This window comes from Citrus clementina, unplaced genomic scaffold, assembly GCF_000493195.1.
Source record: "Citrus clementina cultivar Clemenules unplaced genomic scaffold, Citrus_clementina_v1.0 scaffold_3, whole genome shotgun sequence".
Classification (NCBI taxonomy): Eukaryota; Viridiplantae; Streptophyta; class Magnoliopsida; order Sapindales; family Rutaceae; genus Citrus; species Citrus x clementina.
Window position 1 is genome coordinate 26,357,275 of NW_006262339.1, and position 72,089 is coordinate 26,429,363.

At 34.0% G+C, this 72,089-nt stretch overlaps 4 non-coding genes and 1 pseudogene across 4 annotated transcripts; 4 read left to right on the top strand and 1 right to left on the bottom strand.

Moving 5' to 3' along the window:
- Nucleotides 1–11,453: 11,453 nt before the first annotated feature.
- LOC112100628 lies at nt 11,454–11,560 on the top strand. Its single transcript, XR_002906995.1, has one exon. It is a non-coding gene; the product is annotated as a small nucleolar RNA R71 (small nucleolar RNA).
- Nucleotides 11,561–21,987: 10,427 nt separating this feature from the next.
- Nucleotides 21,988–22,090, top strand: LOC112100573. Its single transcript, XR_002906941.1, has one exon. It is a non-coding gene; the product is annotated as a small nucleolar RNA R71 (small nucleolar RNA).
- A 2,187-nt stretch (nt 22,091–24,277) lies between these two features.
- On the bottom strand, nt 24,278–41,120 carry LOC112099789 (annotated as a pseudogene).
- LOC112100446 lies at nt 40,560–40,668 on the top strand. The gene has a single exon (XR_002906818.1). It is a non-coding gene; the product is annotated as a small nucleolar RNA R71 (small nucleolar RNA).
- A 17,417-nt stretch (nt 41,121–58,537) lies between the features above and the next one.
- LOC112100418 lies at nt 58,538–58,644 on the top strand. The gene has a single exon (XR_002906790.1). It is a non-coding gene; the product is annotated as a small nucleolar RNA R71 (small nucleolar RNA).
- Nucleotides 58,645–72,089: the final 13,445 nt, after the last annotated feature.

The window sequence follows — 72,089 nt, forward strand, 5'->3', positions numbered from 1 at the left end:
ATATTTATAAGGGAGAAAATCGTCATTTTACATTTCACGTCTTACTAACAACCCTTACTTTTATATATTTAAGCTTCTTGTAATTTAATTATGTGTGTTTTATGTAATTAAGTATTTTATGTATTTTAGGGGCATCATGGTCATTTCACAATAAACGAGAGATCCAACGGCAAAACGGACATCACTTTTGAACTCAGGACGGTCGAAAATCTTAGGAGGAGCATAAAAGGAAAAATGCCACTGTTCACATGTATGGTACTATTCACGTGTACGGTACTGTCTACGTTACTGTTCACGACAATGTTCACATAGACGGATCGATGACGTGGCATGGACCAATGATGTGGCATTGACTGATGAGGTGTCACGATTCTGTTGGACTAAAATTCTTATGTACTGTAGATGGTGACGTGGCAGCATATCAGTGGACCAAAAATCTCGCGTACGGTACATGCATCACACAGGATTATTTTCAACCAAACCGTGTCATTGTTCAACCCGGGTCAAACTGTGTTACTGTTCATCCACGTGGTCAAACCGCGTACTGTTGACTGATGACGTGGCGCAATCCTGAGCGTCCAAACTGTTTTTAATCTGATGGCCACGATTTAATCAATGTATCTATAAAAATAGGGCCTTCCTCCCCTAATTTGATATCTTTGAATCCATTTTTGGACTCCATTTTCTGTAAATCCCTCTCCATCTTGTATTTTCTACATACTTTAATAAATTTCCATTTTGCCCTTAGTTCAATTATGAGTAGCTAATTTTCTTTCAAGCTTGGGTTGAAGGTGAAGTCTCAACATGTGTCATGGGCTTTATTTGGTAAATTTATTTTCTCTTCCCCTCTAATTTTTGTGGATGTTTTGACTTCTCATCGACAAATAATAATAAGCTTGTCTAGATACCGCCCTGGTTACACCGGCTCCCTAGTACAAGGTTATTATTATTTGGCACGATAAGCCCTTAGCACCATATTGATTAGAGTGTGGTTCATGAGGTGTGGATTCCCCCCTCATGATTTAATTGGCATTAATAAGAAATATTTAGCCCATGATGCATGTTGATATGGATCCAGATACTCAAGTACGTCATTTCAATAGAATTCTCTTCAATTTATTCTCGCCATTTCAATTCCAATTTTAGAATAATCCAAATCATTTTCACCACAAATCCAACCACCCATTTACAAAATTAATTCTACACAATTAAAATCTACCTCCTCGCAGGATCGACACTCGTTACCATTGATCTACACTACAATAGATTCGTGCACTTGCGAGTTCAATAAAATTTGCACAACAGTGTTCATATATCTATATAAAAGTAAAAAAATTATTAACTATTAAAAGAGTGAATTTAAGAAGAAAAAAGATAAGAAAAAAGATAATTATTACCTCTTAAATGGGAACATCCAACGATAGTGAACTGGCCCACTTAATCGAGCCTCTCGCCCTAAATGAATTGTCAAGTGAATCATAATGTCGAAAAATACTGGAAGGTAGTTGTTGGTGATTTTTACTCAATTGCTATTGATGCCAATGTGTAAGTGTACACAACAAGTAATAAAGTGATGAATATTCAAGATCGTCTCCACAGGGATTGATGTTACTAGAAATGCTATAGCAATCACGATAATGCAAACTTCCTTTGTTAAAAAAGATTCCAATTAAAAGTGAATTACTACCGATATAAACATTAAAAAAAAATAAAACAAATCAATGCAGTAATAAAATAAATTAAATGAATTAAGTAAAAAGATTTCAATGGGAATGAGATAGCTAAGTGATCAAACCCTCATCATGGACTAACTGTTTTGTTTAAATTAACACCAGTTGCTACAATAATTCCTACAACACTGGGCAGAATTATTTTGCATCCTCAGCAGTCGCTTATCAGATTTCTCATACCCTTAAGCACCTTAACAATGACCAGTTGCTAACCCACCCACGGTATGGCATTATGAGCATACACTCTCTCTACCCTACAAGGTGAATTCTTATGCCTAGTTCTTCACAAATCTTAACTCAAATATAGCCCTTTTGGGACTCAAGTAATCTCAGTCCAGGAAAGTTAAATTAAGATCAAATATTACTCTAATAATTTCCACTAAGACAGGCCTTTTTTCGGCTTTATCTTAACTTGAACCATTAAATGGATGGTCAACCGAAATAATGATTATAATAATAGCTATTAGAGTAAAATGCTATAGCAATCTTGCAGCAACTCATAAGAACAGTAAAAAATCCATTTAGATTGTTTGTCATTTAACTACAATCAAGTTTATTTTATACTTTGAAAAAGAAAAACAAACAAGAAAATATTGATCATGAAATACATCAGTTCAATTCAAGAGTAAGGAAGGGAACAAGTAAAGAACGATGACAAATTGAATCCAAGTAGTTCTACTGAATTCTTCACTGGTGCAGACTTGTTTCCTTTGAATTCTGATTCTCCCCTTATTTTCCTCTCGATTTCTTTGATGTTAATTCACCGCCACCTTTTCATGTAATGCGTGCCTTTTTTATAATTGAAAACTAGGGTAAAACAGAAGCTAGGGCGCTCATGCGTTAGATTAAGAAACTGTAGATCGCGATTCTACAGATATCCCGCGCTAAGTTTTCTCTATAGTTGTTCTAGGATTGCTATAGCAATGGTTGCTCCAGCAACGACTATAGTACTGTACTGCTCCAGATTTTGTTTCAATTCTTTTGTGGTCATATTCTTCCTCCTTTTTGTCAGCCTATTGCATCAACATTCCTTCTATAAATTATAAGCTTCTAGAAACCTATAATTATGCACACAATTTGAGCACGAATTACTTTAAATCAAGCAAAACTTATTAAGACTAAACTAAAATGAATATTTATGCAAAATGTAAAAAAAATGCAATAAAAACACATCATTTACTTTCTAAGTGATATTGATTTAAGTCTAGAATTGTCATAATAACTCTCATTTCATAGAGTTATCAACACCCCCAAACTTAAACCATTACTTGTCCTCAAGTAATGATAACAACACTCACTCTTCAATCACGCAATCATGCAACAAATAAATAGCTCTATCATCAAATTTGCAAGGATTCTTCCACCTTTAGGTCACACTCTTAATCATACAAAATTACCATAGCAGTTCAAGTTTTAGACTTAGGCCTTATTCGGTCCAGAGTGTGTGTGCGTCACTTTGATAAAGTTTCAGAGGTGCTACAACATGACAAAGATATTGCATATAATTCAGAGGCAGAATACAAATATATTCACATATAGGGGAGCAGAAATCACACTTACTCAAACTGTGCTATAACAAAAACAAAAGAATGTTTTTTTTAACTCATAAGAACACTTAACCCTCTTCACTGTAACATTTATTTTTCATGTGAATGTCGATCACTTGTAATGATGACACCCAATTACCCAATCAATGCACAGATTAGAGTTGCTGTAGCAACATTCCTAGCATAGTCTTATCTAAAGATGTCTTTTAACTCAAGGCTGAACATGGGGCTCATGAACATACCTGGCTAATCAATATCCTAGACAAAAGACCTTTCTTTTCTCATGTTTTTATAGATGCTACAGCAATGCTCGTAACTCTTGTTGCCTTTGGACTCAAGTCTGTATATGGGGTACATACTCAGCCTTGGTTACTCAACAACTTGAGCCATTGGAGCCAAATTTATTTCATAATGAGCACAGTTTAACCAAAATTTTCCCCCAACTCGAGATATTCTACTCCTTTTTGTTTTCTTGGCTTTTCTACAGCAACCTCATAAAACTCAATCAAAGTCTAAGTGTCAGGACAAAATTTTAACCTCCATCTATAACTATCTCTACTTGGCATTCTCATAAATACTGAATAACACTCAATTTATCTTCATTAGGTTTTCAAATTCATACATAAATATTAGATAACAGACCTTCACACAACACAAGCATAAACACACGCACTTAGAAACACAACCCTCTCAAACTTGAGTGGTGTTATGTCCTCACAAGCACACAAAACAAAACTACATAACCAGACATACATATACTAAATAAAATGACATGTAGAATAAATCAGAAATATAAAACTTAATGAAAGAAAAGTTTTTCAGAAAGAAATAAAATAACTAGTAGGAAGGGGGTACTCCCCTATTGCTTGGACACTGTTGCAACGTGGTGTATTGATTTCAGTGCTTTTTTGATGCACTTCGCAGCCTATCTTTAGGGGATTCTTGTGGTGAGGCGCTGGCAACGTCTTTTTCTTTTTCTGCAATAGGGTGATGGAAGGGGTGGCAGTTGGCACATCATGCTTAGATGAAACAAATCTAGTCCTTTTTTGTTCTGGTGTATCTGCTGCAGCAACGCCTCCAGAATTGCCCCCTTTTCTTTTGCTAGGTCCTTTAGGACTAGCGAGAGTAGATTTGCTGGGGGTTTGCTGTGAAGGGACCAGAGTTGGGGCTTCGGCTGCCTGTCCCTCAGCCGTGATTATGGCAATGATATCAAGCAGCTGGTTTGTCTCTATAGGTGTACGAGTAACTCTGACTGCTGCAGCTTCCAGCTCAACATCAATTTGCTCGGCTTCATCATCAGAGGTAGGAGGGGTGATTACTTTCTCTTTGACCTTTCTAAAAAGGACTGGAATATGAGGCTCCTCTGCTGGTTCATCATCCTCTTCTTGTATGATGTGCTTTTTTCTGGATTTGGAAGAGGTCTTGGCTGGGGGCTCCTCGAGTTCTCTCTCAAGCTCTTCCTCTTCCTCTGTCGGGGAACTGTCAGTTGCAGACTTGACACCCTCTTCTTCAGGTTGGTTAGATTGGTCATCAATATCTGTTTTGGCCTCTACTTGCGGTTCTACTGCAGCTTCTTCCTCTGGTTCATATATGTCAGTAGCTTCTTCATTGACTTATGCTGGAGCTTCTATAGTGTTGGTATCAAAATTGTATTGCTAGAGTAATGAATCAGGGAAATTTCGGTGGGTACTTTTCATATATACAACAAATTGGTGTATGTGGCTTTCCAAGTACTGCAAATAGCTCTAAAACCAATTGTTTTCCCTTTGCTGAGCTTCAGCACATTGAGTGATACTGGTGCTCAGTGCTTGGATTCTCTGTTCTATTCCAATAACTTTTCTTGCCCCTATTACAGTAGCTGGTTCAGATGGGGCTCCAGCAACTTCACCAGCAATTCTTTCGATAGTGCGTGCAGTGAGGGCACCATCATTCTTGAGATGCTCATCTTTTGCATCAAGGTGAACTCCCGGTACTACACAGGCGCTGGCGATGAGTGAAGGAAATAGCAAGGCAGCTGTTTTTTGGTTTTTCATGGCACAGTCCCAAATTTTTATTTTTCGATAATGCTTCCCACATCTATGGGTAACCCTCTAACAATAACATAAAACAGTACTAACCTTTCTTGTGAAACAATAGTGGTGTGGGTGGTTGGCATAAGTCTGGATTTTAGAAATTTCACCCACACCTTAGCAATGGGTTTCAAATCTATCATATTAATCACACACCTTTCTTTATTAGCCCAAGATGCACCATTTACGGTAAGTGTTTTGAAAATTTTGTTCCATCTTTGTGGGGTTAATTTGTCAAGCAACTTGGCATAGTCGCAATTAATTTTAGCAGGTAAATTATAGAAAGCATTTATAACTCGAGAATCTAATGGAACAAGCCAGTTTCTTACCCAAATATTGTACTGACCAGGGCTTACCAAATTAGCGTAAAATTCTTTCACTAGCGGCAACACAGGGTCTTGAGGGTGGTTACAAAACTCCAGCCATCCTCGCTTTGCTGCAGCATTATATAATGATTGCACAATTCCTAAAGAAACCCTTTTTCTTCCAAAATCTTTCCCGGTTCAATGAATTCTTTATATTTTTCTTCCACATGGTAACTTTGGAATCGTGAGGGATCTTTTAGTCGGCTGGCTGTCCTTTTGTACCTTGGCATTGCTATAGCAGTAAGAATTCGATGGTCATATGCCCAAGAGTAAAATGAGAAGAAAAGGTTATAGAGTCCTAAAGTCATAACTGCGAAGGGGAAATAAAAGTATTAGAGGTCAATATGCACAAAGATGCCCTGTATATAGGTGGGATTAAATGAGAAAAAATCTGATAAAAGAGATAAATTAGGGAAGAATTTGTTTTTAAATTTATTAAGCATATCCCATAAAAATAGGCAAGAGAAAGTAATGCATTAATTTAAGAGATATTCTTCCTCAATTTCTATCCAAATCCACCCAAGCATCTGTCATATGTTATCTCCAACGGTAAAGTGGGAGAGGCTCTTTGATGAAGTTACTGTAACGATAGTATCGGTTGCTGCAGCACCCAATTGTGTGCTCTAGCAACGGTTACACACTCTCCTCAAATAGCTGTTGACACGTAGCTTGCCTCTGCAATATGTTAACATTACAACTCCAATTATTAGTATTGGATCCATCTGTCACACATTTTTTTTAAGAATAAAATAAAATAAAAAGTGTTTAACAAAACCAAGGAGAATCCATCTCATTTAAAATGACTGACTCCGCAATGGGTTGCCTCCCATTGAGCGCTTGATTTAAGGTCATTCAGTCTGACCTTAATTGAGTGCTCATAAAGCTGGTTCTCTAAGGAGTAAGACCTTATTTGAACAATCTGTAGCTGAATGCATGTAATGTTTAACTCAGTGCCCATTGACTTTGAATTCCTGGCCTGTCTTTTCATCTAAGAGATCAACAGCCCCATGAGGGTAAATTCAGAGTAGTTTGAAAAGTCCAGACCATCGAGATTTCAGTTTTCCTGAAAATAGTCTTAACCTTGTATTATGGAGCAGCACTAGTTGACCAGGGATTAATTTCCTGTGATGGATATGTTTGTCATGCCAGTGTTTTGTCCTCTGTTTATAGATTCTTGCATTTTCATATGAGAATAGCCGTAATTCATCTAGCTCATATAGTTGAAGTTTCCTTTGCTTTGCTGCAGCATGTATATCCCAATTTAATTGCTTTAGTGCCCAGTATGCTTTGTGTTCTAGCTCAAGTGGCAAGTGGCAAGCGGCAAGCTTTCCCATACACAATTCAGTAAGGAGACATGTCAAGTGGTGTCTGGTATGCTGTTCTGTAAGCCCATAGGGAGTCATGTAAGCGTAAGGACCAATCATTTCTTGATGGGTTCACCATTTTTTCTAAGATCTTCTTAATCTCCCTATTAGACACTTTTGCCTGGCCATTGGATTGTGGGTGATATGTTGTTACTATTTTATGCTTGACTTCATATTTTACCATAGCTGCAATAAATACTTTATTGTAGAAATGAGTACCCTCATCGCTAATAATTGCTCGTGGAGTGCCAAACCTAGAAAAGATTTTCTGAAGGAAGTTCACTACTACTTTAGCATCATTGATAGGTAATGCTGCAGCTTCTGCCCATTTAAAGACATAATTCACAGAAACCAAGATATATAAGTTCCCAAAGGATGGTGGAAAAGGACCCATGAAGTCTATTCTCCATACATAAAAAATCTCCACTTCTAGAATGTTCGTCAATGGCATTTCATGTCTTTGAGTTATTTTTCCTGTCCTTTGACACCTGTCACAATATTTAGCAAACTTATAAGCATCTTTAAAAATAGAAGGCCAGTAATAACCTAATTGTAGAACCTTAGCAGTTGTTCTGTGACCACCAAAATGTCTTCCACATGCTGCATCATAGCAAGATTCCAGTATATGAGTAATTTCTTCCTCTGAAGTACATCTTCGTATTACTTGATCTGAGCATAACTTATACAAATATGAGTCATCCCATTGGTAACTTCTAACATCATGAAAAAATTTCTTTTTTTGCTGAAACTTCAACTCAGGTGGTAGCAATCACTTACTAAGTAGTTAGCAAATCTGTATACCATGGAGATCCTGATTGCTGCAGCATCTGTGTCTGCTGTATTACTAACAATTGTTCATCAGGAAATGTTTTAGTGATGTCTGTTTTTGTCAATGTGCTTGCGTCTGCTTCTAGCCTAGACAGATGGTCTGCTACTTGATTTTCAGTCCATTTTCTATCTTTAATTTCCAAATCAAACTCCTTAAACAGTAAGATCCATCTTATTAATCTCGGTTTAGCATTCTTCTTTGAGATTAGGTACTTGATGGATGCATGATTTGTGTACACTGTCACTTTAGTACCCACCAAGTAAGCTCTAAACTTATCTAAAGCAAATACTACTGCTATCAACTCTTTCTCTGTAGTGGTGTAATTAATCTGAGCTTGAGTAAGAGTTTTGCTGGCATAATATATAGAGTGGAAAATTTTATCCTTCATCTACCCCAACACTGCCCCCATAGAATGGTCATTGGCGTCATACATCAGTTCAAATGGTAGAGTCCAATCTGATGCTATAACCACTAGTGCAGTGATCAAAGCTTTCTTTAATTCTCTAAAGGCTTAAAGACAATCTTTATTAAAATGAAAATGCTTGTCATGTTCTAGCAATGAGCATAGTAGTTTTAACTACTTTGGAAAAGTCATTTATAAATTTTCTGTAAAATCCAGCATGACCCAAAAAACTTCTAATCCCCTTGATTGAAGTGGGGTGGCAGTTTACCTATCAATTATATCTTTACTTTAATCTACCTTTATGTCATTCTTGGACACCTTATGACCCAACACTATGCCTTCTTGCACTATGAAGTGGCATTTTTCCCAATTGAGTACTAAGTTAGTCATCTCACATATTTTAAGAACTTTTTCTAAGTTGTGTAAACAATCAGTATATGTCTCCCCAAAGACTGAGAAATCATTCATGAGGACTTCCAATGTTTGCTCTACTATATCCGAAAAAATAGACATCATATATCTCTGGAAAGTTGCTAGAGCATTGCACAAACCAAAAGGCATCCTTCTGAAGGCAAAAGTTCCATAAGGACAGGTAAATGTAGTTTTTTCCTGATCCTCTGGGCTATAGCAATTTGGTGGTAACCAGAATACCCATATAAGAAACAATAATATTATTTTCCAGCAAGTTTGTCCAACATTTGATCTATAAATGGAAGTGGGAAGTGATCATTCAGTGTGGCTTTGTTGAGCTTCCTATAATCCATACATACCCTCCATCCAGTCATTGTTCTTGTAAGAATAAGTTCATTCTTTTTATTTGTTATCACTGTTTTTCCTCTCTTCTTTAGAACACATTGAACTGGGCTCACCCATGAACTGTCTAATATCGAGTATATAATCCTAGCATCCAACCATTGAATGATTTCTTTCTTCACAACTTCCTTCATAATGGGGTTTAACCTTCTCTGTTGCTTTACTGAATTGTTGTAACAGTCTTCTAACATAATTTTATGCATGCATATGGATGGGCTGATCCTTTTAATGTCTGCCATGGTCCATCCAATTGCTTTTCTGTATTTCCCAAGCACATCTACCAAGCTCCGTTCTTGACCTGCATCCAAAGTAGATGAAATGATTACATAGAGTGTATTGTTCTGACCAAGATAAGCTTATTTTAAAAGTGAGGGTAACAATTTTAATTTAAGAGTATGAGGTGATTCAATAGATGGTAAAGCTGTCTTTACTTCCCTGTCTGAAAGATTTAGAGGTTCAACAAATCTACTATGTCTGTTAGAGTGTATTTCTTCCATCCAATCTATCTAGTTTGTTGCAGCATCTTCTTCTTCAAAGCCCTCAAAGGTGGCAACTTTGACGACTTCATTACTGCAACATTTATTTACTCTGTCTGCTACAACAAAATCCATAACACTCAGGAAATTGCAATCTTCTGCCTCATCAGGATTCTTCATAGTCTCTAATACATTGAATGTGACTTATTGGTCATTCACCTTCATTGTTAGCTCTTCTTTTTGCACATCTATCAGAGTCTTCCCGATTGCTAGGAAAGGTCTTCCAAGTATAATGGGTATCGCTTTATCAGCCTCAAAGTCTAGTACAATGAAGTTCACTGGAAAGATGAATTTATTAATCTTCACCAGTACATCATTAATCTTTCCTTCAGGCTATCTATGAGATATGTCAGCTAATTGCAGAGTGACTATTGTTGGCCTGCATTCTCCTACTCCTAACTGCTTAAATTCAGATAATGGTATCAGATTAATGCTGGCTCCCAAATCACAGAGTGCTATACCATTGTACCTAGTTCCATTGGAATATAGTATTGTGAAGCTTCCTGAATTCTTTCAATTTTTGAGGGATTTTACTTTGGAGCATGTGACCGCTTTCATGTGTTAAAGCAACAGTTTCAAATTCTTCCAACCTTTTTTTTTCTTGCCAAGATGTCTTTTAGAAATTTCACATAATTAGGCATTTGCTCCAATGCTTCCACAAAAGGTATGTTGATGTGTAATTGCTTCAGCACTTCCAGGAATTTACTAAACTGCTTGTCTTGTTTTTGTTTCTGGAATTTCTGTGGGAAAGGAGGTGGATGCCTAAATTGCTGGGCAATTTCAGGAGATGCCAATCTCTGCTCATTTGATTTATTGTAAGTTGTTACCACTGGTGATGCAATTTTTTCTTCAGCATTTATTGGTTGATCCCCTTCCATAGTTGCTGTAGCTTGACCACTAACACCAGTATCTTGATGGCTGGGTTACTGTAACATGCTCTCATCTTGATGTGGTTCTTGTGAGGAGTTAAGTTCCAACCTTTTTTTAGTCACATCAACAAAGATATCAACATTCTTTCTAGATCTTAAGTTGATTACTTTACAGTGTTCCTTTCCCTCTCTTCTTGGATCTTCTATGTTGCTGGGTAAGCTTCCCTGAGATCTGCTACTCATTGCTGTGGCAAGCTGTCTAATTTGGTTTTCTAGGTTTCTTAGAGATACAACTTGACTTTGCACAATTGCTTCATTCTTCGCAATGTATTCTTTAATAAGTGTTTTCAATGAAGTAAGTGGATCATGACTAGTATGTTTTTACCCTTGATTTTGCTGATGAAAACCATGTGGTTGAGTATTTCTGTTTTGTCCACTCAGTGCTAGAGTATTTTGATTCTGATTGCTCTATGAAAAATTTGGGTGTTGCTTCCATCTAGGGTTGTAAGTATTTGAGTACGGGTTATTTTGAGGCTGTCGGTTGAAATTACCCACATAGTTTACTGATGCTGGATTTCCAGGACAGTTGTCAAATACATGTTCCTCACCACAATACACGCAAGACAGTTCAACAACTTGCTTTACTGCTGCTGGAGCAGAAGTCATGGCTTTCACCATGTTAGTCAATGAAGTTACTTGTGTTGATAATGCTGTAATTGCATCTATATTATGTACTCCTGCTGCTCCTCTCACTGTCGTCTGTCTAGTTGATGGCCACTGATAATTATTGTTGGCAATTCTCTTCAAAATTTCATAAGTCTCAGTGTAAGATTTAGATAATAAAGCTCCATTTGCTGAAACATCAACCATCAATCTCGTACTTGGATTCAACCCATTGTAGAAGGTTTTCAACTGTATGCAAAAAGGAATGCCATGATGAGGACACCTTCTGAGTAGTTCTTTAAATCTCTCCCAACCCTCATACAAACTTTCATCTTCTAGTTGATGAAAAGAAGTGATCTCATTCTGCAATTTTGCATTCTTGGTTGGTGGAAAATACTTCATTAAAAATTTGTCAGCCAATTCATTTCATGTAGTGATGGAATCAGATGGTAATGAGTTCGACCATGCTCTTACTCGATCTCTTAAGGAGTAAGAAAAACCCTTAGTCTTAAAGCATCTTGTGTTGCTCCAGCAATTTTAAAAGCATCACTCACTTCCAAAAACAACTTAAGATGGAAGTGATGATCTTCACTTGGCAGTCCATTGAATTGACCCATTGTTTGCAACATTTGAAACATCACTAGTTTAAGTCAAAGTTTGCAACTTCCACTTCAGGTTTGACTATTCCAGGATGTACAACTTGAGGAGTTAACACAGCATAATCTCTGATAGCTGTTGTGCAAATTTTAATGTACTCGTAAGCGCACGAATCTATTATAGTATAGACTAATGGTGATGAGTGTCGATCCCACGAGGAGGTGGATTTTAATTGTGTGTAGAATTAATTTTGTAAATGGGTGATTGGATTTGTGGTGGAAATGATTTGGAATATGCTAAAACTTAAATTAAAATGGCGAGAATAAATTCTAAAGTTGGAATTGAAATGGCGAGAATAAATTGAAGAGAATTCTATTAAAATGACGTACTTGGGTATCTGGATCCGTATCAACATGCATCATTGGCTAAATAATCCTTATTAATGCCAATTAAATCATGAGGGGGGAATCCACACCTCATGAACCACGCTCTAATCAATATGGTGCTAAGGGCTTATCGTGCCAAATAATAATAACCTTGTACTAGAGGGCCGGTGAAACCAAGGCGATACTAGACAAGATTAGTATTATTTGTCGACAAGAAGTCAAAACATCCACAAAAATTAGAGGGGAAGAGAAAATAAATTTACCAAATAAAGCCCATGACACATGTTGAGACTTCACCTTCAACCCAAGCTTGAAAGAAAATTAGCCACTCATAATTGAACTAGGGGCAAAATGGGAATTTATTAAAATACGAAGAAAATACAAGATGGAGAGGGAATTACAGAAAACAGAGTCCAAAAATGGATTCAGAGATATCAAATTAGGGGGGGAAGACCCCCTTTTTATAGATACATGGAGTAAATCATGGCCATCGGATTAAAAACAGTTTGGACGCTCAGGATTGCGCCACGTCATCAGTCAACAGTCCGCGGTTTGACCATGCGGATGAACAGTAACACGGTTTGACTCGGATGAACAGTAACGCGGTTTGGTTGAAAATAATCCTGTGTGATGCATGTACCGTACGCGAGATTTTTCATCCACTGATATGCTGCCACGTCACCATCAACAGTACATAAGAATTTTAGCCCAACAGGATCCTGACACCTCATCAGTCAATGCCACATCATCGGTCAATGCCACGTCATCGATCCGTCTATGTGAACAGTGTTGTGAACAGTAACGTAGTTAGTACCGTACACGTAAATAGTACCGTACATATGAATAATGCCATTTTTCCTTTTATGCTCCTCCTAAGGTTTTCAACCGTCCTGAGTTCAAAAGTGATGTCTGTTTTGCCGTCTAGTCTCTCCTTTATTGTGAAATGACTATAATGCCCCTAAAATACATAAAATACTTAATTAAAATAAAACACATGTAATTAAATCACAAGAAGGTTAAATACATAAAAGTAAGGGTTGTTAGTAAGACTTGAAATATAAAATGACGGTTTTCTCCTTTATAAATATGCATTTTCTAACACTCAACACACCCCCCAACCAGCTTATTGCTAGTCCCTAGTAAATAAAGCGAAAACAAAATTCAAATTGAAAATATTTTTTTTAATAGAAACACTCGTATTTATTCCGTCAGATTAATGATAGCAATCAAATAAAAGTATAAGCATTATCTCCAGTCTAAAGCAACATCACACCCACATCAACCATCCACATGAATCAACCCAATAGATTTTGTCATAGCTACTTTCAAGAATGACATGTCAAACCCCAAAATCTCACTGGAAGTAGTGACACTCTCACAAAGAAATTAAAACCAATAAAAATAGTCACTCCAATGAATGGTAATTGAGAGAGAAAATAATAAAGAAGTGATATCACATGCTCTCACCAAAATGAAATAAATATGCCCTCAGCTTATAAATAATACGAACTCAAGTCAAACAAAAATGCTAGTCAACCCACTTTATTTATCTTTTTTTTTTATTATGCATCACTACATCTTTTTAGCCCATATAACTAGCTTCTACTTCAAACTATAGTTCCCTAAAATCAAGAAGGACTTTTATTAGGACGTAATGTAGGCTAGGGACATGGCTAACAAAGAAGGAAAATAAGGAAAACAAAGTGTATGTTTGAGAAAAATACAGAGAATTTTTTTTTTTGGAAGTTGCAAGGTGGATTTCACCTATTATTTTTATTTTTTTTCTTTTGAAACAACAACTTTTGTTTTTTTTTTTGGCATAACTTTACTGAACAACATAATTATTTACATTTTCTCAAACATAAATAGGTGATGGAACTTATAAGACATTGGGTAATACTCCAAATCGGAGTGGGTCAAGATGATAAGTTGACAAAGAAAAAGTTTTTTTTTTTTTAAAGGCTCTAAAGGGTTAACTATGAATATTTGATAAAAGGGATGGCTAGAAATGCTCAAACGGATCAAAGATGGCATTTCCATCGTCTTTTAGGGCTCTAAATAATCTTCCATATCTACTAGTTAGATGGGCCTCCAAATGTAGCAACACACTCTTTTTTCTTTTTTTATTTTACAATTTTTTTTAAGGGTTAACTCAAAAGCAATTTAGAGATCGTGTGTAAAATAATAAACTGCTAAGCTGTATAAAGAGTGGGCAAAAATGTTATTCTCCAAGAAAAATAATAGGCTCAAAAACTCACTTGGTACTTATTATGACGTGTTCATTCCTTCAAGCAACTCACATTTGTCTCCGACATCAACATGTAAAGTAGCAAACATAGTGTAACATCACTTAAGACCAAAGATAATACAAATACTAAAATTTGAAATTAATCATGTCATCCAATGTTAAAACAAATCACAAAAATTTTTTTTTTTAAACAACATTCTACCCCCTAACCTATTCTAAACATGAAAGGAAAATATGCATGCAGAAATGTGAAAATGATGCATAAAAACTAATTAGAAAAGTTACACGTAAAATGATAGAAAACGAAAATGATTTTTTTTTTAAGAAGATGCGTTTCTAGAGGAACTACACTCCATATTCAGCCATCTTCAACTCAAAAGTTGGAAAATGTATATTTATAGAGGAGAAATTAAAAAGAAGAAAAATAAACATAAACACATAATAAAGAAAAAGAAAATGTCTGAATTTTTTTAAGTTTTTTTTTAAATTTTTTCTTAAACGATGAAGATGCGTTTCTAGAGTCACTACACTCCATATTCAGCCATCTTCAACACAAAAAGTTAACAACAGTTAGTTTCTACAACAAAAAATTAGTAAAAACTTAACCAAAATTCCACAATTGTCGATTATTCCCTCCCCCCAACTAGAACGAAACATTGTCCTCAATGTTTGAAATGAAAGAAGTAGAGTTTAGAAGACATCACCCGGGTGGTGCAACACAGAAAATAATATTTACAAGCGGAGAGTTAAATCTAATTTGTACTTCTTACGGCGGCTACTGTTACCATCATTATGTGGATGCTCCAACACAAATGTCCAGGGGTCTGGCTCCGGTTTATAAGCTTGTAACAGATCAAGTAGCTCATTAGCAGTGTGAGCACAAATAAAAAGTTTTTTCACATTAGAAGGAATGAAATAGTTTTTTATTGCATGGTTAAGAAATGCGATAAAGCCATCATAAAAGTTATTGACATTTAACAAACCGATGGGTTTCTGGTGGATGTGCAGATGGGCCCAAGATGCTAGTGTGATAAGTGCTTCTAGTGTTGCAAGATCTCCTGGAAGGAAAATAAAAGCATCAGCATGATTAAGCATTTCAGTTATTCTTTCTTGCATACCTGAGACGACTAACTCTTCTCCAGTTGATGAGTCAGACGAACTGCCCAATGGTTTTAGGACTCTTGGGATGATGCCTAACACTTGACTTTCTCTGATAAAAGCTGCTTCTGAGACCATTTTTGATAACCCTCGGTTACCTCCTCCATACACCAAGTGTAATTTTCTCGCTGCTATGCTTCGACCAAGATCTATAGCTGCCTCAACGAACTCTTTATGTTTGCCATAGGTAAATCCAGAAAGCACACAAATGTTCTTGAATTGTCTATTGGGAGTAGCTGCCATTGTGATACTTCTCGAAAACAATTTGTGAGTGCTTGACAAAAAGGAAATCACATTTAAGAATCTCGGTGATAGTGGGTCATGGTTGTGTATGAGGTAATATGTCAGTGTCAAATAACGCGTAAAGCACGTGGCTCGCAAGTCAAAAAGAAAACAGTAAAAAGGAAAAAGCAAACAGTAATAAAATTATTAAAGATAATAAGGCAAACAATAAGACAATAGTGAAATAATAAAGTAAAAGGATATTTACAGGTAGTTGCGACTGTGGCTCACATCTTCCTCTGGTTTTACGTCTAGAAACGGCTTGAACGCCCTCTATGGGTCGAGGATAGGCTTCCTATCTAGTTTTCTTATAAACTGGCAAACAAGGTCGTTTATAGTCAGATTCCCGAGACTATATCATACATGCTCTTTCTGGAATAATGGCCATAACTGGAGAATCGCTCCTTGCACATATCCACTGGGATGCGTTTCAAGAGACAAAAGGATATCATCCAATGACTTCTTATTCAAGCCATCCCTAATTAATTGAATCTTATCTTCCCTATTATCAGACATCATTCCCAAAGAACATGGGTTTTTATTGCAACTCATTCTGGCACACTTATGACAAGCAATAGAAATTCTTCGAGCTCGTCGTTTTCTTGCATAATGTCCTTTACCACAACCAGGCATGTATGCAATAAATTTTGGAGGTAACTCACCTGCCGATCGTACTTTAGCCTCGATTAACTAACGGATGTCAGCAGGTATGTTATTCCTCATGAGTAATCGCATGCGTTCGGACCGAGCTTTATAGATCGTAAGGAGGGCATTCTGAGGAAGTGAAGGGAATCGCTTGTGAAGCTTCGCTAGAATCTCATTTCTGTCCATACCTTCGCTTCAGAATATCAGTTATTATGGGAAACTGAAGTAACCGACTTGATTGTCACGGAGTACCGTTATCCGCCACTTCACCGGGGTAACAAACTAAAGCACACAAACAGAAAAACAAATTAAAACACACAAAGAAAATTAAAATCGTCCTCTTATTGAATTTACCTCAAGCTCCAACTGGATGTCGTAAACACTTCTCTAAATGTCTCTAAGTTGGCGTTCTAAACCCTCAACATAGGCTACTAACTCTGGTGGTTGTAGAGCCCAAATGCGTTGTGTTTTACAAAATTGAATCTGCCTTTTGAGATGAGTTTTGACACGTTGAAGTGGTTTAAGAATGTTCAGGAAGAACGGTCTAAGTATGAGACTCATGATTAAAAATGATAAGAGAAAACTTAATGGTAAAATAAACACACTTATGCAAAAACAATTTCAATTAGCAAAAGAATAATAATAAAAAGAAAGAAAGAAAAATCAAATCAACGAAAAGAAAAAAAAATCAATTCAAATTTGGTGGGTCACTCAAATTTATTTCGGTGTCTTCGTCATGTGGTTGGTACTCTAGATATGGCTTTAATCTTTGACCATTAACTTTAAACGTGACACCATTCTTTGGGTCCTTAATTTCAATTGCCCCATGTGGAAAAACAGTATGAAAAATAAAGGGACCAGACCAACAAGAGCGTAACTTACCTGGGAATAGGTGCAAGCAAGAATTGAATAAAAGCACTTTCTGACCTAGAGTGAACAATTTTCTCATAATTTGCTTATCATGGAAGACTTTCATTCGTTGCTTGTAAATCTTAGCATTTTCGTATGCATCATTGCAAATTTCTTTAAGTTCTGCCAGCTGTAATCTTTTTTCTGAGCTGGCTTGCTGCATGTCAAAATTGAATTTCTTGATGGCTCAATATGCACGATGCTCGAGTTCCACAGGTAGGTGACAAGCTTTTCCATACACTAGCCTGTAGGGTGACATCCCAATCGGGGTCTTGAAAGCCGTTCTATATGCCCATAAGGCATCATCAAGTCTTAATGACCAATCTTTTCTATCCGGCCTCACCGTCTTTTCTAATATGTGCTTTATTTCTCGATTGGAGATCTCAACTTGGCCACTGGTTTGCGGATGATACGGGGTCGCCACTTTGTGTGTGATTGAATACTTTGTCAAAAGAGCTTTGAATGCTTTGTTACAAAAGTGGGCACCACCATCACTGATTATTGCTCGAGGGAATCCAAAGCGTGAAACTATGTTGCTTTTCAAAAATGCTATCACCACCTTGTGATCATTGGTTCTGCATGGAATTGCTTCTACCCATTTTGATACGTAGTCAACAGCAACCAATATGTATTGGTGGCCAAAGGAAGAGGGAAATGGTCCCATAAAGTCGATACCCCATAAGTCAAAAATCTCAACCACTAAAATTGGATTTAGTGGCATCATATTCCTTCTTGTAATACTCCCCAGACGTTGACATCTATCACATGAAGAACAGAAAGTATAAGCGTCTCGAAATATAGTTGGCCAATAAAAACCACATTGTGAAACTTTAGTCGCTGTTTTCTTAGCACTGAAATGGCCTCCACAAGCTTGTGCATGACAGAATAAAAGGATATTCTGAATTTCACTTTCTGGGACACATCGTTTAACAATTTGGTCTGCACAATACTTGAACAAATATGGGTCATCCCAAAAGAAATTCTTTATTTCTGCAAAGAATTTAGCCTTGTCTTGCTTGGTCCAATGCTCTGGAAGTTTACCTGTAACAAGATAATTAACTATATCAACATACCAAGGTAATACTTCCACATTCATTAATTGTTCATCTGGAAATGACTCATTCAATGGTAATGATTCTGTAATTGTGTCAAAATGGAGACGAGAGAGATGGTCCGCCACAACATTCTCTGTGCCTTTCTTATCTTTGAATTCCAAGTCAAACTCCTGCAAAAGTAACACCCAACGAATTAGTCTGGCTTTGCATCTTTCTTTGTGAGAAGATATTTAAGAGCAGCATGATCCGTGAATATAATTATTTTACAACCAATGAGATATGATCGAAATTTTTCCAAAGCAAACACTACTGCTAGCATTTCTTTTTCAGTAGTTGAATAGTTCAACTGTGCATCATTTAATGTCATACTAGCATAGTAAATAACGTGGGGAATTCGATCAACTCTTTGTCCTAATACTGCTCCTACTGCATAATCAGATGCATCACACATTAGCTCAAATGGTAAGCTCCAGTTTGGGGCCTGAATGATGGGTGATGATGTCAACAACTGTTTTAATTTTTCAAACGCCACAAGACATGAATCATTAAAGATAAAAGGTACATCCTTAGCAAGTAAATTGCATAAGGGTTTAGAAACTTTGCTAAAATCTTTAATGAAACGTCTATAGAAACCAGCATGCCCAAGGAAAGATCTTACTTCTCTGACTGTTTTGGGTGGAGGAAGATTAGAAATGAGATCCACCTTGGCTTTGTCAACCTCAATACCTTTGCTCGAAATGATGTGACCGAGAACAATACCTTGTTTTACCATAAAATGACATTTCTCCCAATTTAAGACCAAGTTCTTCTCGATACATCTCTGCAGAACTAGTGTTAGATGATGTAAACATTGATCAAACGAGTCACCAAAGATAGAAAAATCATCCATAAAGACTTCAAGGAATCGTTCAACCATATCAGAAAAAATGCTCAACATGCATCGTTGAAATGTGGCAGGTGCATTGCATAATCCAAATGGCATTCTCCTATATGCAAATGTGCCAAAAGGGCAAGTGAAAGTAGTTTTCTCCTGATCTTTTGGTGCTATGGGAATCTGATTATATCCTGAGTAGCCATCTAGAAAGCAATAAAATTCATGGCCTGCTAATCTATCAAGCATTTGATCGATAAATGGTAAAGGAAAATGGTCTTTACGTGTGACAGAATTCAACTTTCTATAATCAATGCAAACACGCCATCCTGTAGTTACTCTAGTGGGTATCAATTCATTATCAGCATTGGTAACTACTGTGACTCCTGACTTTTTGGGGACAACTTGTACAGGACTGACCCATGAACTATCAGAAATTGGGTAAATGATACCTGCATCTAATAGCTTAAGGACTTCTGTTCTAACAACTTCTTTCATATTAGGATTTAACCGACATTGCATTTCCCTAGTAGATTTAGACTTTTCATCAAGGTGAATGTAATGCATGCAATCTACTGGATTTATACCTTTTATGTCTGCTATGGTCCATCCTAATGCTCCATTGTGCTCTTTTAAAACATCCAACAACTTACTTTTTTGTTCGTCATTTAGGGATGATGAGATGATTATCGGTAGAGTACTTTCTTCTCCCAAAAATACATATTCCAGAGTGTTGGGTAATGGTTTGAGCTCGAGTTTCGGTGGTGATTCTGATGATGGGATGAGTTTCTTCTCTGATGGTGCTAGTTGCTCAACTCTTGACTTCCATTTATTAGTGTCCATAAATGGTACTGAGTCAAGCAGGGCGTTGACCTCATCGACCGATCTGTCAATATCAAAATCTAAACCAAAGTGAGTTAAACATGTTTGTAAAGGATCATCACTAAGGTTTGAAACAAAAGTATCATCAACTAATGCTTCAATTAAATCCACATCAACAATTCCATCATCTGTGAGGTTGTTTGGCAATGTTGAAGATGTTCAGCTCCATAGTTATTTTGCCAAAGAATAACTGTATATTTCCAGTCCTGCATTGAATGTGAGCATCCGCAGTTGCCAAGAAAGGTCGGCTTAAAATAATGGGGATGTGCTTCCTTGAATCCTGTATTGGTTGAGTGTCAATTACAATGAAATCAACAGGAAAATAAAACTTGTCTACCTGGATAAGCACGTCCTCCACAATACCACGAGGTATTTTCGTGGACCGATCTGCAAGCTGTAACACCACTGAGGTTGGGTGTAATTCTCCAAGTCCAAGTTTCACAAATACTGAATAAGGCAATAAATTTACACTAGCTCCTAAATCCAAGAAAGCATTCTCAATTGTGTGGTTCCCTATGCTACATGAAATAGTGAGGGAGCCTGAGTCTTTGCATTTTAAAGGAATTTTGTGTTGGAGTATAGAACTAATGTTTTCTGTTAAAAATGCCTTCTTTTGAACATGCATATTTCTCTTTTTAGTACAAAGGTCTTTAAGAAACTTGCATAAGATGGAACTTGCTTAATAGCATCAAGCAAAGGGATATTAATACTTACCTGTTTGAAGATTTCAAGAATCTCACCTGTGGATTTTTCCTTTTTGCCTTTAGCTAACCTCTGAGGAAATGGAGCTTTCGGAATGTATTCTCGTGGGTTGGTTTCTTCTTTCTCCTCCGGTGATGATTCCTCAACATTCACAGGTACAATTTGATTTTCTTTTGTCACCGGCATCTCCACTTTGTTGTCGACTTCTTTTCCTTTTCGCAGGGTCATGACTGCTTTGACCTCTCCATGCTGTTGTGGTGAACTAGTACTTGCTTCATGCACTCCTTTAGGATTAGGCACTGGTTGACTTGGAAACTTGCCTTTTTCAACAGTCATTGCCAAGGTCTGAACTGAAGAAGCAAGTTGTCCCACCATTTTCTCGAGGCTTGAAACTGATTGGGCTTGTGAATTGAAGCCCGCTCTCAACTCATTTCGTAGTCCATCAATGGTGCGGTTCTGTTGCTCAATCGTGGAGTGAGTAACATTCTTGAAATTCTGGAATGCATCCTCCCATGGTCTGGGTTGAGAGTAGTTCTGGTTTTGATTGTATGGTCTAAATGGGGGCTGAGAGGCTTGAGGATTTTGAGGAATTGGTGGAGCTGGAGCTGCTGGTCCATTCTGTTGGAATCCTTGAGACCATGAAAAATTGGGGTGGTCTCTCCATCCAGGGTTATATGTGTTGGAGTATGGGTTGTAATTTGATGGCTTCCTCATTACACCTATAGCATTGGCTTGATCAGAGTATGAGTCAGGGTCATGTGGTTCTGTTGATTTAGCAGTCGATAACGATGCTATTTGTCGAGCAAGACCTTCAACCATCTCCTTGACTTCTTTGATTCCCGAAGTTGACTCGCCAATGTGAACCTCATTTACTCCCTTAATTCTTCTAGTATTCCTGAATGATCGACTCCGTTGTTGGGAATTATCCGCTTGTCGCTGGAAGAATTCCCAAATCTCTGATGCACTTTTTGACATTAACTCTCCTCCACTTGTTGTCGTTAGCCATTCTTGCACATTTGGTAGTAATCCCTCCAAAAAGTATTGGTATTGGTGCCATTTCTCGTACCCATGATGTGGACACTTCAAGAGTAGCCCATTGAATCGCTCCCAAGTTTCAAAAAATTGCTCGTCTTCTCTCTGAGTAAACTCTGAGATTTCCCTACGAATAGCATTGGTTTTATGCACTGGGAAATATTTATTCAAAAATTTCGTTACCATTTGTTCCCATGATGTGATGCTATTAGCAGGCAAAGTATTTAACCATGAACGAGCTCTATCCTTTAAAGAAAATGGGAATAATCTGAGTTTAACATCATCGTCTGAAAAATTTTCATATTTAAAAGTTTGACAAATGACATGAAAATCATTCAGATGATTATATGGATCCTCATTTTCTAGGCCATAAAATGTGGGGAGACAATTTAGCACACTAGGTTTTAGTTCAAAGCTCCTAGCAGCTACATTAGGGTATCTTATGCATGATGTGCTCAAATTAGCTAAAGGACTGAAGTAGTCCTTAAATGGCCTCTCCTGTGGTTGCAAATCCATTTTATTTTTAATTTGTTTGTGTGTGCGAAGTGTTTTCTCAAGTTCAAGGTCTATAGGTTCAAGATTGGGTAATAATGACCTTCGACCATGCATGCAAAACAAATAAAAAAAAAATAAAGATGGGAACAAAATAAATAAAAATAAAGAAGAGGGAGAAATTCCGATACTAACCTTATTGCGCTATTAAAACCTTTCTATAAAATACACAAAAACAAATACGTGAAATAAATTAATAAGATAAACAAAAAAATTACAAAGAAAAATAAATTGAAAATTAAATTACAGAATTTTAAAGAAGGGAAAAAGAAAAAAAATACTAACCTTTAAATGTAGATTCACTTTTTTTTCTTTTTTCTTTTTTTAAGAAAAAAATACAAGAAAACAATTTAAATGGAATTATTCACAAAAATTAATTCTATGAATTAAAATTACTTACCTCCCCGGCAACGGCGCCAAAAACTTGTTGTGCAAATTTTAATGTATTCACAAGCACACGAATCTATTGTAGTATAGACTAATGGTGACGAGTGTCGATCCCACGAGGAGGTGGATTTTAATTGTGTGTAGAATTAATTTTGTAAATGGGTGATTGGATTTGTGGTGGAAATGATTTGGAATATGCTAAAACTTAAATTAAAATGGCGAGAATAAATTCTAAAGTTGGAATTGAAATGGCGAGAATAAATTGAAGATAATTCTATTAAAATGACGTACTTGGGTATCTGGATCCGTATCAACATGCATCATGGGCTAAATAATTCTAATTAATGCCAATTAAATCATGAGGGGGGAATCCACACCTCATGAACCACGCTCTAATCAATATGGTGCTAAGGGCTTATCGTGCCAAATAATAATAACCTTGTACTAGAGGGCCGGTGAAACCAAGGCGGTACTAGACAAGATTAGTATTATTTGTCGACGAGAAGTCAAAACATCCACAAAAACTAGAGGGGAAGAGAAAATAAATTTATCAAATAAAGCCCATGACACATGTTGAGACTTCACCTTCAACCCAAGCTTGAAAGAAAATTAGCCACTCATAATTGAACTAAGGGCAAAATGGGAATTTATTAAAATACGAAGAAAATACAAGATGGAGAGGGAATTACAGAAAACAAAGTCCAAAAATGGATTCAGAGATATCAAATTAAGGGGGGAAGGCCCCCTTTTTATAGATACATGGAGTAAATCATGGCCATCGGATTAAAAACAGTTTGGACGCTCAGGATTGCGCCACGTCATCAGTCAACAGTCCACGGTTTGACCATGCGGATGAACAGTAACACGGTTTGACTCGGATAAACAGTAACACGGTTTGGTTGAAAATAATCCTGTGTGATGCATGTACCGTACGCGAGATTTTTCATCCACTGATATGCTGCCACGTCACCATCAACAGTACATAAGAATTTTAGCCCAACAGGATCGTGACACCTCATCAGTCAATGCCACATCATCGGTCAATGCCACGTCATCGATCCGTCTATGTGAACAGTGTTGTGAACAGTAACGTAGTTAGTACCGTACACGTGAATAGTACCGTACATATGAATAGTGCCATTTTTCCTTTTATGCTCCTCCTAAGGTTTTCGACCGTCCTGAGTTCAAAAGTGATGACCGTTTTGCCGTCTGATCTTTCCTTTATTGTGAAATGACTATAATGCCCCTAAAATACATAAAATACTTAATTAAAATAAAACACATGTAATTAAATCACAAGAAGGTTAAATACATAAAAGTAAGGGTTGTTAGTAAGACTTGAAATGTAAAATGACGGTTTTCTCCTTTATAAATATGCATTTTCTAACACTCAACAATAGCCCTGTCTCTGTCATCAACCATGTAAATGATATTGTTATTGTCTGGCTGTCTCTGATTAACATGCTCATTTTGCCCTTCTTGAATGTTGACAGGTTGTAGTGGCCCGCGAGGATCCAAGTTTCCCACATTCTGTAAATTATCCATTTCTGAAACAGTTTTTGAATTTCTTTGTTCTCTTCGCAGTCTCCTTACGGTCCTTTTAATCTCAGGATCAAATTGAAATACAACAGATATGTCTTTACGCATGCAAGTGTTGATCTATCAATAAATAGAACAAATTAGATCAAATTGGCACTGTCAAGATTGACTTCACACTTCAAAAATAAAAAATCAATCCCTGGCAACGGCGCCAAAAACTTGTTGGTGATTTTTACTCAATTGCTATTGATGGCAATGTGCAAGTGTACACAATAAGTAATAAAATGATGAATATTCGAGATCGTCTTCATATGGATTGATGTTACTAGAAAGGCTATAGCAATCACGATAATGCAAACTTCCTTTGTTAAAAAAGATTCCAATTAAAAGTGAATTACTACCAATATAAACATTAAAAGAAAAATAAATTAAATTAAATGAATTGCGTAAAAAGATTTCAATGGGAATGAGGTAGCTAAGTAATCAATCTCACTTCATGCACTGACTGTTTTGTCTAAATTAACACCAGTTGCTACAGCAATTCCTATAACACTAGGCAAATTATTTTGCATCCTCAGCTATCGCTTATCAGATTTCTCATACCCTTAAGCACCCTAACAATGACCAGTTGCTAACCCACCTACGGTATGACATTATGAGCATACACTCTCTCTACCCTACAAGGTGAATTTTATGTCTAATTCTTCATAAATCTTAACTCAAATATAGCCCTTTTGGGACTCAAGTAATCTCAGTCTAGAAAACTTAAATTAAGATCAAGTATTACTCTAATAATTTCCACTAAGACAGGCCCTTTAATGCCTTTATCTTAACTTGAACCATTAAATGGGTGGCCAACCGAAATAATGATTATAATAATAGGTATTAGAGTAAAATGCTATGGCAATCTTGCAACAACTCATAAGAGCAGTCAAACACCCATTTAGATTTTTTGTCACTTAACTACAATCAAGTTTAGTTCATACTTTGGAAAAGAAAAACAAATAGGAAAATATTGATCATGAAATACATCGGTTCAATCCAAGAGTAAGGAAGGGAACAAGGAAAGAATGATGACAAATTGAATCCAAGTAGTTCTGCTGAATTCTTCACTGGTGCAGACTTGTTTCCCTTGAATTCTGATTTTCCCCTTCTTTTCCTCTTGATTTCTTTGATGTTAATTCACTACCACCTTTTCATGTGATGCGCGCCCTTTTTATAACTGAAAACTAGGGTAAAACAAAAGCCTATGGCGGTCATACGTCAGATTAGGAAACTGCAGATTGTGATTCTACAGATATCCCGCGCTAAGTTTTCTCTATAGTTGTTCCAGGATTGCTACAACAATGGTTGCTCTAGCAATGGCTATAGCACAACACTGTACAGCTCCAGATTTTGTTTCAATTCTTTTGTGGCCATATTCTTCCTCCTTTTCGTCAGCCTATTGCATCAGCATTCCTTCTATGAATTATAAGCTTCTGGAAACCTACAATTATGCACACAATTTGAGAACGAATTACTTTAAATCAAGCAAAACTTATTAAGACTAAACTAAAATGAATGTTTACATAAAATGTAACAAAAATGCAATAAAAACACATCATTTACTCTCTAAGTGATCTTGATTTAAGTCTAGAATTTTCATAATAACTCTCATTTCATAGAGTTATCAGTAATACATCTCCAACATGCACACAGTCTCATACATATCTGACTCTAATTTTTCCAATGCATTTCTATCTATTACTCTTTGCCATAATTGATTAAAAATGCCCATATTCGAAATATTGTTGTCCTAGGTCCACTAGGTAAAAGATTTCTCAATGCTACTGGTAGTAATTGCTGCATTAACACATGACAATCATGTGACTTTAGACCTGTTATCTTACACTCTTCTACTGAAACACAATTAGCAATATTAGAGCTATAACCGTCACGTACCTTTAGCTCAGAAAGACGCTTACAAAATATTATTTTCTCCTCCTTTGATAATGTGAATGATGCTGCTGGCAATGTAAGTTTATTTTCTTTTAAATTAGGCGGCAAGTCTTGTTTAATGCCCATTGTCACTAAATCTCTACAAGATTCAATTCCATATTTTGTTTTTCCCTTTTATGTTCAATAATGTTCCAATGATACTATCACAAACATTATTCTCAATATGCATCACATCCAATTTGCGACACAAGTCTAACTCCTGCACATAATAAAGTTTTTTAATTCATAATTTAGCTCAAGAAAAAATTAAAAGAAACTAAAATACTGTTATTATCCATTTTTCAAGTATCTTTAAAAATTTCCATCATTAGAAAATTGCTTCAAATACTTATAAACAAAAAACTAATTTAAAAATTACTAAAAACAACTCTTAGACAAATAAAAGAAATGAAGTATTAAACAATGATAATAGATTACCTTCCAATAAGGTAAGTTGAAAAAAATTGACTTCTTCTTCCACATACTTTTTGGTTCATTTTGCCTTATGCTTCTCTTTTTCTTATATTTACCCCAATTGTTTTGAATATTATTTAAGGCAAGTACAATGTCTTCACCCGTCAAAGGTTTAGGAGGCCGTCTTGTTTCTTCCTTTCTATCAAACCAATCTTTTTTCTCAATACGCCATTCATGTCTCGAATGTAAAAATCGTCTATGACCTCTATATACCATCCTTTTAATATTTGCTAACCATTCAGAACATATGTTCGGACCACATATAGGACATGCTAACTCTCCTTTTGTAGTACATCCAGCTAAATTACCATAAGCCGAAAAGTCATTAATTGTCCACATCAAAATAGCTTTTAGTTTAAAAGTAGACTTATTCAAAGAATCATAAACTGGAACACCATTGTTCCACAATTCAATCAAATAATCTATTAATGGCTCCAAGAATACATCGATGTCATTCCCTGGTTGTTTTGGCCCTGGTATTAACAATGTCAACATTATGTTCTCTTCAGACATACATACCCATGGAGGGAGGTTATATGTTACTAGGAAAATAGGCCAACAACTGTATACAAACCTAAGATTACTAAAAGGGTAAAACCCATTAGCAGCAAACCCAAACCTAATATTTCTTGGATCAGATGCAAAATTAGGTCATTTCTTATTGATGTTATCCCATGCCACTGAATCAACAGGGTGTCTCATTTTTCCATCTGAACTTTTGTTAATTGATTGTCATTTTAATTGTTCTACTTTTTCACATAACATAAACATCCTTCTAAGTCTAAGTATTATAGGGAAATAACGCAGCACTTTTGCTGGTACTCCTGTCATAATTTTCTTAGTTCGAGAATTTACTTGCCATGTAGAGGTGTTACACTTAGGACATGTATCTAAATTTTCTTTCTCCTTGGTGAAGAGACAACAATCATTAACACAAGCATGGATTTTTTTATAGCAACTGTCAAAATCCTTAAGTAGTTTCTTCACTAAGTGTAGAGAACCAGGTAAAACATTATCTTCAGGTAACATATCACAAATAATCTGAAGTTCATTAAAACCATTATCAGATAATCCATGTGCAATCTTGTGTTTATATAAAGCAACAATTGCTGACATTTTTGTGTATTTTGAACATCCTAGGTATAAAGAAGTCTCAGCAGCTTTCACCTTTTCAGTAAACTCATTTTCTTTTAACCTAGGTGTGACATCATCAATGTAGTCATTTGGGTTATCCATGACACCATAGTTTTGAAGATAAGCATCATTATACATTTCGTAAGTGTCTGTCATCTTCACATCTTTATCTTGCCTAGAAGTATTTGGAGCTTCTCTATGAAAAACCCAATTATCATAAGTGGGATCCATCCCACTTATCATTAAATGTTCATACACCGTGTCTACATGTTGATGACAATAACATGCACATTTTATACATGGACATATAATCCTATCATAATTTCCAACATTTTTTCTAGCCAAGTTGACAAATTTTTGGGCTCCATCTTGAAATTCTTTAGTATATCTACATATAGAAAAGGTTAAAAAAAATAAAACTTTAAATTTAATAGCATAAATTATTTAAATACTGCAATTATGAAATATTGTATTCAAATACAAACCTATTAAGCTTCACCCATTTTTTATCCATCAACGTGCCATCAAGTGCTTGCTTGTAACCTGTTTGATCTGTTGTTTAAATATAAAACACATTTTTTAATTATTTGTCTAGCAAAGAATTAGATTGCTCAATCTAACCAATTCTTTTTCTTACTCTTTTTTTTTTACAAACAGTTACGAATAAAAATAATCAAAATTCTTTTTCAACCCAAACTTGCAAATAAGACATCACGACTATATGACATTATTTAGCAAAAGTACTAGCTCATAAACAAGCATATATACGTATATGATACAACTAAGGTTTTTAAAAGATAAAGATAATCAAACAAGTTATTTGCATGCTACAAAATAAATCATTCAGTATTAAGCATAAAAGAACAAATGATTTCCTATGTGACATGTAACAAAGAATAATAATAATATAAAATTTTGAAAAGTTTGTTTACCATATAAATAGAATCCCAACCAGCAAAAGGAAAATCTTGGCAACTTGGGTAGTCCTACAAGAAGAAAATAAAATATTTATTTTAATTTCACAATTAATAAAAGGAAAAAAATTGGAAGACATCAAATAGCCATTAATAATTACAACGGAAAAAACTAGAAAATAAAAAAACCAAAATTTTAATGCAAAAGTTACACTTTCTTTCCAACTTTTTCCTAAATTTATAAATCAAATTCAATTTCCTTGATCAATGGTACCAAATAGTGATAGATGCAGTCACAGTAGACTCCACTTTGAGTTTTTCACAGCAAGTTAATTTTATTGAAAGACTGATTGTCAAATGTTTGATCACTATCAAACATGCCACACATGGTGGGCCACCCTTAAAGTTGATTCAGCATATTATCAAAGCAAGTAAATAAAACACATTGAATTTTCTTTGACAAAAAATCATGAAATTCATGACCCCTTCATTCATATAACTACTAAATACCAATAAAATGACAGTGATAAGTCGGGTTAATTATCATGAATTTAGTTATGAGGGTGAGAGCCAATTGCTTCATTTTCCCCTTACAAAAAATCAAGATGCAATTTAAGATTAGTTTTACATACAAATTCAAAGGAAACCTCTAGTAATATAGTCTCAAAACACAACAAAATAATAATATGCACATATACAAAAATTTTGAAACAAAAATTATGCTTTTTTTAATATATTTTAATAAAATTATAATTTAATTAATTGAAAGATAAATTAGATTAACTAGATAACACAATAAGAGTAACGCAACTATTCAAACTTATGTCCCAACAGAACGATTTCCAAATCAAATAAAAATAAAATTACATATTAAATAAAAGTTCTTACCTTTCCTTGTCGTTGATGGTACAAATGGTGATAATAGGAATTAAAACGAAGATTGAGGCCAAACCTTTGTGAAATTGCAGAGAGGATGAAATACTAAGGTTAAAAGGGTATACGATTCCAAATAAGAGAGGTAAAATCTGAAAAACTAGGACATTTAGAAGTATCGGTGTTCTAAAAATATGAGATAAAATTGGAAAAAATAAAAAAATTTTGGAAGACTTTGATAACAATCGAATCTCCATAGAGAATTAATGCGGGAGTGTTTTAGAAGAAGAGGGAAATTTGCAAACTATAGAGAAATTAGTAAAGTGTTCTTATTTGTTTGTGGTAAGATTCTCATTTAACAGGATAAGTCAAAGGCCATCTTTTATTATTAATTAATAGCAAATATCACGCGCTATTGAAAATTATTTTTACGGGGATTGATATTTTTATACTATTAAAAATTTATTATCCAGAGCAATCAACGACAATTTTTTAAAAATATGCCGTCTTATTATATAGTCGAATCTTTTAACAGTGAATATTTTAATACCTTCCATCTTTATATATTTTTAACAACATGTAATTGTAATATGTCGTTACAACTCCACCGTAAAAACTCATTTTTGTTGTAGTGAGTTATTGGGTGATTTCCTTCCAAGGTTGCTGTAGTGTGACCACTAGCACCAATATCTTGATGGCTGGGTTGCTGTAACATCATTTCATCTTGAGGTGGTTCTTATGAGGAGTTAAGTTCTAACCTCTTTTTAGTCACATCAACAGGAATGTCAACATTCTTTCCAGATCTTAAGTTGATTACTTTACAATGTTCCTTACCCTCTCTTCTTGGATCTTCTATATTGCTGGGTAAACTTCCCTGAGATCTGCTACTCATTGCTGTGGCGAGCTGTCCAATTTAGTTTTCCAGGTTTTTCAGAGATGACACAACTTAAAAGTAAATTTTAACTCCCAAGTATAAGAGTGTCTTGTTGTATTATAACTCGGTGAGTCCGAGATCGATCCACAAAGAAAAGATTTAATTAGTTTATTTTATTTTATCTAAAAATTGAAATTAAAACTTGAATATAAACAATTTAATTTAAATGAAACTATGGAATTGAACTAGTTAGGGTTATGGATCCACTCTTAAAAATAAATAAAACTTAATAAATTCTTTTTGCCAATTTGTTTTAGATTTATTACTCAAAAGATTAATTATACAAATTATTATTATTTTCCCTTTAATTTTATGATGGATTAAGTATTTATTGTGCCAAAATTTAATTTGTCTACAATAAGTCAAAATACCATTTCACCATGCCTTATATTAAGATCTTAAGAATTTATTGTGCCAAATTCATTTGTTTGTCTACAATAAATCAAATTTTCAAAATATAAAACATGTATAAAATTAAATAGAAAATAATTTAATTTATAAAATTAAACATAGAATTTGATTAAATCATATTTATTTCTTAAGAGTTTCACCTTCCCCTAACTAATATTATTTAGTTAAGCATAATTAAAATAAAAAGAAGTAGTAAAATTGAATTACTTATAATTAAAAGAAATAAAAACAACTAAAATTGGAAATAAAACTAATTTTATTAATGAAAATAATTATACAAAATATTAAAAACACACCTGGAAATCAAGATTACAAGGAGATGGAGAGAATTTGAGAAGAAGAGAGTTGTAGAGAGATGATTAAAACATAAAAATGAGGCCCTATTTATAGAAAAATAAATTCATAATCCAGTGCTTTGCGGTCCATCATAGGCTTCATGCATGTGCTCCTCACAACCCTTAGATCAAGATCCAATGGCTGGTCAAACTTCAAAAGTCAACATCACACATGGCATCATTTGACTCGTCCGATTTGCCCAAAGAACGGTTGAGATTTGGCGGGTTAATGGGTGGATCGGGTCGACCCGAATACACAGATTCGGATCCTCCAACTTGCTTCACCAACCATTGCCACGTGGCACAATCATGGCCATTGAATCATGAACGGTTGAGATTTAGTCAAGATTGCCAGTTATCCCATGCACTCATATCTATTGTAAGCTTATTTCATCATCCAATCAGTGCTCGGTCAACAGGAAAAGTCAACTTTTTTTACACAAGCCCAATTTTAAGCCGATCTTGATTGATCTTAAGGTTTTCGGACCTCCGGAATCCAAATTTGACCTCCGTTTATCTGTTTGGAGCCTCGAAGTACGTTAAATTAATAATTTTCCTAATAAACACATAAAAATACACAAAATTAAATATATTTAAAACATAATTAATAATTCATAATATATTACATAAACACAAATATAAATTATAACATAAGCATAAAATAACATATTATCGCTTGATAATTAAACAATTTTTAATACTAATCACACGCCCCAACCAGCTTATTGCTAGCCCTCTAGCAATTAAAGCGTTATATTAAGATTTATAAAATTCACATGCAAGTTAATAGTTGTTCATCTATCCTCTAAATTACCAAATAAATGAACTCTCCCAAATTCCTTTACCACATTGATGTTCACTCATTATCCAGAATATCATCAAACCTTCTTTTGTGCTCAAGTAATTAACACAATACTTATGGGGCTTCATTAAAAGAAAAACAACATTTTCGTTCTAAAATTCATTAGAAATTATATCTTTAGGCAATAGATTATTCACACTTTTTTTTATATATTACATTTCTAACCCGTGTAGCGAGCTTTAGGTCAGTGACTCCCAGACCAGTTGGCCTTAGGGCACTAGGTGTTGAAGCACCCCTACGGACTTAATTACTCGGGTTTCTAATAAAAAACAATATATCTATTACCCATGTAGCGAGCTTTAGGCCAGTGACTCCCAGACCAGTTGACCTTAGGACACTAGGTGTTGAAACACCCCTACGGACTTAATTACTCGGGTTCTAGATATAGAAAAATTAAAAACAATTTTTTTTCTACTTTTTTTTTAGAAATATACACTTTCTACTACCTTAGATACTTTTCCTAATAAATCAAAAGAACTAAATGCTGTAAAATTTTAACTTACAACCCACTAGTATGTGTCATAATGTGTGTGTGAAGAATGATTCAATAATACCTGTTAAATGAGTAAACAATTAAATAACTTAATAACCAAGTGGAGAGTTCACAAATTTGAGTAATTCAAAGAAAAGGGAACAAAAACAACTTACTATGAATCTCAAAATCAAAATATAATACAACAAGACTATTAGGATGCGTCTTAAAAGTCGTGACTCTTTACACGGCCATCCTAGACAAAAAACTTTTTTTTTTTTTTGGCAAAGAAAAGAAAAGAGAAAAAACAACACACATATTTAAAACATACGTCAATTATCCCCACCCCACAACATAATCTAAACATTATCCTAACATTTTATAATTTTACAGATATGTAAAAAAAATAATAATAATAAATAAAAATAAAAGAGAATAATAAAAGAAGAAGAAGAGGAGATCTCACCTGAACTTGATGCAGAAGCTTAAAAGTAGATAACAAAGATGAAGAAAAAGTCAATTTTTTTGTTTTTTTTTTTAACAACACCCTTAAGATTAAGAAGATGCGTTTCTAGAGAGACTACATTCTCTATATCCTGCCATCTTCGACTCAAATTTGTCCTAAGTTAGTATTTACAAAAAAAAAAATTTGTTATTGTTTTTTTTTTTTTTGTAAACACATAACCAGGACTAAGACATTCCACAATTATCAACTATTCCCTCCCCCCAACCTGAAAAAGTCATTGTCCTCAATATTTTAAAAGGAAAGAGAAAGAGTGTAGAAGACATCACATGAACACTACAACAGAAAATATTTACAAACAGAGAGTTAAATCTAAATCGCACTTCTTATTACTGCTACTGTTACCGTTACCATCATTAGTCGACCAATTCAGTGCAACAGTCTGTGGATCTGGCTCTGGTGTATAAGCTTGTAAAGATCAAGTAACTCATTAGCAGTAGAAGCAGAGATAAAGAGCTTTTTTACAGAATGTGGAACAAAATGATTCTTTATTGCATGGTTAATAAAAGTTAGCAAGCCGTCATAAAAATTATTAACATTTAACAAACCGATGGGTTTTTGATGAATGTTCCAGTGGGCCCAAGATGCAAATGTAATTAGTGCCTCAAAAGTTGCAAGATCTCCTGGCAAGAAAATAAAAGCATCAGCATGATTCATCATTTCAGATATTCTCTCTTGCATACTTGATACCACTAATTCTTCTCCAATTGGTGGGCCAGACATGCACACTAGCGGTTTCATGGGTTTTGGGATAATGCCGAGTACTTGGCTTCCTCTGGTAAAAACAGCTTCTGAGACAAGTCTTGATAACCCTCGTTCACCTCCTCCATATACAAGATGCAGTTTCCTCTCTGCTATGACACGACTAAGATCTACAGCTGCCTGAACGAACTCTTTGTACTTTCCATAGTGAAACCCAGAAAGCACACAAATATTTTGGAATTGTTTACTCAAAGATGCTGCCATTGGACTAATTTTTCAAAAACAAGTTGTGAGTGTTTGAAAAATAAGCTCATATTTAAAGATCTTGGTGACATAAATAATGAGAAACAGCTGTAAATGGGTTGGCATATTTGTCAAATGACGAGGAAAGCTCGCGGCTCAATAATTCAAAAACAAACAGTAAAAAAAAGTAATGATTAGAAAAAGCAAACAGTAAAAGAAACCAAATAAATACAAAATCACATCGCTAAATGCAATAATGCAAATGATAAAATAACAGTAAAGTAAAATAACCGTGAAGTGAAAGGATATTTACTGGTAGTTGTGATTGTGGCTCACATCTTCCTCTGGTTTTACGTCCAGTAACGGCTTGAACGCCCTCTATGGGTCGAGGATCGGCCTCCCATCCAGTTTTCTTATAAATTGGCAAACAGGGTCTTTTTAAGTCAGATTCCCAAGACTTAACTGTGCACTTTGTTTTTGGAATAGTATCCACAAATTGTAAATCTCACGTTGCACAATTCCGCTTCGATACGTCTAAAGAGATCGTACGATATCATCCAACGATTCTTTACTCATGCCTTCTTTAATTAATTTAATTTTATCTTCACGAGTATCAAAAACCATTCCTAAAGATTTACAATCCGGTCATTTGCAACCAAGTCTTACACAGTTATGACATTTTGAGCCAAGTCATTTAGCTCTCATTTTCTTAGCAAACGTACTTTTACCAAAACTAGGCATGTAAGAAACAAATTGACCAGAAAACTCACCTGCTAATCGGACCTTTGCTTCAATTAACCAACGAATGTTAGAAGGAATGCCATTGATCATTAACAAACGCAGTCATTCACAACGAGCTTTGTAAATTTTCCTAAGGGCATTCTGAGGGAGAGAGGGAAAATGATTATGGAGTTTATGTTGTATTTCTTCCATGTTTGATTTTGGGGTTTCAGTTATTGTGGGAAACTGAAGATACCGACTTAAGAAGGCACGGTGTACCATTATCCGCCATTTATACGGGAAAATAAATCAAAACACACCAAAATCAAATCTGCAAAATCAAATCAAGCGTGAAAGCGAACAAAAAAAAAGCACACAATATAAAAGGAAAATGAACTTACATTCGTCCTCTCATTGAGTTAACTTCAAGCTCCATTTGAAATTCATATATGCCACTCTCTACTGTTCTGAGTTGTCCCTCTAGATCCTCAACATAGGACATGAATTCTGGTGGTTGCAGATCCCAAAGTGGATGTGATTTACAACTTTGTATCAGGCCTCTTAAGTGAAATTTTATACGCCGAAATCTTTTAAGCTGTGCGAACAGGTATTTTCTCATTGAGGTGCTCATGATGTAAAATGAAAATTGATGAGAGAATGTACAACTGTCAAACAAATACGCTTACACAAGAAAAACAATGTTAAAAAAAAACTATGTACAGTGCATCAATCTAAAGAAAAAAAATCAAGCAATGAAACGGTAAAATAATAGTAAAACAAAAAAAAATCATTAAAGACTTAATCAAGAACTGGTGGGTCATCCAAATTAATTTCGGTGTCCTCGTCACGTGGGTGATGTTCCAGATATGGTTTTAATCTTTGACTATTAACTTTAAATGTGACACCGTTATTTGGATTCTCAATTTCTATGGCCCCATATGAATATACATTTTTTACAACAAATGGGCCACTCCATTTTGACTTTAACTTTCTTGGAAATAAATGAAGACGAGAATTATAAAGCAACACTTTTTGACCAATCTCAAATGTTTTTCGAAAAATTCTTTTATCATGAAATGCTTTTGTTCTTGCCTTAATAATTCTTGAATTTTCATATGCATCATTCCTTAATTCCTCAAGTTCATTCAATTGCAATTTTCGCACATTACCAGCATCATCCAAATTTGAATTAAAAGCTTTAATAGCCCAAAGTGATTTATGTTCAAGTTCAACAGGTAAATGACAAGGTTTACCATAAATTAACCGATAGGGTGACATTCCTAATGATGTTTTAAATGTAGTGCGGTAAGCCCAAAGTGCATCATTAAGTCTAAGAGACCAATCTTTTCGGTTTGGGTTAACCGTTTTTTCCAAAATTTGTTTTATCTCCCTATTTGCTAATTCAACTTGACCATTTGTTTGAGGATGATAAGGGGTAGCAATTTTATGTGTAATTTCATATTTCTTCATTAAAGACTCAAATGACTTATTACAAAAATGCTTACCTCCATCACTGATAATGGCTCGAGGGATTCCAAATCGACTTAAAATGTTTTCTCTTAAAAATTTAATCACAGTTTTACTGTCATTATTTCGACAAGAAATTGCTTCAATCCATTTTGAGACATAATCAACTGCAACTAATATATACACAAATCCAAAAGATGATGGAAATGGACCCATGAAATCAATTCCCCAACAGTCAAATATTTCAATTTCAAGTATGGGATTTAAGGGCATCATGTTTCTTTTTGTAATTGATCCCAATTTTTGACATTTTTCACAACTTTTGCAAAATTCATATGTGTCTTTAAACATGGTAGGCCAATAAAATTCACACTGTAAAATTTTAGCAGTAGTTTTTCTTGAAGAAAAGTGACCACCACATGCTTCAGAATGACAAAAATTAATGACACTACTTACCTCATTATCAAGAATACATCGCCGAAAAATTTGATCTGGGCAATATTTGAACAAATAAGGATCATCCCAATAAAATTTCTTTACTTCAACAAAAAATTTCTTCTTCTCTTGAGCATTCCATTGCAAAGGCATTTTACCTGTAACAAGAAAATTAACAATATTAGCATACCATGGCATTGAAGTAACAGAAAATAAAAATTCATCAGGGAAAGAATCATTTATGGGTGTTATATCATTGCAGAATTCGGATGTGAGTCTTGATAGATGATCAGCAACAACATTTTCAGCACCCTTTTTATCTTTGATGGTAAGGTCAAATTCTTGTAGTAACAAAATCCAACGAATTAGTCTCGGTTTGGCATCCTGTTTACTCATCAAATATCTCACAGCAGCATGGTCAGTAAACACAACAGATTTAGAGCCAAGCAAATATAAACGGAATTTGTTTAATGCAAATACCACAGCAAGTAATTCTTTTTCAGTTATAGAATAATTCATTTGAGTACGATCCAAAGTCTTACTTGCATAATAAATCACAAAAGGCTTACCATCCCTTCTTTGTCCTAAAACAGCACTAACAACAAAATCACTTGCATCACACATTAATTCAAATGGCAAAGACCAATCAGGAGATTGCATAATAAGTGCAGATGTTAAAAGACAAATTATTTTTTCAAAAGATTTTTGGCAATCATCATTCCATTCAAACGGTGCATCTTTTAATAAGAGATTACAGAGTGGTTTAGATATGGCACTAAAGTTTTTTATAAGCCTCATATAAAATCCTGCATGTCCTAAAAAGGATCGCACATCTCTAACTGTTTTTGGTTGTGGCAATTTAGATATGACTTCAATTTTTGCTTTGTCAACTTCAATTCCTTTAATAGAAACAACATGACCCAAAACAATTCCAGAAGTTACCATGTAGTGACATTTTTCCCAATTCAACACGAGTTCTTTTTCAACACATCTTTTTAAAACTTTCTCCAAATTATCAAGGCAATCATCAAAAGAATTCCCAAACACAGTCAAATCATCCATAAAGACCTCTAAACAATGTTCAACCATATCACAAAAAATGCTTAACATACATCTTTGAAATGTTACAGGAGCATTACAAAGCCCGAATGGCATTCTTTTAAATGCAAATGTTTCAAAAGGACATGTGAATGTGGTCTTTTCTTGGTCCTCAAGTGCTATAGGAATTTGATAATAACCTGAATATCCATCTAAAAAACAGTAGTAGGGATGTCCTGCTACTCTTTCTAAAATTTGGTCAATGAATGGTAATGGAAAATGATCTTTTCTAGTGGCTTCATTTAATTTTCTATAATCAATGCACATGCGCCAACTAGATATAATTCGTGTTGGAATTAATTCACCTTTTTCATTTTTAACAATAGTGATTCTAGATTTTTTAGGCACTACTTGTGTAGGACTTACCCACTTACTATCAGAAATAGGGTAGATAATTCCCACATCAAGTAATTTAAGGACTTCTGTTTTGACTACCTCTTTCATGTGTGGGTTTAATCTTCTTTGAGGTTGTTGACATATTTTAGCATTTTCTTCCAAATTAATTCTATGTGCACAGATTAAGGGATTAATGCCTTTAATGTCAATTAAAGTCCATCCTATTGCATTTTTATGCTTTTTAAGAACATTTAGTAACTTACCTTCTTGGTCGCTTGTTAAAGTAGAAGAAATCACAACAGGATAAGTTTGTTCTTCTCCAAGAAAAGCATATTTCAATCCTCCAGGCAAAGGTTTCAATTCCATTTTAGGTGCTTCTTGTTGTTCTGTCTTTTCAATACTTCCAAGCTCCTCAAATTTTGGCTCGTCATCATAGTTTTACGAAGTCTGCATAGAATCAAGCAACGAATTTATATTAGAAATATCAAGTTCAAGTTGCTTATTTGACTCAATTGAATTAACTAAACAAACATTAGAAAGTTCAGAAAAATCCCCTTTTTGAATATTTTCCTCGATACAAGATTCAAACAATTCCTTTTATTCATCAGTATCATCTTCATTCTCATTTTCTTCATTAGGTTGCCTGCACATGTTGAAAACATTCAATTCCAAAGTCATATTCCCAAAGGATAAATTCATTAAACCATTCCTACAATTAATCAAAGCATTAGCAGTTGCTAAAAATGGTCGACCTAAAATTACAGGAATTGGTTTGTAATTATTCACAACAGGTTCAGTTTTCAAGACAATAAAATCCACAGGATAAATAAATTTATCAACTTGTACTAAAACATCTTCCACTATTCCTTTTGGTACTTTAACTGATCTATCGGCAAGCAAAAATGTAGTTGAAGTTGATTTTAACTCACCAAGATTAAGTTGAAGATAAACTAAATATGGAAGCAAATTAACACTAGCACCAAGATCTAGTAAAACATGCTCAATTCTGTGGTTACCAATAATACAAGAAATGGTAGGACAACCAGGATCTTTATATTTCAACTTATTATTAGTAGAAAGAATTGTACTTACCTGTTCGGCCATGAAAGCACTCTTTCTTACCTTCAATTTCCTCTTAACAGCGCACAAGTCCTTTAAAAATTTGGCATATGAAGGAACCTGCTTGATTGCATCTAATAGAGGAATGTTAACTTTCACTTGCTTAAAGATTTCATAAATTTCAGAAGAGTGGTTTGATTTCTTTGGTTTATTCAATGCATGCGGAAATGGTGGTTCAGGTGGAACACTAGTTATTTCTTCACTAGGTGTAAGTTCATTTAGTCCTTCCTTACCCTTTGAATTTTCATCATTTTCATAAGGTTCAGGCATAGGTCTATCAACAACCTTACCACTACGAAGAGTTATAACTGACTTGACTTGGTCTGTGGGTGGATTTTGTTGAATTTTAGGATTTGGTTGTGGTTGGGCTGGAAATTTTCCTTTTTCTTGAATGGTGAGTGCAAAAGCAATTTTAGCAAGCGTATCTTTCAAATCAGAAAAAGTTTGTGCATTTTGATTATTAATAGCATCTTGCTTTCTGATGAATGAATGCATTGTGTCTTCCAGATTTTTCCAGGGTGGTGGAACATATGGTGCATAAGGCTGAGGATTTTGAAATTTTTGTGGAGGTGGTGCTTGTGAAGATTGTGCATTATTATTATTCCTCCAACTGAAATTCGGATGATTTCTCCAACCAGGATTATAAGTCTGTGAATATGGGTTTAGTTTATTGAAAGTGTTAATGACATTAGCTTGATCATTTAGACATTCTTTAAGTGCAGGCAAAGTGGGACACTCTTGAGTGAAATGATCATTCGAATTACATATGTTACATGCAATTTCTTGAACAGATTTTACTTGATCACTCTTTTCATGCTCCAAAGCTTCAACTTTCCTAACTAGGGATGCAAATTTTGCTTGTAAATGATGATCTTCCCTAAGGTTATGGATTCCTCCACTAGATGGAGATGATTGTTGCTTATTTGTCAATTCAAAAGTTCCAACAGTATCCCAATGTTGTGCTTAATTGGTCAAGGTAATCTAGTGCATCTTCAGGATTTTTATCCCTAAATTCACCATTACACATCATTTCAACAACCTGTCTACTTTGGGGTATTAAGCCCTCGTAGAAATAAGTGACCAATCGCCAAGTTTCAAAACCATGATGTGGGCATATGTTAAGCAACTCTTTAAACCTATCCCAACATTGGTATAATGTTTCTCCATTTTTTTGAGTGAAAGAAGTGATTTTCCTTTTAAAAGAATTTGTTCTATGAGGTGGAAAGAATTTTTTCAAAAACTGTTCTTGCATGTTATTCCAAGTTCTTACTGATCCAGATCTAAGGTTTTCTAGCCAAGTTTTAGCTTTATCTTTTAATGAAAAAGGAAAAAAGCTTTAATCTAATTATGTTCATGCTACAATTTTGGTCCGTGTATGTATTACAAACTTCCTCAAAATCTCTTAGATGCAAGTACGGATTCTCAGATTCTAAACCATGAAATGTTGGTAAAATTTGGATAATACCTGGTTTAAAGTTGAATCGAGATGCTTCTGGAGGAAATACTATACACGACGGTGCTCCGGTTCTGGTTGGATTCATGTAGTCTCTCAGAGTCCTTGGTTGATTCTGATCATGCCCATGTTGAGATTGGTTGTCTCCCTGATCAATTTGAGGATTAAGTTCACCCAAAACATTTTCGCCTTCATTCTCATCCATGATTGGTGGTGGAGATTGAGATCTACGAATTAACCTGCCACTTGAAGATCGAGACCAATGTCTCATGCAAGGGTTATGTTATAAAGATAATATTTACACAAATTGATAACAAAATAAAATAAAAAAATAAATAAGCAAATAATATAAGTATACAAAAGAAAATTAAATAACAATTTTGGTGGTTGAACCCACCAATTAACAATAAATTAAGTATAAAATAAATGCAAAAGAAAGAAAAAGAAAAAGAAAGAAAAATGGTGGTTGAACCCACCAACAAAGTAAAAAATAAATAAATAAATAAATGCAAAATAAAAAAAATGGTGGTTGAACCCACCAATAAAGCAAAAACAAATAAATAAATACGAAATAAAATAAATACAGAAAATTAAATAACTGAAATTAAATAAAAGTTAGCAGTTAGCAGTTAGTAAGTTAAGAGTTAGTAATTAGAGTTAGTAGTTAAAGTTAGTTTGGTCCAAAATAAGTCCAAATATGTCCAAAGCATGTCCAAATATGTCCAAGTCTTGATTATGTTGAGGAATTTCGTCTAGGGATTCTATTGCAAATTATTTTTAATTTTATGGTCAAACTGTAATTTTTAGAAGTTTAGAATTAGCAATTTGGGATGAAACCAAATAAAAAACTTTTCCCCGGCAACGGCGCCAAAAACTTGACACAACTTAAAAGTAAATTTTAACTCCCAAGTATAAGAGTATCTTGTTGTATTATAACTCGGTGAGTCCGAGGTCGATCCACAGAGAAAAGATTTAATTAGTTTATTTTATTTTATCTAAAAATTGAAATTAAAACTTGAATATAAACAACTTAATTTAAATGAAACTATGGAATTGAACTAGTTAGGGTTATGGATCCACTCTTAAAAATAAATAAAACTTAATAAATTCTTTTTGCCAATTTGTTTTAGATTTATTACTCAAAAGATTAATTATACAAATTATTATTATTTTCCCTTTAATTTTATGATGGATCAAGTATTTATTGTGCCAAAATTTAATTTGTCTACAATAAGTCAAAATACCATTTCACCATGCCTTATATTAAGATCTTAAGAATTTATTGTGCCAAATTCATTTGTTTGTCTACAATAAATCAAATTTTCAAAATATAAAACATGTATAAAATTAAATAGAAAATAATTTAATTTATAAAATTAAACATAGAATTTGATTAAATCATATTTATTTCTTAAGAGTTTCACCTTCCCCTAACTAATATTATTTAATGAAAATAATTATACAAAATATTAAAAACACACCTGGAAATCAAGATTACAAGGAGATGGAAAGAATTTGAGAAGAAGAGAGTTGTAGAGAAATGATTAAAACATAAAAATGAGGCCCTATTTATAGAAAAATAAATTCATAATCCAGTGCTTTGCGGTCCATCATAGGCTTCATGCATGTGCTCTTCACAACCCTTAGATCAAGATCCAATGGCTGGTCAAACTTCAAAAGTCAACATCACACATGGCATCATTTGATTCGTCCGATTTGCCCAAAGAACGGTTGAGATTTGGCGGGTTAATGGGTGGATCGGGTCGACCCGAATACACAGATTCGGATCCTCCAACTTGCTTCACCAACCATTGCCACGTGGCACAATCATGGCCATTGAATCATGAACGGTTGAGATTTAGTCAAGATTGCCAGTTATCCCATGCACTCATATCTATTGTAAGCTTATTTCATCATCCAATCAGTGCTCGGTCAACAGGAAAAGTCAACTTTTTTTACACAATCCTAATTTTAAGCCGATCTTGACTGATCTTAAGGTTTTCGGACCTCCGGAATCCAAATTTGACCTCCGTTTATCTGTTTGGAGCCTCGAAGTACGTTAAATTAATAATTTTCCTAATAAACACATAAAAATACACAAAATTAAATATATTTAAAACATAATTCATAATTCATAATATATTACATAAACACAAATATAAATTATAACATAAGCATAAAATAACATATTATCGCTTGATAATAAATAATTTTTAATACTAATCAAGAGATATAGCTTGACTTTGCACAATTGCTTCATTCTTCACAATATATTCCTTAATAAGTGTTTCCAGTGAGGTTATTTGATCATGGCTAGTGTGCTTGTGCCCTTGATTCTGCTGATGAAAATTAGGTGGCTGATGTTGAGTGTTAGAAAGTGTATATTTATAAAGAAGAAAATCGTCATTTTACATTTCAAGTCTTACTAACACTTCTATTTTTATGTATTTTAGTCTTTTGTAATTTAATTATGTGTGTTTTATTTTAATTAAGTATTTTATGTATTTTAAGGGCATCATGGTCATTTTACAATGAAAGAGAGTTCAGACAATAAAATGGACATCGCTTTTGAACTAAGGACAGTCGAAAATCTTAGGAGGAGCATAAAAGGAAAAATGGCACTGTTCACATGTACAGTATTGTCTACGTTACTGTTCACGACACTATTCACATAAACGGATCAATGACGTGGCATTGACCGATGATGTGGTATTGACTGATGAGGTGTCACGATCCTATTGGACTAAAATTCTTCCGTACTGTTGATCGGTGACGTGGCAGTATATTAGTGGACCAAAAATCTCGCGTACGGTACATGCATATACATAGGATTATTTTCAACCAAACCGCGTCATTGTTCAAACCGCGTGGTCAAATCGTGTTACTATTCAAACCGCGTACTGTTGACTGATGATGTGGCGCAATCCTGAGCGTCCGAAATATTTTTAATCTAATGGCCATGATTTACTCAATGTATCTATAAACAAGGGGCTCTCCCCCCCTAATTTGGCATTGCTGAATCCATTTTTGGGCTCCATTTTCTGTAAGTCTTTTTCCATCTTGTATTTTTTATGTATTTTAATAAATTCTCATTTTGCCCCTAGTTCAATTATGAGTAGCTAATTTCCTTTCAAGCTTGGGTTGAAGGTGAAGTCTCAACATGTGCCATGGGCTTTATTTAGTGAATTAACTTTCTCTTCCCCTCTAATTATTATGGATGTTTTGACTTTTTGTCGACAAATAGTAATAATCTTGTCTAGATACCGCCCTGATTTCACCGACTCTCTAGTACAAGACTATTATTATTTAACACAATAAGCCCTTAGCACCATATTAATTAGAGTGAGGTTCATGAGGTGTGAAAACCCCCCTCATGATTTAATTGGCATTAATAAGGAATATTTAGCCCATGGAGCATGTTGATGCAGATCCAAATACCCAAGTGCCTCAATTTCAATAGATTTCTCTTCAATTTATTCTCGCCATTTTCATTCAAGTTTTAGGATAGTCCAAATCATTTTCACCACAAATCCAACCACTTACATAGAAAATTAATTCTATACGTAATTAAAATCCACCTCCTTGTGGGATCGACACTCGTCACCATAATCTATTTTACAATAGATTCGTGCACTTGCGAGTTCAATAAAATTTGCACAGAAAGTTTTTGGCGCCGTTGCCGGGGAGGTAAGTCATTTTAATTTGTAGAATTAATTTTTTTTAAATAATTTCTTTTAGTTATTTTCTTGTAATTTTTTTATTTAAGAAAAAAGAAAAAAGAAAAAAAAAGTGAATCTGCATTTAGAGATAAGAATTTATTTTCTTTTTCTCTTCTTTAAAAATTCTATAATTTAATTTTCAAGATATTTTTCTCTTTGTAATTTTTTGTTTATCTTATTAATTTATTTTTAGTCAATTTATTTCACGTATTTTTTTAGTGTGTTTTTATAGAAATGTTTTAACAGCGTGATAAGGTTAGTACCACAATTTCTCCTTCTTCTTTATTTTTATTTATTTTGTTCCTATTTTTTGTGTTCTTTGCATGCATGGTTGAAGGTCATTATTACCTAATCTTGAACCTATAGACCTTGAACTTGAAAACACACTTCACACACACAAACACGTTGTAATTAAAGATAAAAGTGAAAAAGATTTGCAACAACAACAAGCACCACAGAAGAGGCCATTTAAGAACTACTTTAGTCCCTTAGCTAATTTGAGCACATCATGCATAAGATACCCAAATGTAGCTGCTAGGAGTTTTGAGTTAAAACCTAGTGTGCTAAATTGTCTCCCAACATTCTATGGCCTAGAAAATGAGGACCCATATAATTATTTGAATGATTTTCATGCTATTTGTCAAATTTTTAAATATGAAATTTTTTCAGACGATGATGTTAAACTTAGACTATTCCCATTTTCTTTAAAGGATCGAGCTCGTTCATGGCTCAATACATTGCCTGCTAATAGTATTACATCATGGGAACAAATGGTAATGAAATTTTTGAATAAATACTTCCTAGTGCATAAAACCAATGCTATTCGTAGGGAAATCTCGGAGTTTACCCAGAGAGACGACGAGCCGTTTTTCAAAATATGGGAGCAATTCCATGGGCTACTCTTGAAGTGTCCACATCATGGGTATGAGAAATGACACCAATGCCAATCCTTTTTGGAGAGATTATTGCCACATGTGCAAAAGTGGCTAATGGCAACAAGTGGAGGAGAGCTAATGTCAAAACGTGCATCAGACATTTAGGAATGCTTCCAGTGACAAGCAGATAATTCCCAACAATGGAGTCGATCAGTCAGGAATACTAAAAGAATTAAAGGAGTGAATGAGGTTCACATTGGCGAGTCAAGTTTAGAAATTAAAGAAGTCAAAGCGATAATTGAAGGCCTCTCTCGACAAATAGTATCGTTATCGACTGCTAAATCAACAGAGCCAAATGACCATGACTCATATTTAGATCAATCCAATGCCATAGGTGTAATGAGAAAACCATCTAATTACAACCCATACTCCAACACATATAACCCTGGATGGAGAGACCACCTAAATTTTTCATGGTCTCAAGGATTCCAATAGAATGGACCAGCAGCTCCAGCTCCACCAATGCAACCAATTCCTCAAATTCCTCAAGGCCTTCAGCCACCATTTAGACCATACAATTAGAACCAGAACTACTCTAAACCCAGACCATGAGAGGATACATTCCAGAATTTCAAGAATGTTACTCACTCCATATCGAGCAACAGAACTGCACCATTACTGAACTACGAAATGAGATGAGAGCAGGCTTCAACTCACAAGCCCAATCAGTTTCAAGCCTCGAGAAAATGGCAGGACAACTTGCTTCTTCAGTTCAAACTTTGGCAATGACTGTTGAGAAAGGTAAATTTTCAAGTCAACCAGTGTTTAATCCTAAAGGAGTGCGTGAAGAAAGTACCAGTTCACCACAGCAGCATGGAGAGGTCAAAGCAGTCATGACCTTGCGAAAAGGAAAAGAAGTCGACAACAAAGTAGAGATGCCGGTGACAAAAGAAAATTAAATTGTACCTGTGAATGTTAAGGACTCACCATCAGAAGAGAAAGAAGAAACTAGCCCACGAGAATATGTTTCCAAAGCTCTATTTTCTCAGAGGTTAGCTAAAGAAAAGAAAGAAAAATCCACAGGTGAGATTTTTGAGATCTTCAAACAGGTAAGTATTAACATCCCTTTACTTGATGCTATAAAACAAGTTCCATCTTATGCCAAGTTTCTTAAAGACATTTGTACTAAAAAGAGAAACATTCACGTTCAAAAGAGGGTTTTTTTAACAGAAAATGTTAGTTCTATACTCCAACACAAAATTTCCCTAAAATTCAAAGACCCAGGCTCTCCCACTATCTAATGTTGTATAGGGAACCACACAATTGATAATGCTTTGTTGGATTTAGGAGCTAATGTAAATTTGTTGCCTTATTCAGTATTTGTAAAACTTGGACTGAGAGAATTACACCCAACTCCAGTGGTGTTACAGCTTGCAGATCGATCCACGAAAATGCCACGTGGTATTGTGGAGGACGTGCTTATCCCGAAAGACAAGTTTTATTTTCTTGTTGATTTCATTGTAATTGACACTCAACCAATCCAGGATTCAAGAAAGCACATCCCCATTATCCTATGCCGACCTTTCTTGGCAACTGCTGATGCTTATATTCAATGCAGGATTGGAAATATGAAGTTGTCCTTTGGCAACATGACTATGGAGCTAAACATTTTCAACATTGCTAAACAACCTCACAATGCAGATGATGGAATTGTTGATGCGGATTTACTTGAAGCATTAGTTGATGACACTTTTCTTTCAAACCTTAGTGATGATCCTTTACAAACATGTTTAACTCACTTTGGTTTGGATTTTGATATTGACAGATCGGTCGATGAGGTCAACGCCCTACTTAACTCAGCACCATCCATGGACACTAATAAATGGAAGTTAAGAGTTGAACAACTATCACCATCAGAGAAGAAACTCATTCCATCATCAGAATCACCACCAAAACTCGAGCTTGAACCATTACCCACCACATTGGAATATGCGTTTTTGGGAGAAGAAAGCTTTCTACTGGTAATCATTTCATCATCCTTAAACGACGAACAAAAAGGTAAGTTGGATGTTTTAAAAGAGCATAAAGGAGCATTAGGATGGACCATAGCAGACAACAAAGGTATAAACCCAGTAGACTGCATACATTACATTTACCTTGATGAAAATGCTAAACCTACTAGAGAAGTACAACGTCGGTTAAATCCTAACATGAAAGAAGTTGTTACAACTGAAGTCCTTAAGCTATTAGATGTAGGTATCATTTACCTAATTTTTGATAGTTCATGGGTCAGTCCTGTACAAGTTGTCCCTAAAAAGTCAGGAGTCACAGTAGTTACGAATGCTGATAATGAATTGATACCCACTAGAGTGACTACATGATGGCGTATATGCATTGATTATAGAAAGTTGAATTATGTCACACGTAAAGACCATTTTCCTTTACCATTTATCGATCAAATGCTTGATAGATTGGCAGGCCATGAATTTTATTATTTTCTAGATGGCTACTCAGGATATAATCAGATTTCTATAGCACCAAAAGATTAAGAGAAAATCACTTTCACTTGCCCTTTTGGCACTTTTGCATATAGGAGGATGCCATTTGGATTATGTAATGCACCTGCTACATTTCAATAATGCATGTTAAGCATTTTTTCTAAAATGGTTGAACAATTCCTTGAAGTCTTTATGGATGATTTTTATGTCTTTGTTGACTCGTTTAATCAATGTTTACATCATCTAACACTAATTTTGCAGAGATGTATCGAGAAGAACTTAGTCTTAAATTAGGAGAAGTGTCATTTTATAGTAAAACAAGGTATTGTTCTCGGTCACATCATTTCGAGCAAAGGTATTGAGGTTGGCAAAGCCAAGGTGGATCTCATTTCTAATCTTTCTCAACCCAAAACAGTCAGAGAAATAAGATATTTCCTTGGGCATGCTGGTTTTTATAGACGTTTCATTAAAGATTTTAGCAAAGTTTCTAGACCCTTATGCAATCTACTTGCTAAAGATGTACCTTTTGTCTTTAATGATTCATGTCTTGTCGCATTTGAAAAACTAAAGCAATTGTTGACACCATCACCCATCATTCAGCCCCCAAACTGGAGCTTACCATTTGAACTCATGTGTGATGCATTTGATTATGTAGTAGGAGCAGTGTTAGGACAAAGAGTTGATCGAATTCCCCATGTTATTTACTATGCTAGTATGACGTTGACTGATGCACAGTTGAACTATTCAACTACTGAAAAAGAAATGTTAGCAGTAGTGTTTGCATTAGAAAAATTTCGATCTTATCTCATTGGTTATAAAATAATTATATTCACAGATCATGCTGCTCTTAAATATCTTCTCACAAAGAAAGATGAAAAGCTAGATTAATTTGTTGGGTGTTACTTTTACAGGAATTCGACTTGGAATTTAAAGATAAGAAAGGCACAAAGAATGTTGTGGCTGACCATCTCTCTCGTCTTCATTTTGACACAATTACAGAGTCATTAACATTGAATGAGTCATTTCCAGATGAACAATTGATGAGTGTGGAAGTATTACCATTGTATGCTGACATCGTGAATTATCTTGTTACAGGTCAACTTCCAGATCATTAGACCAAGCAAGACAAAGCCAATTTTTTTGCAGAAATAAAGAATTTCTTTTGGGATGACCCTTATTTGTTCAAGTATTGTGCAGATCAAATTATTAGATGATGTGTCCTAGAAAATAAAATTCAAAATATTCTTTCATTCTGCCATGAACAAGCTTGTGAAGGCCATTTCAGTGCTAAGAAAATAACGACTAAAGTTTTACAATGTGGTTCTATTGGCCAACTATATTTCGAAACGCTTACACTTTCTATTCTTCATGTGATAGGTGTCAACGAATGGGGAGCATTACACGAAGGAACATGATGCCACTAAATCTAAATTTAGTAGTTGAGATTTTTTACGTATGGGGTATCGACTTAATGAGACTTTTTCCCCTTTCTTTTGGCCATCAATACATATTAGTTGTTGTTGACTACGTATCGAAATGGGTAGAAGCAAGTCCATGTAGAACCAATGATCACAAGGTGGTGATAGGATTTTTAAAAAGTAACATTGTTTCACGCTTTGGATTCTCTTGAGCAATAATCAGTGAAGCTCTTTTGACAAATTATTCAATCACTCACAAAGTGGCGACCCCATATCATCTGCAAACTAGTGGCCAAGTTGAGATCTCCAATCGAGAAATAAAGCACATATTAGAAAAGACGGTGAAGCCGGACATAAAAGATTAGTCGTTAAGATTTGATGATGCATTATGGGCATATAGAACGGCTTTCAAGACTCCGAGTGGGATGTCACCCTACAGGCTAGTGTATTGAAAAGCTTGCCACCTACCTGTAGAACTCGAGTATCGTGCATATTGGGTCATCAAGAAATTCAACTTTGACATGTAGCAAGCCAGCTCAGAAAGAATATTACAGCCGGCAGAACTTGAAGAAATTCGTAATGATGCATACGAAAATGCCAAGATTTACAAGCAACGAATGAAAGTCTTCTATGACAAGCAAATTATGAGAAAATCGTTCACTTCAGGTCAGAAAGTGCTTTTATTCAATTCTCGCTTGCACCTATTCCCAGGTAAGTTACGCTCTCGTTGGTCTGGCCCTTTTATTGTTCACACTGTTTTTTCACATGGGGCAATTGAAATTAAGGACGCAAAGAACGATGTCACGTTTAAAGTTAATGGTCAAAGATTAAAGCCATATCTAGAGTACCAACCACATGGAGAAGATACCGAAATAAATTTGAGTGACCCACCAGATTTGAACTGAGTTTTTTTTTTCGGTGATTTGATTTTTTTCTTTCTTTCTTTTTATTATTCTTTTGCTAATTGAAATTATTTTTGTATAAGTGTGTTTGTTTAACCATTAAGTTTTCTCTTATCATTGTTAATCATGAGTACCATAGCTAAACAAATCTTTATGAACATTCTTAAACCACTTCAATGTGTAAAATCTCATCTCAAAAGGCAGATTTGATAAAACACATCGTATTTGGGCTCTGCAACCACCAGAGTTAGTATCCTATATTGAGGATTTAGAGAGCCAACTCAGAGACATTGAGAGAAGTGTCTACAACATCCAGTTGGAGCTTGAGGTAAATTCAATAAGAGGACGATTTTAATTTTCTTTGTGTGTTTTAATTTGTTTTTCTATTTGTGTGCTTTAGTTTGTTACCCCGGTGAAGTGACGGATAACGGTACTTCGTGACAATCAAGTCGGTTACTTCAATTTCCCATAATAACTGATATTCTGAGGCCAAGGTATGGACAAAAACGAGATTCTAGCAAAGCTTCACAATCGATTCCCTTCACTTTCTCAGAATGCCTCCTTACAATCTATAAATCTCGGTCCAAACGCATGCAATTACTTATGAGAAATAACATACCTGCTGACATCCGTTGGTTAATCGAGGCTAAAGTATGATTGGCAGGTGAGTTACCTCCAAAATTTATTGCATACATACCTGGTTGTGGTAAAGGAAATTATGCAAGAAAATGAAGAGCTCGAAGAATTTCTGTTGCTTGTCATAAATGTGCCAGAATGAGATGCAATAAAAACCCATGTTCTTTAGGAATGGTGTCTGATAACAGGGAAGATAAGATTCAATTCATTAGGAATGGCTTGAATAAGGAGTCATTAGATGATATCCTTCTGTCTCTTGAAACGCATCTCAGTGGATATGTGCAAGGAGCGATTCTCCAGTTATGGCCATTATTCCAGAAAGAGCATGCACAATATAGTCTCAGGAATCTGACTATAAACGACCATGTTTGCCAGTTTATAAGAAAACTGGATGGGAAGCCTATCCTCGACCCATAGAGGGCGTTCAAGCTGTTTCTAAACATAAAACCAGAGGAAGATGTGAGCCACAGTCGCAACTACCTGTAAATATCCTTTTACTTCACTGTTATTTTATTTCACTATTGTTTTATCTTTTCCATTATTGTCTTTAATAATTTTATTTTATCATTGTTTCTTTTTCTTTTTATTGTTTCCTTTTTGACTCGCGAGCCATGTGTTTTACGCGTTATTTGACACTGAGATGCCACTTCATACACAGTTGTGACCCACTGTCACCAAGATTCTTAAATATGACTTTTTGTTAAGCACTCACAAATTATTTTTGAGAAATATTCCAATGCCAGCTACTCCTAATAGACAATTCAAGAACATTTGTGTGCTTTTTGGATTTAACTATGGCAAACAAAAAGAGTTCGTTGAGGCAGCCATAGATCTTGATCGAAGCATAGCAGAGAGAAAACTACACTTGGTGTATGGAGGAGGTAACCGAGGGTTATCAAAATTGGTCTCAGAAGCTGCTTTCGTCAGAGGAAGACAAGTGTTAGGCATCATCCCAAGAGCCCTAAAATCTTTGGGCAGTTTTTCTGACTCACCGACTGGAGAAGAGTTAGTCGTCTCAGGTATGTAAGAAATAATAATCGAAATGCTTAATCATGCTGATGCTTTTATTTTCCTTCCAGGAGATCTTGCAACACTAGAGGCACTTATCACACTAGTATCTTGGGCCCATCTGCACATTCACTAGAAACCCATCGGTTTGTTAAATGTCAATAATTTTTATGATGGCTTTATCGCATTTCTTAACCATGCAATAAAAAACTATTTTATTCCTTCCACAGCGAAAAAACTTTTTATTTGTGCTCACACTGCTAATGAGCTACTTGATCTGTTACAAGCTTATAAACCGGAGCCAGACCCCTGGACCTTTGTGTTGGAGCATCTAAATAATGATGGTAACAGTAACCGCAGTAAGAAGTACAAATTAGATTTAACTCTTCGCCTGTAAATATTTTCTTCTGTATTGCACCACCCAGGTGATGTCTTCTAAACTCTACTTCTTTCCTTTAAAATATTGAGGACAATGTTTCATTCTGGTTGGGGGGAGGGAATAGTCGACAATTGTGGAATCTTGGTTAAGTTTTTACTAATTTTTTGTTGTAGAAATTAACTGTTGCTAACTTTTTGTGTTGAAGATGGCTGAATATGGAGTGTAGTTAATCTAGAAACGCATCTTCTTCGTTAAAAAAAAAAACAAAACAAAAATTTCAGATATTTTCTTTTTCTTTATTAATTTTTTTTACAATCATTTTTCTTTTTCTTTCTAATTTCTCTTTTATAAATATACACTTTCAAAAAATTTTTTGAGTCGAAGATGGCTGAATATGGAGTATAATACCTCTAGAAACGCATCTTCTTAGTTAAAAAAATATTTTTTTTTACCATTTTAAGTGTAACTTTTCTAATTAGTTTTTCTACATCATTTTCATATTTCTGCATGCATATTTTCCTTTCATACTTAGAATAGGTTGGGGGGTAGAATGTTGTTTAAAAAAAAATTGTGTGATTTATTTTAACATTGGATGACATGATGAATTTCAAATTTTAGTATTTGTATTATCCTTGGTCTTAAATGATGTTACGCCATGTTTGCTACTCTACATGTTGATGTCGGAGACAAATATGAGTTGCTTCAAGAAATGAACATGTCATAATAAATACCAAGTGAGTTTGTGAGCCTATCATTTTTCTTGAAGAGTAACCCTTTTGCCCATTCTTCATACAGCTTAGCAGTTTATTATTTTATACACGATCTCTAGATTTCTTTTAAGTTAACTCTTAAAATAAAAAAAATTGTTGTAAAATTAAAAAAATGAAAAATGTGTTGCTACATTTAGAGGCCCATCTAACTAGTAGATATGGAAGATTATTTAGAGCCCTAAAAAATGATGAAAAGTCCATCTTTGATCTGTTTGAGCCTTTTTAGCCATCTCTTTTGTGAAATATCCACAGTTAACCCTTTTGAGCCTTTAAAAAAAAAAAATTCTTTGCCAACTTATCATCTTGACCCACTCCGATTTGGAGTATTACCCGATGTCTTATAAATTCTACCACCTATTTATGTTTGAGAAAAATGTAAATAATTATTTTGTTCAGTGACGTTGTACCAAACAAAAGAAAAAAAAAACAAAAATTGTTGTTTAAAAAAAATAACAATAATAGGTGAAATCCACCTTGCAACTTCCAAAAAAAAAATAAAAATCTCTGCATTTTTCTCAAACATACACTTTGTTTTCCTTATTTCCCCTCTTTTGTTAGCCATGTCCCTAGCCTACGTTACATCCTAATAAAAGTCCTTCTTGATTTTAGAGAACTATAGTCTGAAGTACAAGCTAGTTATATGGGCTAAAAAGATGTAGTGGTGCATAAAAAAATATTATTAAATCAATAAATTGAGTTGACTAGCATTTTTATTTGACTTGAGATCGTATTATGTCTAAGCTGAGGGCATATTTCTTTCATCTCGATAAGGGCATATGATATCACTTCTTTATTATTTTCTCTCAATTACCATTCATTGGAGTGACTATTTTTATTGGGTTTAATTTCTTTGTGAGAATGTCATTACTTCGAGTGAGATTTTGGGGTTTGACATGTCATTCTTAAAAGTAGCTATGACAAAGTCCACTGGGCTGATTCATGTGGATGGTTGATGTGGGTGTGATGTTTCTTTAGACTAGAGATAATGCTTATACTTTTATTTGATTACTATCATTAATCTAATTGAATAAACATAATTGTTTAAAAAAAAATCATTTTGGATTTGAATTTTATTTTCGCTTTATTTGCTAGGAACTAGCAATAAGCTGGCTGGGGGGTGTGTTGAGTGTTAGAAAATGTATATTTATAAAGGAGAAAATCATCATTTTACACTTCAAGGTTTACTAACATCTTTACTTTTATGTATTTAAACTTCTTGTCATTTAATTATGTGTGTTGTATTATAATTAAGTATTTTATGTATTTTAGGGGCATCATAGTCATTTCACAATGAACGAGAGATTAGACGGCAAAATGGACATCACTTTTGAACTCAGGACGGTCGAAAACTTTAGGAGGAGCATAAAAGGAAAAATAGCATTGTTCACATGTACGGTACTGTCTACGTTACTGTTCACAACACTGTTTACATAGACGGATCAATGATGTGGCATTGACCGATGATGTGGCATTGACTGATGAGGTGTCACGATCTTATTAGACTAAAATTCTTATGCACTGTTGATTGGTGACGTGGCAGCATGTTAGTGGACCAAAAAATTGCGCGTACGGTACATGCATATACACATGATTATTTTTAACTAAACCGCGTTACTGGTCAAGCCGGGTCAAACCATGTCACTGTTCAAACCGCGTGGTCAAACCGCGTACTGTTGATTGATGACGTGGTGCAATCCTGAGCATCCAAACTGTTTTTAATCCGATGGCCATGATTTACTCAATATATTTATAAAAAGGGGGTCTCCCCCCCTAATTTGATATCGCTGAATCCATTTTTGGACTCCATCTTCTGTAATTCCTTCTCCATCTTGTATTTTCTATGTATTTTAATAAATTCCCATTTTACCCTTAATTCAATTATGAGTAGCTAATTTTCTTTCAAGCTTGGGTTGAAGGTGAGGTCTCAACATGTGTCATGGGCTTTATTTGATAAATTTATTTTCTCTTCTCCTCTAGTTTTTGTGGATGTTTTGACTTCTCGTCGACAAATAATAATAAGCTTGTCTAGATACTACCATGGTTTCACCGGCTCCCTAGTATAAGGTCATTATTATTTGGCACGATAAGCCCTTAGCACCATATTGATTAGAGTGTGGTTCATGAGGTGTAGATTCCCTCCTCGTGATTTAATTGGCATTAATAAGGAATATTTAGCCCATGGTGCATGTTGATACGGATCCAGATACCCAAGTACGTTATTTCAATAAATTTCTATTCAATTTATTCTCGCCATTTAAAATCCAATTTTAGGATAATCTAAAGTCACTTTCACAACAAATCCAACCACCCTCATACAAAATTAATTCTACATATAATTAAAATCCACCTCCTCGTGGGATCGACACTCGTCACCATTGATCTATTCTACAATAGATTCGTGCACTTGCGAGTTCAATAAAATTTGCACAACACCTATCATTTTTCTTGGAGAATAACCCTTTTTGCCCATTCTTCATACAACTTAGTAGTTTATTATTTTATACATGATCTTTAGATTTCCTTTGAGTCAATCCTTAAAAAAAAGTTAAATAAAATAAAAAAAAAGAGAAAAAATATGTGTTGCTACATCTTGTGGTTCGTCTAACTAGTAGATATGGAAGATTATTTAGAGCCCTAAAAGATGATAGAAATGTCATCTTTGACCCGTTTGAGCCTTTCTAGCCATCCATTTTGTGAAAAATCCATAGTTAACCCTTTTGAGGCTTTAAAAAAAAATTTCTTTGTTAACTTATCATCTTGACCTACTTCAATTTGGAGTATTACCTGATATCTTACAAGTTCCATCACCTATTTATGTTTGAGAAAAAAATAAATAACTATTTTGTTCAGTAACGTTGTGCCAAAAAAAAGCAAAACAAAAAAAAGTTGTTGTAAAAAAAAAAGAAGAAAAAAATAATAATAAATAAGTGAAATGCACCTTGTAATTTCTAAAATATCTCTTTTTTTTCTCAAACATATATTTTGTTTTTCCTATTTTCCTTCATTTGTTAGCCATGTCCTTAGCCTACGTTACATCCTAATAAAAGTCCTTCTTGATTTTAGGAAGGTATAGTCTGAAGTAGAAGCTAGATATATGGGCTAAAAAAATGTAGTGATGCATAAAAAAAATAAAAATAAAAATAAAAAGTAAAAATAAATAATACATTGGGTTGACTAGCATTTTGACTTGAGATCGTGTTATTTTTAAGCTGTGGCCAAATTTCTTTCATCTTGGTGAGAGCGTGTGATATTACTTCTATATTATTTTCTCTCAAATTTAGCATTCATTGAGTGACTATTTTTATTGGGTTTAATTTCTTTGTGAGAGTGTCACTATTTCCAGTGAGACTTTGGGGTTTAACACGTCATTCTTGAAAGTAGTTGTGACAAAGTCTACTGGGCTGATTCATGTGTATGGTTGATATAGGTGTGATGTTTCTTTAGACTGGAGATAATGTGTATTCTTTTATTTGATTGCTATCATTAGTCTGATTGAATAAAAACGAGTTTTTTTTAATAAAAAAAAATATTTTTGGTTTGAATTTTGTTTTTGCTTTATTTGCTAGGGACTAGCAATAAGCTGATTGTAGGGTATGTTGAGTGTTAGAAAGTGTATATTTATAAAGGAGAAAATCATCATTTTACATTTCAAGTCTTACGAACACTTCTACTTTTATGTATTTTAGTCTCTTGTAATTTAATTATGTGTGTTTTATTTTAATTAAGTATTTTATGTATTTTATGTATTTTAGGGGCATCATAGTCATTTTACAATGAACGAGAGTTCAAACAATAAAACGGACATCACTTTTGAACTCAAGATAGTCGAAAACTTTAGGAGGAGTATAAAAGGAAAAATGGCATTGCTCTCATGTACGGTACTGTTTTCATTAGTGTTCACGATACTGTTCACATAGACGGATCGATAACGTGGCGTTAGCCGATGAAGTGACATTAACTGATGAGGTGTCACGATCCTATTGGACTAAAATTCTTATGTACTGTTGATCAGTGACATGGCAGCATATTAGTGGACCAAAAATCTCGCGTACAGTACATGCATATACACAGGATTATTTTCAACCAAACCGCGCCACTATTCAAACCACGTGGTCAAACCGTGTTACTATTGAAACCGCGTACTGTTGACTGATAACGTGGCGCAATCCTGAGCGTCCGAAATGTTTTTAATCCGATGACAATGATTTACTCAATGTATCTATAAAAAGGGGGCTCTCCCCCCTAATTTGGCATCCCTGAATCCATTTTTGGGCTCTATTTTCTATCATTCTTTCTCCATCTTGTATTTTCTATATTTTTAATAAATTCTCATTTTACCCCTAGTTCAATTATGAGTAGCTAATTTCCTTTCAAGCTTGGGTTGAAGGTGAAGTCTCAACATATGCCATGGGCTTTATTTAGTAAATTTACTTTCTCTTCCCCTCTAATTATTGTGGATGTTTTGACTTTTTGTCGACAAATAGTAATAATCTTGTCTAGATACCGCCCTGGTTTCACCAGTTCCCTAGTACAAGGTTATTATTATTTAGCACGATAAGCCCTTAGCACTATATTGATTAGAGTGTGGTTCATGAGGTGTGGAAACCCCCTAATGATTTAATTAACATTAATAAGGAATATTTAGCCCATGGACCATGTTGATGCAGATCCAGATACCCAAGCACCTCAATTTTAATAGATTTCTCTTCAATTTATTCTTGCCATTTTCATTCAAATTTTAGGATAGTCCAAATCATTTTCACCACAAATCCAACCACCCACATAGAAAATTTAATTCTACACGTAATTAAAATCCACCTCCTTGTGGGATCGACACTCGTCACCATTAATCTATTCTACAATAGATTCGTGCGCTTGCGAGTTCACTAAAATTTGCACAACAGTTGAGCCTATTTTTTCTGCCCATTGGGTGCTGGAGCATGTTGATTTTGATTGCTCCATGAGAAATTTGGGTGTTGTTTCCATCTAGGGTTGTAAGTACTTGAATATGGGTTGTTTTGGGGCTATCAGTTAAAGTTGCCCACATAGTTTACTGATGCTGCATTCCCTAGACAGTTGTCAAATACGTGCTCCTCACCACAATACACACAAGATAATTCAGCAACTTGCTTTACTGCTGCAGGAGCAGAAGTCTGGTTTTTACCATGTTAGTCAATGATGTTACTTGAGCTGACAGTGCTGTAATTGCATCAATGTTATGTACCCATGCTACTCCTCTTGTTACAGTTTGTCTAGTTGATGGCCACAGATAATTATTATTGGAAATTCTCTCCAAAATTTCATAGGTTTTAGTGTAAGATTTAGATCATATGGCTCTATTTGCTGAAGCATCAACCATCAATCTCGTACTTGGATTCAACCAATCGTAAAAGGTTTCTAGCTGTATGCAACAGGGAATGCCATGATGAGGACATCTTCTGAGCAACTCTTTAAATCTCTCCTAAGCCTAATACAAGTTCTCATCTTCAAGTTAGTTAAAAGAGGTGATCTCATTCCGCAATTTTACATTCTTGGTTGGTGAAAAATATTTTATTAAAAATTTTTCAGCCAAGTCATTCAATGTAGTGATTAAATCAGATGGTAAGGAATTCAAACATGCTCTTGCTCGATCTTTTAAGGAGTAAGGAAAGAGCATCAGTCTCAAAGCATCTTGCGTTGCTCCAATAATTTTAAAAGCATCACTTACTTCCAAAAACAATTTAAGATGGAGGTGAGGATCTTCATATGGCAGTTTATTAAATTGACCCACTGTTTGCAGCATTTGAATATTACTGGTTTAAGTTCAAATTTGGCGGCTTCCACTTTAGGTCTGACTATTCTAGGATGTACAACTTGAGAAGTTAACACAACATAATCTCTTATATCCCTTTCTCTGTCATCTGCCATGTAAATGATATTGTTGCTGTCTGGTTGTCTCTGATTAACGTGTCCATTTTGCCCCTCTTGAACATTGACAGTTGCAGTGGCCCGTGAGGATCCAAGTTTCCTACATCTTGCAAGTTGTCCATTTCTGAAGCAGTTTTTAAATTTTTTTTGCTCTCTTCTCAATCTTCTTATAGTCCTCTCAATCTCAGGATCAAATTGAAATTCAACAGGTCTGTCTTTGTGCATACAAGTCTTGATTTGTCAATAAATAGAACAAATTAAATCAAGTTGGCACTATCAAGGTTAACATTACACTTCGAAAATAAACAATCAATCCCTGACAACGGTGCCAAAAACTTGTTGATTATTTTAACTCAATTGCTATTGATGTCATGCGCAAGTCTACACAACAAGTAATAAAAGTAATAAATATTCAAGATTGTCTCCACAGGGACTAATGTTACTCGAAATGATACAGCAATCACGATAATGCAAACTTCTTTTATCTAAAGTGAAATCTAATTAAAGTTGATTACTACCAAAATTAACAATTTTAATAAAATAATGCAGTAATAAAGTAAATTAGATGAATTGTGTAAAAAGAATTTAATGGAAATGAGGTAGTTGAATGATCAAACTCTCTTCATGGGCTGACTATTTTGTTCAAATTAACATCAGTTGCTACAACAATTTCTACAGTATTGGGCAGAATTATTTTGCATCGTCAGTTGTCGCTTGTTGGACTTCTCATACCCTTAAGTACCCTAACAATGACCAGCTGTTATTTCACCTAAGGTATAGTATTATGAACATACACTCTCACCACCCTACAATGTGAATTCCTATATCTAGTTCTTCAAAAATCTTAACTCAAGTGTGGCCCTTTTGGGACTCAAGTTAAACTCAATCCAGGAAACTTAAATTAAGATCAAGTATTACTCTAATAATTTCCACTAAGACAGGACATTTTGCCGCTCTCTCTTAACTTGTACCATTAAATGGGAGGTCAACCAAAATAATGATTATAATATAAGCTACTAGAGGAAAATGCTACAACAATCTTGCAGCAACTCATAAGAACAGTCAAGAATCCATTGAGATTGTTTGTCACTCAACTACAATCAAATTTAGTTCATACTTTCAAAAAGAAAAACAAATAGCAAAGTATCAGTCATGAAGTACATTGTTTCAATCAAAAAGTAAGAAAAGGGATAAGTAAAGAACGATGAAAATTGAATCCAAATAGTTCACCGATTTCGTCATTGGTGCAGACTTTGTTTTCCCGTGAATTCTGATTTTTTCTTCTTTTCCTCTTGATTTCTTCGATGTTCATCCACTGTCGCCTTTTCATATGATGCGTGCTCCTTTTACAACTAAAAACTAGGGTAAATAGAAGCCTAGGGTGCGCATAAGTTAGATTAGGGAACTGCAGACCGCGATTCTGCAAGTATCTCGCGCTAAATTTTCTCTTTCGTTTTTCCAGGATTGCTACAGCAACGGCTACAACACTACATTGTTCCAGATTTATTTCAATTCTTTTTGTAACCGTATTCTTCCTCATTTTTTCAAGCCTATTGCATAAACATTTCTTCCATGAAATATGAGCTTCTGGACACCTACAATTATGCACACAATTTAAGCACGAATTATTCTAAATCAAGTAAATTTTTTTAAGACTAAACTAAAATAAATGCTAAATTCAGGAAACTTAAATTAAGATAAAGTGTTACTCTAATAATTTCCACTAAGACAAGCTCTTTTGCGGCTATCTTTTAATGTGTACCATTAAATGGGAGTTCAACTGAAATAATGATTATAATATAAGTTACTAGAGCAAAATACTACAGTAATCTTACAACAACTCATAAGAACAGTCAAGAACCCATTGAGATTGTTTGTCACTCAACTACAATCAAATTTAGTTTATACTTTGAAAAAAAAAACAACCAGCAAAGTATCAGCCATGAAGTACATCGTTTCAATCAAAGAGTAAGAAAGGGGATAAGCAAAGAACGATGAAAATTGAATTCAAATAGTTCTGCCGATTTCTTCACTAATGCAGACTTGTTTTCTCGTGAATTCTGATTTTTCCTTCTTTTCTTCTTGATTTCTTTGATGTTCATCCATTGTTGCCTTTTCATATGATGCGTGCTCCTTTTATAACTAAAAACTAGGGTAAACATAAGCCTAGGGCGCGCATAAGTCAGATTAGAAAATTGCCGAATGCGATTCTGCAAGTATCCCACCCTAAATTTTCTCTGTCGTTGTTTCCGGATTGCTACAGTAACGGCTACAACACTACATTGTTCCAGATTTATTTCAATTCTTTTTGTAGAGGTGTTTTTTCTCATTTTTGCAAACCTATTGCATCAGCATTTCTTCCATGAAATATGAGCTTCTGGACACCTACAATTATGCACACAATTTAAGCACAAATTATTCTAAATCAAGCAAAATTTATTAAGACTAAACTAAAATGACTGTTTATGCAAAATGTAACAAAAATATAATAGAAACACATCATTTACTCTCTAAGTAATATTGATTTACGTCTAATTTCCATAATAACTTTCATTTCATAGAGTTATCAACAAGCACGACTAGAATTGGGATAAGCAAAGAACGATGAAAATTGAATTCAAATAGTTCTGCCGATTTCTTCACTAATGCAGACTTGTTTTCTCGTGAATTCTGATTTTTCCTTCTTTTCTTCTTGATTTCTTTGATGTTCATCCATTGTTGCCTTTTCATATGATGCGTGCTCCTTTTATAACTAGGACTTTGATTGAAAAAGAAAAGATATCAAACATCACATTATTGACACAAAGTTACTTTGCGCTCCCACGAGGTTGTAAATTTAACAATTGACACAAACATAGTTGGTAATAGTGAAAATGGATAAAAAAATTATAAAACAATCCACCAGTTTGCATGATAGATTGATATGTTTTATGATTTTGTAATGTAGTTTTAGATATTTTCCAGTCAAGGAAGTGGGATTTCACTTTACCAAGATCATTCGATGGACAAGTGATTTTCTATTATAATAGAATCTGTATAAGTTTTATTAGTTTATTTGAGGCTCGTAGAATTGCTAATGGTAATTACATGTGCTTGAAAATATGATTCTGTCAGTGTGACAAAAGGTGCATATCATAACTTTAGGTGATTGGGTTACATTAGAGTACCCGTTATATGATAAAAAAAATTGACTACTGTCTACATCAATCATCGAGATACCAAGCATAAAATAATATTGGCCATAATTTCCCACAAAAGTTCAAAAACAAATTGTCAAGGAAAAGAAGAAAACCTTAATGGGAAATTATCATTTGGGTTAATGCAGCTAAGTATTGTAAATGAACCTACTGTGAGTCAATGACTATATGTATCCATGCATTATTAGACCATAGTAATGCGTGCCAAGAGTTAGCATGTTCCTTTGAAGGTAGAGAGTTGATTATAAAAGCATTTATTTTTTTGACAATACAAATACATATTTATATATATATTATAGAAATATGATGAGATTTTGCTTCCTCGAATAGATTGTTCATGAGGTCTGACATCCATTAGTGCATTGAGAGTTCATCTTTATAAGAAGGTTTAATTTAAGCATAATTTTTTAAAGTAAAACATGAGTTAAATTATATTATATTGCCCTTACTTGCAAATATTGACAATTACATCGCACAGAAAAAAGGGTATCAATTCTTCATAAGATAATTATTTTATGACTTACAAATTCCAATCTAATTGTTAACAAAAACTTGCTTTCTCAAATACCATTTGATAAGTACTTGAATAACAAATATAACACAACATTTTGTACACCCAAGTAACTTTATTAATATCAAACTTTGAACTTTGATTCCACAATCCATCGAGAGTAGATAAGGACAACATATAAGGTTTGTGTGAAGACTTGAATTATGCTTTTGAGACTAAAATACAATCGAGGAAAAGCCTTTGGGCCATAGTGCAGATTGACTTCAACTAAGGGGTCATTTTATAAATATCTTACTGACGTGGCTAAAGGCCATGAAAGGTTGCGTGATGTTTCTGGAAAATTTCTAGGGCACAATACCTAGTGTATGGGTCTTTTTCTCATTCATTTCTCAACCGAAATTAATGATTCTTGTTTCTTTGAAAAGCTTGTAATCTCCTCTATAAAGTGTAATTGATTTGTGATAAGTTTGAGTAATAAAAGTGTGTACATTTTTCCTTCAATCATAGAAGCTTAATCACTATAATGGCGATTGGTTTCTTGAACTTGCTGATTTGATTCTCTCGTTTTGCTTCTGATTTTGATCTTGATTTGTTCAATATTTATTCTTTTTGAGTATTTTTTGTGTTGATTAGCCTCTAAAATAGAACAAGTGGAATTAGACTAGAAATTGAGAAATTCACCATTGGTAATGATCTCTTATTTTAAAAGATGAAGATGAGAACTCTTTTTTTTCATCTATGTGTTAAGTCTGCTCTGGAAAAAGATGATTCTTGGGAAGCATCAGGTTCTGTCTCTGATAAGAAGAGAAGATGAATCTTAAATAGAACTCACAGTACCTTCATCTTGAGTCTTACTGACTCAATCTTAAGGAAGATTCCAGGTGAAATGACAACCTTGAGTATCATGGAATAAAGTAGAGGCTTTATATATGAAAAAGTTACTTATATGTTGTTTTTAAAGAAAATATTGTTTATTTCTCTATGAAAGAAGGGGTATCAATGAAGAACATAATGATACTTTTAACAAGATTATTCTCGATCTTAAAGGGGTTAAAAATATTAAAATTGGTGTTGAAGAAAATGTTTTCTTCTTATTGAGTTCATTACTAAAGACCTATGAAGGTTTTGTTGATACTATATTGTGTGGAAGAACAAGCTTCGCATTAGAAGCTATTAAGCCTTCACTATGCTCAAAAGAAATTCAAAAGCACACAGAGGACTTGGATATAGACACAGAAGAATGTTTGATGGCATGATTTGAAAAGAAGAATGATAAGAAGAAAAAAAAGAACAAGAATTATTTTGAGAATGAGGATTAGTCTAAAAAAGAAAAAAATAAAGAGAAGAAAATATTTTTATTACTAGAAACCAGGCCATTACATCAAGGATTGTGCTAAAAAAAGAGAAACAATAGGAAGAAATCTGATGATGTTGTTGTGGCCTCAGATGAGCTTTCCAAAAAAGGCTATCATAGTGTTGGTTTACTAGTTGCATCAAATAAAAAGATTAAAGGCTAGGGGTTCTTAACTTTTGATGCTCTTTCTATATGAGTCTTGATAACTATCTTTTTCATGATTATTAATCTATTGATGGTGGAAGAGTCTTAATAGGTAATCACCATGCATGCAAAATTGTTGGTATTGGTTCTATTAAAATTAGAATGTATGATCGAAACGCAAGGACACTAGAGCATGTAAGGCATCTGCCTAGACTAAAGAAGAATCTCATTTGACATGCTAAATAGTTCATGTTATTTCTTTAAATCAAAGCATGATGGTTTAAAAATAATGAAAAAATCATGATATAGTGATGAAGGGTGTTAAGAAGAACAGACTTTACGTGCTGGGAGGTTCCTTTGTGTCTATTTTGTTTGCTTTGCATATTAAAATTGATGTTGACAGAGACAAGTTATGGCATTTAAGACTTGCCCACATATGTACAAAGGGCATGCGAGAATTGAGTAAAAAGGTGTTGTTATGTGGTGATAAGATTGAAGAGCTAGATTCTTATGAAAACTAAATCTTTAAGAAGGCACACAAGGTTAAGTTTGAGAAAAGAACATAATGAATTATATACATACTTTTAGGGGCCTACTCAAGTTCCATGCTTGAGTAGTGGAAAACATTTCATGCTATCATCATCAGACAACCAATCTAACGCCAAAGTTCTGAGATCTGGCTCTGGTTTGTAAGCTTGTAAAAGATCAAACAACTCATTGGCGATAAAAGCACAAATAAAGAGATTTTTTTTGCTAAGAATGGAATGAAATGATTTTTAATTGCTTGGTTAAGAAATTACATCAAGCCATCATAAAAGTTATTAACATTTAATAAACCAATGAGTATTTTTATGAATGGTCAAATAGGCTCAAGATGTAAATGTAATTGATGCCTCCAGAGTTGCAAGATCTCCTAGCAAGAAAATAAAAGCATCGGCATACTTTAGCATTTTAGATACTCTCTCTTGCATATTTAAGACGACTAACTCATTTTCAGTTGGTGGGTCGGGTAAGCATCCTAGAGGTTTTAAGGCTTTTGGAATAACCCCTAACACTTGGCTTCCTCTAATAAAAATAGCTTATGAGACATGTTTTGATAACCCTCAACCACTTCCTCCATAGACCGAGTGTAGTTCTCTTTTGGCTACGACACAAAAAAATCTATAGCTGCTTGAATGAACTCCTTGTATTTTCCTTAGTAAAACCTAGAAAGCACATAAATGTTCATAAATTGTCTACATGAAGTTGTTGCCATTGGGAAAATCTTCAAAAATAATTTGTGAGTGTTTGAAAAAAAACTCAAATTAAATTATCTTGGTGATAGACACAATGATTCACAGTTATATATGGGATGATATGTTTGTCAAATAATACGTGAAGCTCATAGCTCAATATTCAAATGCAAATAGCCAAAAGAAGCAGACAATGATTAGATATAAAAGCACACCATTAAAAGCAATAATGCAAGCGATAAAAAATATTAAAATACAAGGATATTTACTGGTAGTTGTGATTATGACTCACATCTTCCACTAGTTTTACATCTAGAAACAACTTGAATGTCCTCTATAAGTCAAAGATAGACTTCCCATTCAATTTTCTTATAAATTGACAAACAAGGTGATAAGTGCATATTTTTCATATATTTTGCTATTAATTTCTCCATCTCTTTCTTGTTTTGGTCTTAAATATTCTAGTTATTTTAGTCAATTTTTAATTTAGTAAATTATATTTTTATTGTGTTAATTTTTATTGTAGTTTTTTATTTTGTTATTTTAGGTATATTCTGGTTAAAGAGAAATTAAATTGGAGCATTCAAGAAGAAATCTGCTTAAAGGAATTAGGAAAGGAAATAACTGAAGATTTTTTTGGAAGCCAATTAATTAATTGATGCACAGTTGGAAGCATATAGGATTTCATGGAGATTAATAAAGACTTTGGGAACAAGCATGCATAAAATGAAAACTTGTTAATAAGCATAGATTTACTTGACAAATTTAAAAAGATTGCATGCATTGGATTAAATTATGGAAAGCAAATTGAAGAAAAAGGAAATTGGCAAAGTGGGCGGCATGTGCATGGCAATTAAAGGAAGCAAATATTTTGCATGGCTTCAAATGCCAAGCACGTTATGGCATGGGCGGTTTTGGCTTTAGATTTAATTCTTTCCATGCAAGGATTTAAAAGCCACAATTGAAGCATTATAAAAGGATCAACCGGAAGCAACACAATGGGGGATTTTTTCCAGCCAAGAGGATTTGAGGAACCAGCCGTCGCAAGAAGGACAACAAGGGAGAAAATAAAAGGAATTAAAGAAAAAAGCAGCCGCTTGAACTAATCTCCATGATTGGTTTTATCAATTCTCTTATTCCCAATTTAATTATGTTAGGCTAGATTTTCTATTTGGTTGAGGGTGAATTCAAAACCCCAAACATGTCATATGATTAATGTTCAATTTCTATCATTCAATTTACTTAATTGAGATTGTTTACGTTCTTCTATAATTAATGTTTATGATTTTATTCTCATCTTGTTTGAGTGGCCAATTAGATAGGACTTGAATAAATTCTATTGATAGATTTAAAATTCTTGATCTGTAATTGTCTTGAGATTTTAATCATAAGTAGCAGGTTGCAATCAGTGATTTCAATTGGAGAACATAACGTAAGTTAAATAATCTGAGCTTGTGTGTTTATTGCCTAGATCAATCTAATATCTTTCTCTACTTAATGCTCCCATTATCTTAAATTTAAAGAGCTTGTTTTAAATTATTTAATGGTTAGAGATTACATGAAGAGCTTGTTTTGTCTAACGACACACTAAGGAAAGATTGAGACTAACAGAACTTATTGTTGTCTACGGTTGATAGTTTCAATAGAAATTAATGATAGAATTGATATATTATGTGCATGTTTGGAGGTGGCGAATGATCCTTTAACCAAAGTTTTCATCATTATTAATTCTTTTTCCTTTAATTAGAGTTTTGATTAAATTTTTGTTTCCATAGTTTAATTTCTTTATTTCTTACTATTTAGTTAAAAATTCAAAAACCCCCCATTTTATTTATAACTAGAAAATAGAACCGCGCTTCACGCGACTTTGAAAAAAGAATTTAGTATTATCTTTTTTTCTTACTTTACACTTGATGAAACTGATAAAAAATATGAATTGATTTTTTTTTAAAATGAGGCAACCTTATAAAAAAAACTATTACCCAGCAATATAAATAAAGAAGCAACACAAGATAACGAATAAAATGAGAGAATATATTATAGAGTGATTTTATTAATTCTAATTGTGTGTGTACAAAACAAAAAGATGAGCTCTCCTTTTATAGTTACATAATCACTTCATGAAATTAATGAAAAATTATGGATTATAATTCCTTGTGAGATAGCGGGAGTTATAGAGAAGCTAAAGGTTGCTAATGAGAGATAGTGGGGAGAATAAGAGATATATGTTATGAAAATCCATATTTATTTTAATAAATGTATAACACTCCCCCTTGAATGTTCATTACAAAGAATATGTCTCATTAAAACCTTTACATAATTGTTATTCTGTAATAACAATTAAATTAATTATGAGAAGATGAAAAGTCAAATCTAAAAAAAAAATCTCTATTTATTAAATAATAGAAAATATAAAAAGATAAGAAATAATAATGTCACATCACCTTTTGTAGTCCTAACTTTATATACATATAAGCTATTAGCCAGCAGCAAAATAAAGAAGAAACGCAAGATAAAGAATAAAATGAGAGAATATGTTATAAAGTGATTTTATTCATTCCAATTGTGTGTGTACAAAATAAAAAGATAATCTCTCCTTTTATAATTACATAATCACTCGATGAAATTAATGAAAAATTATGGATCATAATTCCTTTTGAGATAGTGGGAGTTATAGGGAAGCTAAAGATTGCTAATGGGAGATAGTGGGGAGACTAAGAGATATATGTTATGAACATATACATTTATTTTAATAAATTCATAACACTCCCCCTTGGATGTTCATTACAAAAAATGTGCCTCATTAAAACCTTTACATAATTGTTATTGTGTAATAACAATCAAATTAATTATGATAAGATGAAAAGCCAAATTTAAAAGAAAATTTCTCTATTTATTAGATAATAGAGAATATACAAAGATGAGAAATGTTGATGCCACATCACCTCCTCAAGTCTCAGCTTTATATATATATATATAGATTGGTATTTTCTTTAGTTAGATTAATTTATATTAATTATTTCTATTATTATTTTATGGGAAAATATCCACCGTCCACCCATTTTTTACACCTTTTTCAAAAATACACAATTCTTTCATTTTTTGGCTGGAATTCACCTAAAGTTACATTTTGTTTCACTTTTTTACTTCCGTTTGAAATCTGTTAAGAAAACTAACGGAAACTTAAAAAAATAACCATTTTACCCCCAAAACGAAAATTACAATTTCACCTTAAAAATTACCAAAAATAATCAGATTAAATCTAATTATTTTTCCCCATCAGTCAATAAAGAAATTAATTCCACAACCATCAAATGCAGGTTTTTTTTGAAATATTTCTGTAATTAGAATGCTAAATTATAACAGTAGTATTAAAAATAGCCCAATCTCGCAAACCATCAATTGAATTTAAGATAAGTAGAGTTTTATTATTCATTGAGTTATAATCTCTAGTAGTTAAGATTTTTTTGTACTTCATTAACGTACCAATAATGATATTCATCATTAAATCTTATTATTTTTGGCATTCTTTTGGGTGAAATTGTAATTTTTGTTTTGGGGGTAAAATGGTCATTTTTTAAAGTTTCCGTTAGTTTTCTTAACGGATTCCAAACGGAAGTAGAAAAGTGAAACAAAATGTAACTTTAGGTGGATTCCAGCCAAAAAAATGAAGGAATTGTGTATTTTTAAAAAAGGTGTAAAAAACGGGTGGATAGTGGATATTTTCCCTTATTTTATTTTAAATCTTGCTTTAGAGTTGATAATAAATATAACTAGTACAGTCTCTGTGAGATCGATCCTTACTCGTTCTGTACTAATTATTTGTAGCAGTAGTAAGGTTTTAAATTTTGTGCACTCTAACGACACTACCACAAGGTCATTTATAATCAGATTTCTAAGAGTGTATCGTGCATGTTCTTTCTGGAATTATGGCCATAACTGGGTAATTGCTCTCTGTACATGTCCATCGGGATGTGTTTCAAGAGATGAAAGGACATCATCTAATTACACTTTATTCACACCATCACTAATGAATTGAATCTTGTCTTCCCTATTATCAGACATCATTCCTGAAGATGTACAACGATTTCTGTTACAGTTTCTTTGAACCCACGTATAACAAGAAACATGAAGCCATTTAGCTCTTCATTTTTTGGAATAGTTTTCTTTTCTGTAACTAGCCATGTAGGTAAAGATTTTGGAGGTAACTCCCCTGCTAATCATACTTTAACTTCGATTAACCAACATATGTCAACAGGAATTTTATTTCTTATAAGTAGTTGCAAACGTTCGGATCGAGCTTTGTAGATTGTGAGGAATGCATTCTAAAGGAGTAAGGGAAATCTCTTGTGAAGTTTTGCAAGAATTCTTGTCCATACCTTGGCTTGAAATTATCAATAAGTATGGAAACTAAAGGAACCAACTTTAATAGTCATGAAGTACTATTATCCACCATTTAACCAGGTAATAAATTACAACATACTGAAAGGAAATTAATTTTCCAAAATCAAATCAAACATGAAAGCACACAACGTAGAAAAAAGGGCGTATAATTAGATATTTAACTCACCATTATTCTTTTATTGCATTAATCTCAAGTTCTAATTGGATGTAATATATACCACCCTTTATTTCCTTGAATTGTCTTTCTAAATTTTCAACATGGGATGCCAATATTGGTAGTTGAAAGTCCTAAACAGAATGTGATTTATAAATTTGTATCAGGTTCTTTAGATGAAATTTTACATATAAAAGTTATCTAAGATGTTTAAAGAGGATATGTTTCATTGAGGTACTCATAAATTATATTAAAAGTTGTGAAATAAAACACAATTATCAAGCAAACACATTTAAGTGAGAAACATCATAATATGCCCCATTCAAGACATAGAAAAAAAGATCAAACAATTCAAAAGGTAAAGTAATAGTAAAATGAAATGAAAAAAAAAAGTAAACCCATTAAAACTAAAAAAGGCTTAAGGAAGATTTTGGTGGGTCACTCAAATTTATTTCAGTGTCTTCTTCATGTAGTTGGTATTCTAGATATAGTTTTAATCTTTGATCATTAACTTTAAATGTGACATCACGCTTTAGATTCTCAATTTCTATGATATATATATATATATATGTAGTGCTTTTCAAATCTAGGATCCTGGATCATAGTAATAATCCGGGAGAGTGCTTGTGGCCTTTGGATTTGATCCAACGGTCACTTTATATTTTCTTTATAGAGCACTGCTTCCCGACATATGGGCCCACACTGCAGAGTTTCTATAATTTTTTAAAACTGAAAAAATAAAAGAGGAAGCTCAATAGTCGTAGTTCTAGAGAGAGAAAACTAGAAAAAAACTTTTACATAGCACGATTTAACCAATTTGCACCTCGAAATAAAAAATTCCAAATTGTCTTTTAGATCCTAAACTGAACTACTTAACCCATAACTGAAATGAAAATACAACGTTTTGATCAGCAAGAGGAAAATGAAGCTTCTGTTAGAGAAAAATCAGGTTTTTAAATTTTTATAAAACCTTTTAAGATCGCTCTCAAACAATATATTAGAATTTGTAATCTAAAAATCGTACCTTGAAAATCCGATTTAGCTTTCTGCTGAAGTGATTTAGGCTCCCAGATCACGATCCGTCACCACCACTCCTGTTAGATCACGATCCGTCACCACCACGCTTGTCAGATACGAACTGTCACCAATTATCTTCCAGGTTATGACTCAGGTTTGATCTCCCTTTAGTGAAAACCCTAGACTTCAAATAATGAAAATCAAAACTCATGTTACTTGCTTTTTCTATAGGGGACCCACCTTGTAAAATAACATAAGGCCCCTTACGCACAAGCTAATTAAATGGAGCCTCCCACTAAATGATATATTTAGGGTTTTGACCCAAATAGCTAGTTATCTTGCTTATTAATTCAATAGTGGTGCAGTCAATTAAATGAGCTAACCCGAGGATTATTTGGGAACATACAATAGTGGCTATAACAATTAGGCCTGTAATTAAAATAGCCTAATTATTTAATTCCAAATCTACTCCACTAAAAGATTGGAATTGACCTCCATAATTGTATGCTCGAATAATAATTCGTCCCAAACCACATTGATTTCTTTACTGCACAGTCCTTTGTACCACATCATTAATTAAATCGATATCTCAACTATCCAATCAATTTAATTATATCTTGTTCGTTGATACTTACTGGCTTTCTCTAATGATCATTTTCAACATACTAAATATGTTGACACACTCTGGCTAGAGAATTCTATGATCAAGTGTCGAAAACCTATCAAGAGATGTGTTGTACAAATTCTATATTGTTAATCCATAACTCCAATACTCATAATTGCTCCCACCAAGATACCGGGTAATCTTGCCACAATTGTGTGTCGTGCCCATTGGTAATTCAAATGGAATAACAATTACAATCATGAAATCATAACTAACTCAAGATTAAGATTACAGTAAAATCAATGCCTATGAGATTTAATAAGTCTGACAGTCATTTCAAGGTTAATTAAATCTCATATGTAATCATGTTCAATGTAGTCGTACTACATCAATAAATTCATACATGATTAAGACAAATCATTCAATGAATTCATTACAGTCTACA